The 72,089-nt window shown below is 41.6% G+C and overlaps 1 protein-coding gene across 1 annotated transcript; it reads left to right on the top strand.

The window, feature by feature from the left end:
• Nucleotides 1-20,279: 20,279 nt before the first annotated feature.
• On the top strand, nt 20,280-66,446 carry LOC127433899 (leucine-rich repeat transmembrane protein FLRT1-like). Its single transcript, XM_051686222.1, has 2 exons — nt 20,280-21,062; nt 63,274-66,446. The coding sequence occupies exon 2, from the start codon at nt 63,388-63,390 to the stop codon at nt 65,452-65,454; it is 2,067 nt and encodes a 688-aa protein (XP_051542182.1). The 5' UTR covers nt 20,280-21,062; nt 63,274-63,387; the 3' UTR covers nt 65,455-66,446.
• The last annotated feature ends 5,643 nt before the right edge of the window (nt 66,447-72,089 follow it).

The raw sequence follows: 72,089 nt of genomic DNA, 5'->3' as shown, positions 1-72,089 counted from the left end.
GTCCTCGTGCCGGCCCATGAGGCGGGGGGCATCAGCTTCCTGCTGGGGGCTTTACACTGGGGCCGAGAACTGGGCTCGGGCTGAGGCGGAGCCACCGCAAGATGTGTTGTATAGCCTCTGTCTGCTTCCTCACTGCCGAGAACTGCTGGGCGAAGTCCTTGACGGTGTCGCCGAATAGGTCAATCTGGGAGATGGGGGTGTTGAGAAAGCGAACCTTGTCCACGTCCCTCATCTCGACCAGATTCAGCCAAAGGTGGCGTTCCTGGACCACAAGGGTGGACATCGCCTGCCCGAGTGCTCGCGCCGTGACCTCCGTCGCCCGGGGCGCCCCAAGCGGCGCCCCGAACCCAGGAACCAATCATCTAGCCGCGAGGGCTCAGGGGAGGGTGGAAGGTTCCACTGCGGCGGCCTGGGCAAGCATGGCGGTCATCTCGCCGTCAGCCTCAGACTGGGTGGGCCGACCCGAAGGTGGCAGCCCAGTCGAGTCCTCGGCGTCTGACATTGCCAGTACGCTCTCTGATGCAGCGATCGAGCACTCATCCCTCCCAGTGCAAATCCACTCGCCAATTCTCATTGGCCTTTTTTCAAAGATCTGAGGTGTTTGGGGCTCCCAAAGGCGACCCCTAGTGTCACTACATCGACACAATGTTGAGTGAGTGACAGAAGGGAAACTCGTTAATTTCTGTGATTAAAATTAAAATTAACACAATTAACTCAGTGTCCATTTTTTTGTATTTCCTGAAAGTTCACTCAATGGGAGAAAGGTGTCCCGAGTTATTTCTGGCAGGCTACTTAGCCTTACTGTCTCCGATTAGGGTGAGGGCTGGGTTAGGGCATCTTCTGCCAGGAACAAACCCAGCACCCTTGTAGAATGGCCAAAACTTCTCCACTTTCTGTGGCTAAATTTGGCAAATACATTTATACATTACACACTCGACTCAACTGCACATCCTAACACAGAAAGGAAACTGATTTTGTGGAGCAGTGCACGCTTAATCATCACGTGCAACGCATGTCCTGGGCATAATAAACACGGGAGCAGATTTACTGTACCTAGAATTGAGACTGCACCCACAAGCGATGAACCAGGTGTGCGAGAAATATGGGCAAGCTGCTGTATCTATTCACATAGCTCGAAAATGCTCAGTAACTTTCATCTGAAGGACCTGAACATTCAGCAAGCTGCAGCAGGTATACTTGTAGATACTGAACGGCAGCCAGAGAAAATAATAGTTTTGCGATTTTGCCAGTGGATAATTTTTGGGTGAATTTTGAGTAATATTTTGTAAAATAAGTTGATTTTTACTACAAGAAGTCTTGATGGCCCTAAAATTGAGTACATTTTTTAATATTTTTCATTTTTTTTATCAATTCACAGCCCCAAAGCCATATATATATATATATATATATATATAGTAAATATACAGTGGCTATTGGTGGCATGTCAGCACAGACACATAATATACACAACACATTACAGTTTAAATCGTCTTGCAGCACCTTGCTGGACAGGGAAAGACACATGATTTCAATCTCTCACCATCCATGCAAAACAAGCTGAATTCCATTAAATATGCTGATGAAAGTGGTCAGGAAATGTTTTCAGTTGCTATAGTTCATACATGCTTGCTCTGTAATGTTATGTTGCTAGGGTTACAAAGAGTGCATTAATATCAAACGGTGAATAAAACTGACCGAAACTACCTGTGCATTCAACAGTTTGAACAGACCATGATATATATATATATATATATATATATATATATATATATATATATATATATATATATATATATATATATATATATATATATATATATATATATATATATATATATATATATATATATATATATATATATATATATATATATATATATATATATATATATATATATATATATATATATATATAAGAGAGAGAGAGAGAGAGAGAGAGAGAGAGAGAGAGAGACAGTATTACAGATTCGTTGTTTACTTCAAATGATATGTTTATATCTGTTGACAACAAATAGAAGATATTATAGCATTTGGATCATTGCATTTTGTTTTTCAGTAAAATTTTGATTATACATTATTATTATTATTATTATTATTATTCGTTAATTTCTTACATCCTGGATTTCTATTATATACATTATATTGTAATTATAATAATGTTATAGTATATATTAAAAGGCATACTCTCTGGATACCATTTTATAATAAATTATCTCCTTTTTTTCATTGTCCTATGCTGTCATGCAAAATCTTTAGGGATGGATGGATGGATAGATGGATGGATGGACGGATAGACAGACAGACAGACGGACGGATGGACAGATGGATCGATGGATAGATAGAAAAGAGCTATTAGAGGTTTTTATATACAGTATGCATGCTGTACATACAGTATATACTGTATATGTACATATAAATATATACACAATTCTTATGGGGAATATATCATTTATCGCTCCAAAAATTAGAGTTTCAGGGTTTCGGCCAGAAAAAAAAAAAAAAAAGAGACAAAAATTAGGCTATTCAGAGCCACTCAACTGGAACTATAGCTCTCTCTATCTCTCTCTCTCTCTCTCTCTCGCTCTCTCTCTCTCTCTTTTTCCATTGATGCACCGACCTTGCTCGCTCTCCACCTTGACAGACTCTAACTTCAACAGCAAATGTGTGTGGGGGGGCAAGGCATGTCTCACACTGTAAACTCAGTGTGTGTGTGTGTGTGTGTGTGTGTTTGTATTAAGAGGGATCACTGAAGTGCCCAGCACTTAAATTGCCTGTTTATTTCTAGCCATCTCATCATTTCCAGTGGGAAGTGATATCTGGTGCTGTGTGCAGTGGGGTGTGTGTGAGGGGGTGGTCTGTTTTTGAGGGTGGATTGTTGTGGGGGTTTGATTAGAATGCATTTTTCTTTTTTTACAGTGTGTGTAGAAAAGGTCTGTGAAGAAAATGCTGGAAACAACACTTGATGAGGGTCATTATAAAGATGACTGTGGGGCGAAATATCTAATCTTATTCACTATCCATCCACAATCTATAGTAGTTAAACCAAGCATTAAATGTGCTAAAATAGAGCTGCACTATGAGTATTTAAACTAAATCATTGTCATTCTTTTCAGTCCAAACACGCCTCCTTTCAGTTTCAACTGTATGTGAAATAGGGTAATTTTAGATATTGCCTTATTTACAAAAAGGAGCGGTATTTGCAATTAATGTCACGCTCTTACCGCTCACTGAAAGCAAGTGAGCCAATCATGTGGCAGCTGTGCAATGCTAACAGAATTTCATTTAAATGAGATGTTGGTGTACGTTTTCTAGTTATCATGCACTGTAAAAAGCAATAACCTGCCATTGTTTCCTTAAGGAGCTATTTCTGCTTGATCTAATCCCTTAAAATTTGATTTGTTGGTGAAACCAACAATAATGTATTCAGGTTGATTCAGTGATGTTAAATAAAATGTTTAACTTGAATAAAAGCAGTTAGTTAGATGTTACAACATGACAGCATGAATTTTTTTTTTTCTTTTCACTGTGGAAGTAGTAATTCATCAAATGATAATCAAATTATGGAGTGTTACAACCAAGCATATATCCAGACACCTGCTATACTCAAGCTCACTTTTGGCATTTTAAAGAGACGATTCAGGTGTCTGGATCAAAGTGGTGGAGTGATTTTAGCATGATAAATAATTTACCTTATCTGTGTAAAATTATATCCAGTACCGGAATTACAGGGTTTCATAGTAATGGCAACAAAGTTGTAAAACTGGATATAACTTAACACAGATTTGGTTATTAAGCTATTTTAACACACTAAAATCATGTTAACATGTATTATGTCTCATGGCTATACTTTTGCAACAATGTGTATTTCAACATTTATGCACTGGTCTCATTCATGTCCATTTTGTGTGGATGTGGTGGCGGGGGCGTGGTCGAGCATTCGTCTGGAGAGAGAGAAAGCGGTAAGGGTGCACACACCTGAGCGCTATAAAGTCTAACACCTGTTTCTGATTGCAGTAAGCACTGGGGAGATCAATAAAAAGGGACCATAGAGAGAGACAGTCACTTCAACTAAGAGAATGCTGTCTGACATTGTTATTGCTGAAAAGCTATTTTGAGTTTTGTAAAATAAAAGTTCTACCTTTTGAGTTGAAGTCCCATGTTTTCTGTTTCCTCCTTCCCCATACAACAAACCCCTTCACAAAGCATTTTTTATTTTTTTTAAATAAAGTATTTTTGTGGAAATCAACATAATTCCGCAAATGCTGTTAATTGAGCTGAACTTGTTTTGAATCTGGAATATTCCTTTGTGTTCCCTCACAATACATTTACTATGGTTTTACTACAGTAACCATATTTTAACCATTACATTTGTAGTGAAACCATAGTAATAATACAGGAAAACTAAAAAATGGTAATAAAAATCATAAATTTGTAGTTACTATGGTTTCATTATGAATTCAATAGTTAAAATATTGTTACTGTAGTAAAACCATTGGAAGGGCACTCAAACCTTATTGAGATGGAGCGTAAAATATTGTGAGGGCACGATAAACTATTTCAGAAAAAAAAAATTCCATCCTGTACTCTTATTATTAAGTAATAATCAACACACTATATTATATGGAAGAAGAAAAAAGCCCCTTACAATCAATTCCATGGGCCAAGTATTGCTCTTTATTAAAGCAAGTTAATTTCTGACATTGATTCAGAAGTCAAGCCATCATTAAAAAAATGTAAAAAAAAAATTTCAGTGTTATACCCATTTGTATGTTGTCTTTGAACCATATTTTTTCCCCCGAACACTGTTCTTTGAATGAGTCACGTCAAAGCTCATCTCCTCTGAACATGTGCAGATGGGCAGCAACAGAGAGAACTCGCAAATGGGAAAATAAATGTATGAATGGCTCAAAATGGCACTGACAGAAAAATAAAAACTAAAAAAGGAATAAAGAGAAATCGAGGAGAAAGACGAGTCACAGTGGATGATATGGGACCAGAGGAGATGGTGCAAAAGAGAGAATATGGGTGACTTCTAATTACCATTATCTGACTTAAAAGCTTTCCTATTACAAGCCTCTCTCTCTGCCTTTCACTGTATCTCATTTGGCCGTTTGGCACGTGTCATGCTTGAACAGAGCTGTTCAAATAGAAGAGTGTCTAGTCTTGCTCTTTTTTCCACTTTGTGTCACGTTGTGCTCCTTAGATCTCTCTGTCTTCTCCACCTCTCTGTCTGAATGGCTATTATGCCTCACTGCATTAAGAGTCTAGTCATGTCATCCTGTATGTGTTTGTGTGTATGCGGCATCCAATCATTTCAGGTTACTGCACTTCCCGTTACTCCCACGACTAATTAATATTAAACTACATAGCCATATGTTACAGTATGTAACAGCAGCACAGCAGAAATTTAATTGTGTATGTATATGTGTATCATGCACAGTACGTGTGTGTGTGGGGGGGGGGGGGAATTAAAAAGAAAAGTCACAGGTCAATTTTCAACATAAAATCAAAAGAAGAAAATAAATGTTTTGCATAAGGAAAGTGAAGTCTATTTTTAGAACCATCAAGACTTTTTGTAATAAAAATCAACTTAATTTAAACCATTTTTACAAAAAATTCACCCAAAAAAATATCTGTTGGCACAGCTGTAGGTAGAGTTTAGAACTGACACGGCTACACAACTAACACTTTTTGGTTATGGTATTCAGCCAAGAATAGTTCAAGGAATAATTTAATTAAAAGTGATAATTCTCTCATGATTTACTCACCCTCATGCCATCTCAAACCCATATGATTTTATTTCTTGTGCAGAACATAAAAAACATTTTTATTTTAGATAAAATTTTTTAGATGTTTTTGTCAGTGAAGTCCAAAATTGTTAAGCTCCGAAAAGCACATAAAGGCAGCATAAAAGTAATTCATATGACTGGAGTAGTTTAATCCATGTCCTTCGAAGCAATAAGATTTGGGTGAGAAACAATCCCCAATCCCAATTCACCAAAAAGCTTCACTTTCACCCAGCTCTCCTATTCAGGTTCATGAGGTTCAGGATATATATATACAGTATATATATATGTGTGTGTGTGTGTGTGTGTGTATATATATATATATATATATATATATATATATATATATATATATATATATATATATATATATAAACAGTGGTGTAGTAGTGTCTGAAGAGGTGGGCATACTGTGAATTTACTGTATGAAAGACCCAACCTCCTCCATTAAAAAAAAAAAATGACTGTAATTATAGTCCCACATAAACTTACAGAATGTATATCAAGGTAAGTTTCTTGCTGGCATGGTATAGAGCACACTGCTAAGAATCATGGTAGGGTAACTTAATGTTAAATATTTATTTAAATTAATAGTTGTCATTAATGTTCCTTTTATTAGGCTACTATGAAAGTTGTTAATACTTTATTATTTTCTCTAACTAATAAACTCATAATATGCAATAAACTGTTAAGCATTGTAGCTAATATGAGTGTAGTAATGTTCATGTTAACACGTTATCTTGTATTAACATATATAGCCAAAAAAGAAATAAAAATGGTTATTTGTTTTATTTGCGTACTATAATGTGCTTTTCAATGTATAGTGAAATTGTTTTCCTACTTAGAAATATAAATTGAAATGATTTGATATCATGAGAAAAAGGTACCACTGACAGCAGTAAAAGGCACAAAAAAAGATCATCAAAAACTGGCAGGGGTGCAATAACATGCAGTATTTTCACAAAGTTTAATTGCATAAGTTAAATTTAAATGTATATATATATATATATATATATATATATATATATATATATATATATATATATATATTTAAATATACACAAAATCCTAAGAAAGATAGGTGGGCATACCTGTGTATGCCCTAGTCTACACTACTGTATATAGATTATTTATTTATTTATTTTTTGCTTGTGATTTTATGTGACATAAGACCCGGGAATTTTCTTTACAGTTAAGAGTTTTTGTTACTAAAGCCAAGCGTGCATTACAACACTTGTCACTCTTTAATCTTTTACATCTTCACCTAGTCTGCGACAAAAAGCCCCATATCCTAGTTCAGTCATTCACAACCGCGAGTACACCCAGGGGCTACGTAACGGTGTGCAGGGGTGCCCCAGAGGTAGAGAAGAATTCGATTTTGCTTTGTTGAACCTATAAAACTAAATGAATGACTAAAAATAGAAAAGAATAGTGATTATGGATAAAAAGATAGATTTTCCAATTAATCGCAATCTTCATTTGAACAATGTCGATATCGATTCTTAAAATCCCAAGAACAATCCTTTAACATAAGAAGTATGTAGAAAAAAAAAAAAAAACTACACACAATGTGAACTGTGTGGATCATCTGGCTACAGAGACCTTGATTCCTTTAAGTTATTACACACAGCAACTGTGTGGGAGATCTGAATACAGATTCCCTGGTAGATTTAAAAAATGACACACAATGTTTTCTGTGTGGATCATCTGGCTACAGAGACCCTGAGCTCCTCTACCATCCTTCCTTAAGTACCAAACGATTCTGTTATTTCAGATGTGTATGTTTGATGTTATTTAGGATTTGGTTTACAATTTAGGGAGTTGTGAATAGACCTTTGAAACGTGTGATGGAGTAGGTCGTTTGATGTTTACAAAGAATGCACCTAAACTGCATACAGCATCTGGTCTCTGTGAGAGATCTGGGAGAGGCATGTCCCTGATAGAATACAGTATTGTACTAAGTTCTTAAATCTTACTTGTGATTTGACTTTGCTGAAAGGGAATGAGACCGTTTTACCAGTTGCACTGAGACCTCTTGAATGATACCAAACATGTATGATCAGAAAACCTTTTACGTTACAGAACAGGATAAGTCATAACTTAAGTTTTTTGGTGTCCTTAAAGTGACCTGAGGTGAGAGAGAGAGCAGATGTGAGTATGGTTTGCGTTTTATGGTACCTAATCAGTGGTGTGTGTTTTCTCAGGTGGAGATGTTCTTCTGTGTGAGAGTTTTATGACGTTGGTTCTCGCAGAGCTCTTTGACTTTCCCGGAAGTGATGCAGACAATTTTGTGCCAGTCTTACAAACAGCTCATTTGGCTTGGTTTTGTTGTTGATGAATATAACTGGCAAATTCATCTTTTCATTTGCGCACATCAAATACATATTAATGATAACGTTCAATTCTATTTAGTTTTTGGTACACATCTTTTGTTATTTTTAATGAAGGGGTACTTGAGCCCAGGGCCGTTTCTAGGCATAGGCGAACTAGGCGGTTGCTTAGGGTGCCACCTACTGGGGGGTGCCAAAGAGGAGGCCGCCACCACTGTTGGGCCTCATGCATTCAGACAGAAGACAAAGGCAGGCCTAACACAGTTGTAAAACCTAACTCAGGCCCCCACATAAGTCATAAATTATACTGATAAAAATCGCGCCAAAATCAAACAAAGGGAGTCCAAAACAGACTACAAATCCCATGAAGCCTTGCTCACTAAAGGATCGAACTCTCAACTCCTATTGGATGAGGCACACAACAGAACGTCCCTCAACCATGACATCATCAGGAGTAGAAATACCTCTGAAATGCTTCCGGGATTTGCTTCCAGCAACTTGCCGTGTGTAGACGCAGCTCATCACTGCTCTCTGGTGCAGCCTCGTGGCACAAGGAAGTAACGTCCGACTTGAAACTGTGGCCATACAATCTCAATCTCGCTGGACGAGTTGAGATTACTCTGTGTTCCACCGAACACTCTAACGGATCCGAAGGAGAATCAGCAGCCGTACCACCCGCCGACCGAGCAAGGAAGCGGCCTCCCGTTATCACCGGAGCCTCGAGGAACCGAGTCTGAGTTAAAGGACAGATGAAGACACATTCTGCATCCTCATGCGATTCAAGTAAGAGGTTTACGTCTGGGCAGAGATAGAATATTATAGTGTGTTATTCTTGTGTTTCAAGGTTTTTGCTTGTACAGTTTACGGACCACCATGTCCGCTCATTATTAATACTCAGGGTATTAATTATCACAAATTTGATTTGCTGTATTGTGGTCCAGCCAAATTGGACTGTTGTGCATTTTTGCCATTGCGGGTGAGACCGGCAAACTGAGTTTATCCATTAAAGAATCAAAGAATGCGGGACTGTTTACGAGCCGTCCACCGCGTCTCTGAGTGATAAACTAACAGCTGCTTTCTCTCCCATGATCACGAAATCGGCTTTGGGGCCATCACTTAATTCTCTCTCTCTCTCTCTCTCTCTCTCGTACTAACCACACACACACACACACACACACACACACACACCGACCCCTCACAAACATTCTGGCACACATTTTTGGCTTGTAGATAGCTTCGTGATAAAGCTGAGCTTTGTCCCTAAGCTATCGTACAAGCGGATACACATGGTAACTGGTAGACGCCATTGACTGGTTTCTCTCCGCCCACATTCGTGGCCATATTCCCTGGCTGGAAATCTCGCGTGACATACTCTCCACGAGAGTCACGTCCGCCATTTTGTGCATGTCCCTCCTTACACACACACACACTCGCTCTCTCACACACACACACCCTCATGTGTTATAGGATTATTTTGATTTCCATATCTAATCTTATCACTGTTTAGTTTGTAGTTATAATTTGGAAGTTTATTGACTGCATTGTATTAATTAGTAATTGATATTACTGCATAAATAAACTTTGTTATATTACGAAGAGAAGTGTTTTGGTTTGTTTTGCATACACCTGTGTCATGCTGATGGGATGTCAGTGCTTGGATTCAAACCTTCATTCATTGTTTTTTTTCCCGGAAATCGATATTCTTCGGATGTCGATTTTCCTAAGAAAACAATCTAATATTGAGACTGTTATACTATCTGGTTATTAGTCCCTGATTCCAGGGTGGTGCCCCGACAATGTTAATCCTTATTAATATTCTGTTGATTTTTGATAATTGATAATTATCTTTGATGATTGTTGAATTTGAATGATCAATAAGCTAGTGTTAATTTTAACAATTAACGATTATCTTTGATAACTGTTGATTTAATGGATTAGGAAAAGCTAATATTGATTCTCATCAATGTTCTATTGATTTTAATAATTAATAATTATCTTTGATAATTATTAATTATTGCTGATAACTAAACCCGCTCCTAAACGTAGCGCACTACATTTACTGGAGCCCCATATGAGGTTTTAATGAGTTAGATTAAATTAATTAATTTAAATATTAATTAATAACTAAAGAAATAATTACCAATTATTTCTGATAGTAACACTGATCTAAACAACCAGTAAAGCCCTACACCACGCAACCCCAAACACCCCCCTTACCCCCCACCCCCCGACAGGGCGCCAATAGGTATCTTGCCTAACGCGCCATAATTGTATGAAACTGCCCTACTTGAGCCTTACTAATGGTGCTGTGAGTTACTTATGGAAACCGTACCCTTCATGTCACTCTTCTAGTGTGTACACTTGTGATTTCACAATGACATCTGTAACTGAGAACTACTCCGCCACTCAGAGTCAGTGCAACATTTACAAAAATATTACTGAGTGCACCTCAACAGTGATATTACGGATGGGATTACATGCAGGGATGTTAAATGCAAATATGCAAAAACACAATAAGCACTGTTGTGTATCAAAGACTTGCATTTTTTAATTAAGTACTTGGTAGTTAAAGACACAAAATAAAGTGGGTCTGAATGATCTTGTAATCAAAGCTCTTAGTCTGCGATTATTTGTTTAAAGTGCACACTATCACGATAGCAAACAAGACAGTGAGTCTTGAAAAAGTGTGCAAAGTGACAAGCGTCATTCTTGTAATGTATGTTTGACACAAGTGTACTTTTATTTATGCTGTGCAGTCTGTTCCTCTTCCCTGGCAGCTGTTAAAGCTATGGGCTGAGAATATGATATAGGGATTTGAGCCAGATGGGTTATGGCCTCCATAAGAGAGAAAGAGAGATTGTTTAATAATAGAATAAGCTAATAAGCAGTGCATTTGTGCACCTCTTCACATTTTATTGCTCATTAGAAGCTCTTGGTTTGAGAACAGTTATGCATTCGCACACCTAGAGCTGCACCGACATGTAATGCTGAAGGTCTATTTCCACTCTACTGTGCTTTCACAGTGTCTTATGATTTAAACATGCAGACACACACACACTTACACACACTGTGAATTGGGTTCTCTCAGGTGTTACGCTGATTCTTGTCAGTATATGAGTTCTGTGTCCAATTAATTCAAATATTCCTCCATCTGACAGTTATTCCAGCCTCCAATGTAATTCACAGATGAGCTCACAACCCATCACTCCTCCCTCCCTCTCCATTTTCATCTGTTTTCTTCCCTTTTTTCCCCAATTTTCCCATCTCTCACTAAATTATGAATTGAGAATTGAAGCACTGGTGTGGGGGAGTTTAAAGGTGAAGTGTATATTTTTTTCAATGTTAAAATACTTTCTCATATCCAAGCTTGCATAGAATCGTAAACACTCCTCATGCTCATTACTGTAGTGCATAAAAATGTATTATAATTACCATAATGTCAAATATATGTGTTTATATTTCTGATTTGCTGATTCTACTTGATTGACATGATGATTTCCATTACTTTATGAAAGTAATGAGAATCTAATGAGAATACTAAGAATTACAAACTAAATCTTACTTATTGCTGCATTTTCTTTAGTAGTATTATAGTGCATGACTTGTAAAGTGAGACATTTTAACATGTGCATTACACAACCAGCAAAATTTCCAACTACATTTTGAATTGTGTGGTAGCTTAACTGATTGAGCATTGCACTTGCAATTCAAAGGGTACAAGTCCTGGAGAGCACACAAGTTGACACATGAGCTGGGAGTACTGGTTAGATTTTAGTTTAGGGTAGGGAGGTAGGTTTTGTTGATTTAAAACTCACATAGTTAACTTTGAATGGCACAGTTTCTGAAATGTATTGACAAATGAGTGGATGGATGTGAAGAAGCATGTTTTATAGCAGTACAGATAGCTCATACTGTAATAAATTCATCAATGATTAGTTTATCCCAATTTTCTGTCTGCAAGTGTCTTTAGGGGCCCATGACAGTCTTTTTTACCCTTTGAATTTTACATAGAGGTCAGAGGATTCAATATTAGAGTATTAGATTTTGGAGTTTTATAGTCATTTAGTGTTCTGGCATCAGGCAGAAGGGAGGTTTTATTGACAAATGTTGAACTCTATTGACAGTGACTGTTATTATTAAGACTGACAAACTGTCTTTGAAATTTTTAGTAGATAAAAGGTCTAGTGACAGCTCCACTGGCAAGCACACTTTATATTTAATCTGGTCTCTTGCCAACATTCAGTCCCTAAAAAGCTATTAAAGAATGCTGTTTAATTTAAAAAAAAAGAAAAAAAAAAAAACCCTCGCAAAAGCCTCTCTCTGCCTTGTATACTTTTGGGTCTCTGTGTAGTGTTTTTTTTTTTTTTTTTGTGGGTTAGTGTGAATCCTGAAAACCTGTGCTCCTGAAATAATAGCATTAATTACAAGGCGCTGAGGAATATTCGATTCTGATTGGTCAATGGCACCATTTAGCAGTCTGATATCTCTAATTCCCTATCTGTCACTCACTCGATGTTGTGTCGGTGTAGTGACACTAGGGGTCACTCTTGGGAGCCCCAAACACCTCTGCTTTTTAAAAAAAAAGGCCAATGAGAATTGGCGAGTGGAATTTGCATGCTACTCCCCCGGACATGCGGGTATAAAAGGAGCTGGTATGCAACCGCTCATTCAAATTTTCTCTTCGGAGCCGAGCGGTTCTATTCATTGAAGCTGAATTCATCCACGAAGTTCATTCACCTCATCTTCAGGATTCTATGGCGCATTTCAGTGGCTTCTCCCCCTCTGCACCTGTGGAGTGCAGAGAACGCCCCTGGGTGCTTCGGCAGAAACAACTAAAAGTGGATTTTTTCTTTCTAAAAGAGCGGCACACACGGAACGTCTTTTTAAAGATGCCTTTCTGTTTGTGTGTTATTCCTGGTTGCAGTTGATATCTCTCCGCTTCTGACAGCCATGATCACCGTCTTACATGTCTGGACACTGCCAACGCAGAGACATTGTTCATGGATGAGTCATGTCCTCATTGCGAGAACATGACCATGGCAACGTTGCGGTCGTGGCATGCTTTCGTAAGAAAGCCACCCCAGTGGCTCCCCGCAACAGTCCTTCTACCTATGGGTTTGAGACCGCGTGGGTTAGCACTGGGGGCGATTTGGGGACATCAATGGGACCACCTCCGCCAGGTATTCCCCCACGGACCTCCCATTCCCCAGCACGCACGAGACTGCCGGCTCGTCTCAGCACGAGTTCGGAGCTCCGTAAGATGATGAGTTATCAAGAGCGGGCTCGTCCAGTCTGACGCAGAGGCTTCGGCTGTCTCACGTCGACGCGGAAATGACGGACATGCTTTCCCGGGCGGCCATGAGCGTCGGGCTAGAGTAGAACCCTCCACACTCCCCTGAACCCTCGCGGCTCCTCGATCGGTTCCTGGGCACGGGGCTCTGCCCACGGCCACGCCCACCCCCATTCCTTTCTTCCCGGAAGTGCACGAGGAGCTGACAAGATCGTGGGAGGCACCTTTTACTGCCCAGTCCCGGTCTTTCAGCTCCCCTGCTCTCACTACCCACGATGGTGGAGCGGCCAGGGGGTATTCGGTGATCCCCCAGGTGGATAAGGCGCTCGCGGTGCACTTGTGCCCGAAGCTCCCGTCCAGGGCCTGTAGGTTTACGTCGTCCCTGACGACTGTGGCCTGCGGTGCCACTGGACAAGCCGCCTCCGCCCTGCACACCATGGCTCTCCTGCAAGTACACCAAGCCAAGGCACTAAAAGAACTGCATGAGGGTAGTTCTGACCCGGGATTGATGCAGGAACTGCGCTCGGCGACCGGCCTCGCTCTCCAGGCGATGAAGGTCATGGTGCGGTCTCTCGGGCTGGCGATGTCCACCATGGTGGTCCAGGAGCGCCGCCTTTGGCTCTCCCATGGTCGAGATGGGAGAGGTGGACAAGGCATGGTTTCTTGATGCCCCCATTTCCCAGGTTAGCCTGTTTGTCCCTGTCCCCTCGCATCTTCACAAAGGTCGCAGAGGCTGCCCTTTCCCAGCTAAGGGAAGTGGGCGTCCGCATCCTCAACTATCTCGATGGCTGGCTAATCCTAGCTCGCTCTTGAGAGTTGCTGTGCACACACAGGGACTTTGTGCTCCGGCACCTCAGCCGACTGGGGCTTCAGGTCAAATGGGAAAAGAGCAAGCTCTCCCCGGTTCAGAGCATCTCTTTTCTTGGTCTGGAGTTGGACTCAGTCTCGATGGCAGCGCACCTCACGAACGAGCGTGTGCAGTCAGTGCTGAACTGTCTGAAGGCATTCAGATGGAGAACAGTGGTTCCACTGAAACTCTTTCAGAGGCTCCTGGGGCATATGGCATCCTCAGCGGCGGCCACACTGCTCGGGTTGATGCATATGAGACCGCATCAGCACTGGCTTCAGATTCGAGTCCTGAGATGGGCATGGCACCGCGGGACACATCACGTGACCATCACGCCGATCTGTCGGCCTTGGACCAACTTTTCATTTCTACGGGCAGGGGTTCCCCTAGAGAAGGTCTCCAGGCATATCGTAGTTACAACAGATGCTTCCAAGACGGGCTGGGATGGCGTATGCAATGGGCACACAGCTGCTGGCTCCTGGACTGGCCCATCGTTGGCACATCAACTGCCTAGAGTTGTTGGCAGTACTGCTCGCGCTGTGGAGGTTTCAGCCATTGATCAAGGGCAAGCACGTGTTGGTCTGGACGGACAACACAGCATCAGTAGCGTACACCAAGGCGGTCTATGCTCCCATTGCGTGACACAACTCGCCCGCCGTCTCCTCCTCTGAAGTCAGCAGTGCCTCAAATCACTACGAGCCACTCACATCCCAGGCGACCTCAACACCTCAGCGGACGCGCTGTCATGTCAGGATACCCTCAGGGGAGAGTGGAGACTCCACCCTCAGGTGGTCCGGCTGATTTGCAGTCGATTTGGTCGAGCACAGGTCGAGCACTGTTTGCTTCCCGAGAATCCACCCACTGCCCGCTTTGGTATGCCCTGACCAAAGCACCCCTCAGTATAGATGCGCTGGCACACAGCTGGCCCCCTGGACTATGCAAATACGTGTTTCCACCAGTGAACTTACTTGCACAGACCCTGTGCAAGGTCAGGGAGGACGAGGAGCAGATCATCCAAGTAGCACCCTACTGGCCCACCCAGACGTGGTTCTCAGATCTCACGCTCCTCGCGACAGCCCCCAGGCAAATACCCCTGAGGAAGGACCTTCTTTCTCAGGGACGGGGCACCATCTGGCACCCGCGACCAGACCTCTGGAATCTCTACGTCTGGCCCCTGGACGGGACGCGGAAGACCTAAGTGGCCTCCTGATGGAGGGAATGAGACATTGTGTCCCTCTTGCCACAACGCTGAACTACCCGCTGAAATGGCCGGGACCTGGTCTTGACTCCTCAGCACAAAACCTGAATGAGTGGTTGCATACCAGCTCCTTTTATACCATATGTCCGGGGAGTGGCATGCAAATTCCACTCACCAATTCTCATTTGCTTTTTAAAAAAAAACAGAGGTGTTTGGGGCTCCCAAAAGTGACCCCTAGTGTCACTACATCGACATAACATCTCATTCTCTCCATCAGGGAACGGAGGTTACGAAAGTAACCAGGAGGGTAACAACTGCACATCCAGGATTAAAACGTTTCAGACCGGTCATCCGGGTATTGCAAGTCATCTTTCCTGCTTCTCGGATCACTGTGCGATCTCTACAAGTTAGCAAAAAAAATACAACTAAACCCAACTCAAATCAATGTTTCATGTCCATTTATTTATTTATTTGGCAATAGTCTTTTAAGATTCATAATAAGCAGTCAGATGGTCATTATTTACAAAATAAACACAGACAGAAGACTGACGCAAACCAGCAGTGGATTTCAGCTGTTTGGTGATTTATTGCTTTTCACATCATTTCAATGCAAATCAGTCCTTTATATTCATTCATTTATTTGGTTAGTAGCCATGTTTAAAGTGGGATAATGTACAGTCAGCAAGTTGTTCTCGCAAAATAAACCCCTGATTCAAGACCCCTGCTGTGGTTCGCGTCTGGTTCCTGATCACCCAGTCGGGGTTTATTTAGCAAAAACAACCATCTGACTACATTATCCCATACATAATGAATATACTGAAGTATGAGCTACTTCTTAGAAGTTACTCTGTTGTGAATTTCTCATGTTTAGACTGTATAGGATATTGCATTATGTGTATTCTAACTAGTGTGTAACTTAGTTCAAGTTCACCTGTTAATTTGCTTCATTATCTGTGCAGATATAAGTTGTAATATTACGTTTTTGTTGTGGATGTAGCTGAATAATGTCATATACAGTATATAGGATACATTTGGGTGAGGTAATTTACCCATTAGTAATGTTCATTGTGAAGGTGTTTGCAGCTAAAGTGGGGAAATCCCTGATATACTATGACTGGATTTTTTTTTAATCAAATCATCCTACTGTATGTCTTTCTTTAAAATAAATCAATAAATAAATAAACAGTATTGGTGAATTTTTTTATACCTTGCAATTATCATTTTTGTAAACACCATGTTTAAATTAAAACCACTTGATTATCATCATTATGCTCAGGGCTCGAAATAAAGCATTGTTATGTCCTTGTCCTTTAGATGAGTGAATTGGTCATTCAATTGTCAGAGTAAAAACTTACTTTTCCAGTGAGAAAAAATGACTTTTTTTTTTTTCAATTTTGGTGTAAATATTATTTGTTCAGAAGCAATATTCTTATGTCAAAGTAACATCAAAGTTTCTGTTGTATGTTTTCTAAAATTATGACAGTTTTTACTCACCCTCATCATATCTCAGGTGTGTTTGACTTTGTTTCTTCACCATAACACATTTGAAGAAAAATAGAAAAATATTTTAGCTCAGTAGGACCTTAAAATGCAAGTGAATGTAGATTTCTTTGTCCTCCATACAAAACCAGCTGTTAAAATAATGTCTTCTAAAGTGACACGATCGCTTTTGGTGCGAAAAAGATAAATATTTAAGCACTTTTTTAAACTAAATCATTCTTCCGGACAGCAGCGGTACACGCGTGTGACGTAATCGCATTGGAATTTGAAACATGCCAGAACTGAGGCAAGTGCATCACAGTCGGAAGAGCAGTGCTGTTTACAAGTGAGGAGAAGGAACGCTGTACAGTAGCTCGGTTGGTTTTGGTTTATATCTGTATTCATCTGTTTCTTTACTCACAATGGTGCATTTGTGTGCTTATCCTGGATGTCTCAACCGAGTGGAGAACGTGAGATTACGTCGGTATCATGGCAACAGAATACATTACACGAGACTGCTTGGAGTCCACCCTCTCATGAAGCTATGGATTATATTTAAAAAGTACTTAAATATTGATCTTTTTCACACCAAAAGTGATCATATCACTTTAGAAGAGATTAATTTAACCGCTGGAGTTGTATCTATGAAGTTTATGCTGACTCTCTGTGATTTTTGGAGCTCCAAAAGAGAAATATCCATTCACTTGCATTTTAAGGACCTACTGAGCTAAGATATTTTTCTAATCATACACTTCTGTGATATCATGGGGGGAGTAAATAATGAGAGAAATTTCATTTTGGTGTGAACTATCCCTTTAAGCATTGTAGTAACGTGCTTACCTGTGTTCAGTAAAGTGAAGTTGTTGTCCTTCTAAGAAATATAGTAAATTGAAATGATTTGCTATCACAAGAAAAAAGGCACAACTGACAGAAGTAAAAGACATTAAAAAAATGAAATTTAATATAATTGTCGGGACAACTCAGATAACTTGGCCATACAAAGAGTGTCAAAAACTAGCACAGGTGCAGTCAGTATTTTCAAAAAGTTTAATATCATAAGTTATAGGGGCCTGGGTAGCTCAGCAAGTAAAGATGATGACTACCGCCCCTGGAGTCACGAGTTTGAATCCAGGGAATGCTGAGTGATTCTAGCCAGGTCTCCTAAGCAACCAAATTGGCCCAGTTGCTAGGTAGGGTTGAGTCACATGGGGTAACCTCCTCGTGGTCACTATAATGTAGTTCTCGCTCTTGGTTGGTCGTGTGGTGAGTTGTGCATGGATGCCACAGAGAATAGCGTGAAGGCTCCACATGCACTGTCTCCGCGGTAACGCGCTCAACATGCCACATGATAAGATGCGCGGATTGACGGTCTCAGATGCGGAGGCAACTGAGATTCATCCTCCGCCACCCGGATTGAGTCACTACGCCACCACGAGGACTTAGAGCGCATTGGGAATTGGGCATTCCAAATTGGGGAGAAAAGGGGAGAAAATCCCCCCCCCCCCCCCCCCCCCAAAAAAATATATGTTACATTTAAAAGCATAAATAAGTAAATTTACTTAGCAGCAAAGTAAATTTATAGTGCAAATTATGACGACTGAAAAACTGAAAGTGATTGGTTAGCAGATATCCTATTGCAGCTGAAACAAATGTTCTGATTGGTTGCTCAGCTGAGTCAGACTGTCTATCTGGCCTTGCCTTCAGTTCAGCGCTCCCTCCTCCTGCTGCTCCGTGCACTTTTAGTGAGAATCTCTGTACACTTTTTAAAATAATGACAACAAAAACTTGTTAAGTTGTGTAAGTAAAATTATTTCACTTCCCCCTTCAAAAATGCACTTGACAAGTGGACAAGCGTTAATGTCAAGCACTAGTTCTTTTTTGTCTCGTCTCATTATTGTTGACAAAAAAGCCCTTTGTCAACTAATGTTTTCATAAGTAATTTCATAAATGAGATTAAAACTGCTCACAGTTGATTCAAGTAGATTTTGCTGTTAGCATGTGGCTAAGCTAATGATGGGTTGGGCTGAGTTGGGCTGAGGTTGGGCTGAGGTTGCAACATGATCACATGGGAAGTCAACGTGTTGTTTCTGAGAGTTCCAGTACCCTACAATTGGCCATTAGCCACTGACAAGCATCATCTCCTATCAGACATCCACCAGGTTTACCTTCCCCTTTGCCATGACCAAAAGTGTGTTGCGTCACCAGCGTGGGGAAACCTGGGTTCGGATCCCGTGTTGAAACAAGGAAGTAATAATGTTCGCAAAGGCAGTGACAAGTGTGATTCGAAGGTTGAATTTTTCCCCCAAACATTACATTTTTACTCCATTGATGGTTAGGTTTAGGTTTGCTGGTTTGGGTTGGGGGATTTAGTTTATAAAATATGCATTCCTCTTTACTGTATTACAGTCTGCATCTGAAAACAACTCACTTTTGCCACTCCTCTGTAGATATTTCACCCGGAAAATAGACACGTGCCCAAACGCCTAACAATACTTACCACTTTGGCCACTGGGGGAAGTGTTTCGATTTTCTGTAAGCACAGACCGATTTCAGCTAAAGAAAAGTCAACCTACTGTTTCTGATCTCACAGTGAGACCAGAGGTCAAATTGGTAGACCAACTTTGTCAAGCTAATTAGAGCTTGTAGACCAGCTTGGACCAGCAACAGACCAGCTACCATGTTGCAAAAACAGCTTGACCAAGACAAGCTGATATGACCTTGTTTTTCAAGCAACGTACTTAACTTCTTCCAGGGCCACAGTCTTAATACATGAACTATGCCTTATAATGTGTTTAAGTGGGAGAGAAAATGTTTAATTTGAAAATATTTCTCATTGGATTACAGTGTTGTTGTTTTGACAGTGAATAGTGTTTATCACAAGGAAAATGTAATAAAATAATGTTACATGATTTAACTAAACTTGTACTGAATTGTTCTCAGCAGTTTAGGTGTGAGACGCTAAACTACTGCACAAACTGTATACCAGATGGATTTAATATGGAATTTAAATGCAATTTTATTCTGCATTACAGTATATGGGACCTTTGGCAGCCCTAATTATTGGTAAAAATCATAAGTGTGGCGATTATTTTTTGCTCAAACCATTTATGACCTTAAAATCCTTTGAGGAATTTACATAAACACATATGTTGTCGTATTTTTAAGTATAATCTGTCTAAGATTGTGTATGTAAATGTGACCATTGTGCTAAAGACCATTTATCACTGAAAACTGTTAGAGTAACTTGCTTTTGTATCTGTATCTTGTACACTGTATCTGATTATTGAATATTCCCTTTTGCTTTCTTTGCAGAACCACCACCCTCTGGACTAAACAAACAAACAAAAAACAAACAAAAAATGAATATGCTTTTTCCCTGACTGGTCCCGGAACAACTAAAAGGGGCTCTACCTCCTCAGTTAGCGGCCATATCTGACAGGATTGTTCTTTCCTAAAACCAAAACTGATAAAGGCTTAAAGGAGTGCTACTGAACAATGACAGTCAATGAAACATAATTACAGATGGCTTTTTTCTCTGAGCGAGGAGGACAACTCAATATTTTGTGAGGAATTTTTGATTTTCAGCCAAAGTGGTTAGTTGGAGCTCACATGGAAAGCAGTTCAGATATCTGAGGGGTTTTTTTAAAGTTTTTTTTTTTAAGTTTTTTTATTTTTTTATTCTGAGGGCCATTCTATTTACAAAAAGTGAGGATTTCTTGCTGATAAAATTAATCAAGCTCTTCTTGTTATATGGTATCTCTTTGCTGCCTGAAACTGAAGTTTCCAGGACATTGTGCATGGTCTCTTTTCTGGAATAAGACTGTTCAGGATGTTCTCCATTGTGTCTCACTGATTCTCAAACACCAACAACACCAACTCATATGGGACGAAGTGCATTCATAGTCTGACAAGTAACACACACTCAAACAGCAGGAGAAAGATACAGCGAGTCAATGTGGAGTCCATTAGATTTCACTGGCTGATCTCCCTCAGAGCTGAAACAGCACCTACTCAGCTTTGGTGCCAAGCATAAAAGCTCTCTCTCTGTTATCTCTGTCTATCCTGATCATGCTGGCTAGCTTATCCTGATCCTGCTATTGACAGACCTGATGTCCAAGCCAAACTTTCAAGGGTACGGCATTTGTCTTTATTGTCCTGTTTTCAGGTTACACGTGTTGTGTTCCTTTCCTCCACCAGAATTGTCAATCGATTTGGCAATATGTGGTTATTGTCCATGTTTAATGTGCGGTCATTGACAAATTAGTGTGTTGAAAAAAACAACAACTGATAATGTGGTATCTAAACTGGAGTAAGGTAGGTCATTGTATGGTAAGTTTCACAGCTAGGAATTAATTTAAACAAACAAAATGCTCTTGAGGTGGCTAGATATATTTTTATTTGCTAAATAAAGTATTCAACCTCCTATAATGGAGAGAAAGAAAAAAAAAACTACCACCACTGAAAGGTGCAGTTCAGTTCTCTATTTGGGAACACTGTGCCCAAATCTAGCATGGTGTGAGTCATACAAAATTGCCAGAAATTTTTCGGTCCACACAAAGAGCGGAACACTGCCAAAAAAATAAATAAAATAAAAAAATAAATAGTCACTCTGTAGTAATAGTAATAATTTTATATTATTTGTATTATTGAAGTCATCATGTCATCCTAGATGTGTATGACTTTCTTTCATCTGCAGAACACAAACAAAGATTTTTAGAAGAATATCTCAGCTCTGTAGGTTCATACAATGCAAGTGAATGGTGATAAGAACTTTGAAAGCCCAAAGGGGACATAAAGGCAGCATAAAATTAATCCATACAACTCCGGTGGTTAAATCCATGTCTTCAGAAGAAATATGATAGGTTTGGGTGAGAAACAGATCAATATTTAAGTCCTTTTTCTAAAATGTAAATCTACACTTACACTTTCACTTCCACATTCTTGTGGTTGGGGCTGGTCAAAGGTGGAAATTGATATTAAAAAAGGACTTTTTTAATCAGTTTCTCACCCTCACCTATCATATCACTTCATAAAATGTGGATTTAACCACTGGAGTCATATGGATTACGTTTATGCTGCTTTTATGTGCTTTTTGGCTCTTCAGATTTCTGATCACCATTCACTTCGTATGGACCTACAGAGCTGATATATCCTTCTAAGAATCTTTGTTTGTGTTCTGCAGAAGAAAGAAAGTCATACATATCTGGGATGGCATGAGGGTTAATAAATGATGAGAGAATTTTCACTTTTGGGTGAACTATCCCTTATTTTATATTTTTTAGGGTCTTATTTTCATAAACATATAACAAAATTTTGTTAGGTTTATAAAAAAAAAAAAACTTGCTTCCCCTTTAAATTAAGTTTGTTTCAGTCATGACAACTCTGAATAAATTTAAGGTGTTAAAATTTGGTAGGTATGTTCTTGGAGGACTAGATCTGCTACGATGCTGCTGCTGAGCAAGTATGTGCAGAAGACATCCTGAATTTACTAGACATACATAAAGTCAGCCTTGAATTAGATCTAGACCAGTGGTGCTGGGGAGGAGGAGGGTTTAAAGAAAAAAACCTTCATAGCGCACTGTAGTGAAACTTGCTTATCTCCAATAACTGAGTAATTTAAATTTTAGACAAAGAGAGAGTATGCAAGTTGACAGATTACATGTCAAGGACCTATCAGCTTGCGCCATGTAGAGTTTAATGGATTAATTTATGGTGTGTTCACGTCATGTCGGAATAATGTTCGAGATAACGACTTCTAAAAAGCATTCATGTCTTTGTAGAACTTGTAATTACAAGATGTATACTCAGAATTCTATAAAAGCTCCAACGCACACGTCGGTATGTCATGTAAAAAGAACCAATGTGGCAGTGGCCTCAACAGGGATATTCCAGGTTCAATACAGCGTTTGTGGCATAATATTGATTACCACAAAGATTTATTTTGACTCGTCCCTCCTTTTCTTAAAAAAAGTAAAAATCTCGGTTTCAGTGAGGTACTCAATTTTTAAACATTTAAATACTTACTGTATAGCCACAAGACGTAAACCATATGTGTGTGTTAACATGATTTAAATGTGATAAAATCAATTACTAACCTTTTCTGTGTAAAGTTTTTTTTTATACAGAATTTTGCAACTTCGTTACCATGATGATGTAATGTCAACAATCCCTAAAATCCTAAAATGACTGTAAATATGACAATTTAAACAACTTTACAGCTCAAATAATACATGAGTTTTAACAGAAGAATTAATGTAAGTGCTTTTATAAAATTATAAGCTTCACAAAAAAACTTTAAACCCTCCAAAAATTGGCTCCATTCACTTCTATTGTAAGTGCCTCACGGCAACCTCAATTTTGTTTTATATTTTCTATTTTTTTTAAAGTCAAAAATAATTTTTGTGGTAAACATTATGCCACAAATTCTGTTGACTGAGCTTAACTTTTATTGAACCCAGAACATTCTTTTATAGCAAGTGAACCCAAATTTCTGTTTGATATTCCATTTTATTATGCCATTGATGCCTGAAGCATTTTTGTTTTGCTCTCTCTCTCTCTCTCTATATATATATATATATATATATATATATATATATATATATATATATATATATATATATATATATACTGTTTAAAAAGCTGTCCATATGATTTTAATATTACATTTCAGTGTCTAACTAAACATACAGGTAATAAGTGAGCTGAAACCACACTTTACATATGAATACAGGTACAAATAGTAATGGGATCAGGTTGTCTTTCCATACTTATAAAGATCAGCTATGTTTATTCATTGTGGCTCACATCTAATGTCCTTACAGTTAGAATACAACCCTTGAACTACTCAGCCCATAGATAGGGGTGTGGCAGAGGTCACTGCTGGTATTAGACATGAGCGGTCAGCAGGCAGATTATCACTGCATGTTTCTGTGTATTTGAATGCATGAATATCACAGGATTGTGGGATCTGGCAAAAGTAAAGGAATGATTTGGGATTACAGAGTTGGAGGGAGTCACGTTTGTGGTTTGCATGAGAGAATCAAATGAGATTGAATTGAGTGAAGGAATTATAAAATCTTGTTCAAATGCAAGCATCAGAAGGAGAAGGAGAAATGAACGGTGAAAAATAATGTCACGATGAAACACAAGATATTGCATGAACGCGGCAGAGAGAAATTGTGACTCAGTTGGCAGCCTTCTCATGCAGGGCACGTTTGAAAAAAGGAGAGAGAAATGAAGGTGGTGAGAGAGGAATAGAGAGGGAAATGTGGGGAGGGGATTGAGATTGTTCACTCTCCATTTAAACACACTGCCATCTTAAAGAATGATGAATTGAATACAAATGCAGCACTCCTACTGAATAAATATACACCTTACCAACTCAACCAGACAGAAATGCACAGATTGAAAGCCAACATCCGTGTGCAAGCCAAATGCAAATGCCATGCATAAAAATCAGCTATAAAACGTTTTGTGCAGGAGCTAATGATGCAATGACGTACCTGGCCAAGAAACAGTCAGCAGCCAAATGTCTAATTGCTTTTGGTGTGCTATAATGGGGAGAGACATGCATTCTTATATAGTTAATGGTTATAAAGCTAAATACCCGCAAATTAAAGCTGACAGTTTTACCCTTATAGTATTCTCAGCCTCAGATTGCACACAAATGCATGTTGCAAACAAAAATGACAAGGGTGCATTAAACATTAGCGTTAGCGTTAAACAATTTCTGCTGCAGTCTGTGTCAATGCATGTACCCATAGTGCAGAATTATTATGGCCTATTTATTTACAATTAATTTCAAATACTTCATCTTAACAGACCTACCTCACATTCCAATCATAACTCAGGGATGATAAATTAAAGCAAATCTATGTCATATTATTGTATGATTTTAAAGGAGAGTATGTCTGTTAGTAGGCAGCACGTCACAGAGTATAACTATGTCTTTATTAGAGAAATGCAAGAATATAGTATAAACAAGAGAACATATACACATTAAAGAGCATTAGAACAAAACGGGTGTGACATATGTATATATGTCACAAAAAATGTTACATTACATGTAAAGATCGTACAGAGTATAAGCAATGATAATGATCAGATTGCTTTCATGTACTTACTTTTTAACTCCGGGTATGTTATTAGATCCATTTTAAAATGTTCAAATAAAGGAATATTTCCATCACAGTGTCCGATTACAAAAAATAACTGGTTTAATAATTGCAAACATGGAGTTACATCCTCTCAGTTTAAGTGCAATGATTGGGGAAGCTTTCACTGGTGACCAAATATGTACAATGTAAACAAATAATTATGTCAAAAAAATAAAGATGAAAATGCCACAATATCTAAAACTTCATTATATAAAAAATACAAATGGGAGATGCATGCTGCAATAGTGAAAACATTAACATTAAATGTAAGATTGGGTTTAAACGCGGTCTATTCATACTTGAGTTGAGCATATTAATCATTTGATCAGGTTTCTTAGCTCTGTAGGTCCATACAATGCAAGTGAATTGAGACCAAAACTTTGAAGGTCTAAAAAGCACATAAAGGCAGCATAGAGTAATGTGTCTTCAGAAGCAATATGATTAATATTTAAGTTCTAGGGGGGGCCTGGGTAGCTCAGCAAGTAAAGACACTGACTACCACACCTGGTGTCGCAAGTTCAAATCCAGGGCATGCTGAGTGACTCCAGTCAGGCTTCCAAAGCAACCAATTGGCACAGTTCTCACTCTCAGTGAGGTGCATGGTGAGTTGTGCATGGATGCCACGGAGAATAGCGTGAGTCTTAACACGCACTAGGTCTCCGTAGTAACACACTCAACAAGCCATGTGATAAGATGCACAGACTGATTGTCTCAGACGCATAGGCAACTGAGATTCATCCTCCACCACCTGGATTGAGGCAAGTCACTATGCCACCATGAGGACTTAGAGCACATTGGGAATTGGGCATGCCAAATTGGGGTGAAAAGGGGAGAAATTTTTTTTTTTTTTTGATGTTCTGTTTAACTATAAATCTACACTTTCACTTACACATTCTTCTTCTTTTGTTTTTTTTTTTTTTTTTGTCGATTCGCATTCTTCATGCATATTGTCACATATTGGTCAGGGCTGGACAAAGGTGGAAATTTTTAGTAAAAAAAGACTTAAATATTGATCTGTTTCTGACCCACACTAATGTTATTGCTACAGAAGTTCCCTATCTGTCACTCACTCGACGTTGTGTCGATGTAGTGACACTAGGGTTCACTCTTGGGAGCCCCAAACACCTCTGCTTTTTTGAAAAAAGGCCAATGAGAATTGACGAGTGGAATTTGCATGCCACTTCCCTGGACATACGGGTATATAAGGAGCTGGTATGCAACCACTCATTCAGATTTTCTCTTCAGAGCCGAGCGGTTGTATTCAGTGCACTGAATTCAATTCTTTCCAAAGACACACCTCAAAACTGCTGGATTTATGGCGCATCAGCGGCTTCTCCCCCTCTGCACCCATGGAGTGAAGAGAACACCCCTGGGCATTCGGCAGAGCGAATATAAGAGAGTATATTCTAAAAGAGTATATTTTCATTCACAAAAAGAGGTTTGAGGCCGCGTCGGTTAGCACTGGGGGAGATTTGGGCACAGACCTCCCATTCCCCAGCACGCTCGCTTGCGCTCATCTCAGCACGAGTTCGACTTCTCGTTCGACTTCTCGCAGGAAGCAGACGCCACCCATCTCGCGGCCGGCTGCTAAGAACCCAAGGAAGGCTTCGAAGCACCCCCGAGACGGGCGACCCAGGGGCAAGGAGACCCACTTCTCTGGGGCTGGTCGACAGACCACTCCATCCCCCGGTGGAGGGCCGGGAGGAGAATCTTTTGTCGCTGCATACCCAGGAGGCTGCAGCACCTAAAAGCCTGACAAAAGAATGGTTCCCTCATCTCCTGGGTCACATATCCAGTGCGCATGGCCGTCATCACGACCACCGTCCACGTCCCATTTTGGCAGGTATGGCACTCCAGCGGCAGACCCCCCACCCCTGTGCACCCAGCTGTGGAACAAAAACGCCCACACGGGATTGGTTCCAGTGGACTACGGGGACGAGATTCCTCCTCCCCCTCCTCGGCCAATCTTATGGTGGGCGGCAGGAGCAAGGTAAGTGCTTCGATGTCCCTGGACTCAGCATGGCCACGGGGCTCGGGTCCCCTCGAAGTGGCACCTCGAACTCCGTCCCGCCGCGAGGCCCCACCCGCCGGTATGTCCAACATGATCATTCCCTTGGTCCCCTCGCCCAGAATTTGGCTGCATGGCTCACGCTTTCCAACCCATTGTGATGGCTGTCCCGGACCGTCCGACTCGGCTATGCGATTCAGTTCGCCAGGCGCCCGCCCAGGTTCAGCGGCATCCGCTTCACCTCGGTGAAGGGTGACAATACCGCTACCTTGCGTGCAGAGATCACTACCCTTCTGCGCAAGGGCACGATAGAGCCTGTCCCTCCAGCCGAGATGAAGAAAGGATTCTACAGCCCTTCATCGTATCGAAGAAAGGCAGTGGGTTGCGACCAATCCTGGACCTGTGAGTACTGAACCGGACTTTGCAAGAGTCCAAGATGCTGACGCAAAAACGCACTCTAATGAGCGTCCAGCATCAAGATTGGTTCGCGGCGGTAGACCTGAAGGACATGTACTGCCACGTCTTGGTCTTACCTCGACACAGACCCTTCCTGCGGTTTGCCTTCGAAGGCCAGGAGTACCAGTACAAGGTGCTCCCCTTCGGCCTGTCCCCTCGCATCTTCACGAAGGTCGCAGAGGCAGCCCTTTCCCCGCTAAGGGAAGTGGGCGTCCGCATGCTCAACTATCTCGATGACTGGCTAATCCTAGCTCACTTTCGAGAGTTGCTGTACGCACACAGGGACCTCGTGCTCTGGCACCTCAGCCGACTTGGGCTTCGGGTCAACTGGGAAAAGTGCAAGCTCTCCCCGATTCAGAGCATCTCTTTTCTTGGTTTGGAGTTGGACTCAGTCTCGATGACAGTGCGCCTCACGAACGAGAGCATGCAGTCGGTGCTGAACTGTCTGAAAGCGTTCAGACGGAGGACAGCGGTTCCACTTAAACTTTTTAAAAGGCTCCTGGGGCATGTGGCATCCTCAGCGGCGGCCACACCGCACGGGTTGATGCATATGAGACCGCTTCAGCACTGGCTTCAGACTCGAGTCCCAAGATGGGCATGGCGCCGCGGGACACATCGCATGACCATCATGCCGATCTGTCGCCGCCTCTTCAGCCCTTGGACCGACCTTGCATTTCTACGGGCAGGGGTTCCCCTAGAGCAGGTCTCCAGGTGTGTCGTGGTTACAACAGACACCTCCAAGATGGGCTGGGGCGCCGGATGCAACAGGCACACAGCCACCGGCTCCTGGACTGGCCCGCGGCAGCGTCGGCACCTAAACTGCCTAGAGTTGTTGGCACTACTGCTTGCCCTGCGGAGGTTCCGGCCGTTGATCCAGGGAAAACACGTGTTGGTCTGGATGGACAACACAGCGATGGTAGCATACATCAACCATCAAGGCGGTCTACGCTCCCTTTGCATGTCACAACTCGCCCGCCGTCTCCTCCTCTGGAGTCAGCAGTGCCTCAAGTCGCTACGAGCCACTCACATCCCGGCTGACCTCAACACCGCAGCGGACATGCTGTCACATCTGATTACCCTCAGGGGAGAGTGGAGACTCCACCCTCAGGTGGTCCAGCTGATTTGGAGTCGATTCGGTCGAGCACAGATAGACCTGTTTGCTTCCCGGGAATCCTCCCACTGCCCGCTTTGGTACGCTCTGACTGAGGCACCCCTTGGTATAGATGAGCTGGCACACAGCTGGCCCCCTTGACTACGCAAATATGCGTTTCCCCCAGTGAGCCTACTTGCACAGACCCTGTGCAAGGTCAGGGAGGATGAGGAGCAGGTCGTCCTAATAGCAACCTACTGGCCCACCCAGACATGGTTCTCGGATCTCACACTCCTCGCGACAGCCCCCCCCCCTTGACGAATTTCCCTGAGGAAGGACCTTCTTTCTCAGGGATGGGGCACCATCTGGCAACTGCGACCAGACCTCTGGAATCTCCATGTCTGGCCCCTGGACGGGACGCAGAAAACCTGTGGTGGTAGACATGATCACTCAGGCTAGGGCTCCCTCTACGAGGTGCCTTTATGCCTTGAAGTGGCGTTTGTTCGCTAAGTGGTGTTCTTCCCTACGCGAAGACCCCAAGAGATGCGCAGTCGGATCAGATCAGTGCTTTCCTTCCTGCAGGAGAGGCTGGAGGGGCGGCTGTCCCCCTCCACCTTGAAGGTGTATGTAGCCACTATTTCGGCTTATCACAATGCAGTAGATGGTAAGGATATGGGGAAGCATGACTTGATCATCAGGTTCCTGAGAGGCGCTAGGAAGTTGAATCCCTCCAGACCGTGCCTCGTCCCCTCGTGGGACCTCTCTGTAGTCCTTCGGGGTCTACAGGGAGCTCCCTTTGAGCCCTTGGAGTCAGCTGAGCTTAAGGCACTCTCTTTGAAGACTGCCCTCCTGACTGCGCTCACTTCCATCAAAAGGGTAGGGGACCTGCAGGTGTTCTCTGTCAGCAAAACGTGGCTGGATTTCAGTCAGGGTTACTCTCACATGATCCTGAGAGCCCGATCGGGCTATGTGCCCAAGGTTCCCACGACCCCTTTTAGGGATCAGGTGGTGAACCTGCAAGCGCTGCCCCAGGAGGAGGCAGACCCAGCCTTGGCATTGCTGTGTCCAGTGCGAGCTTTACACATCTATTTGGATCGCACGCAGAGCCTTAGAAACTCCGAGCAGCTCTTTGTCTGCTTTGGTGGACAGCGGAAAGGAGGCACTGTCTCCAAACAGAGGATCGCCCACTGGGTCATTGTTGCCATCGCGATGGCATATCAGGCTCAGGACGTTCCACCCCCTGTGGGATTACGAGCCCACTCTACTAGGAGTGTGGTGGCATCCTGGGCCCTGGCCAGTGGTGCCTCTTTGGCATACATCTGAGAGCAGCGGGCTGGGCAACACCCAACACCTTTGCGAGGTTCTACAATCTCAAGGTTGAGCCGGTCTCGTCCCGTGTATTGGCAGGCAAGAGCAGGTAAGTTCCGGGACAGCTGGCCAGGTGTACTGCTTGTGCATAGCGCCTTTCCCCTCCCTTGAGGTGAAGACATGCGCTCTTGACTCCCAGACGTGTTCACAGACTGTGATCCCTGGATGACTTTCCTCCTTAGCCCTCTGGCAGTTGAGTTTGCGGAGAAACTCACTGACCGGCCCAGTATGTGTGCTAATTAGCCCCTGTACTGTCAGAAAACTGCGTCTTCCTTGGGCAGAGGCCCCTCTGCCCCCAGTCGCCATGCTCTGTAGAAACTCCTCCCCCTTCGGGTAGGATCTACCATAGGACCTCTCCACATGACATACTTCCGACAAGACTCGGTAAGACCATGTGACGTATTCCACTCAAAATACTCCCCCCTTTGGGCGGGGTGTGGTCTCCACGGTCTTCCCCTTGGGAGGGACACCCCCCGATGCAGACACTTATGGCTCCCAGTCAGTTAACAAATTTTGGGGAGAAAAGAGAGGGAAAGAGGCCTCGGCTGGGCTAGCCTGTCCCTATAGTTGGGCAGTCGACTTGTTCCTGATGGACCGTTTGACGCTCATAAGAGTGTTGGAGGAGGTTACGTGATGGCCTGGTGTGCTGGCTACGAGGCACACAGTGGTCTGCCCGTCACACACCGCAAGGTTCACGTAACACAGTTCAGATAGTTGTGGTGTTTTGTAGAGGGACCCCTAGTGTCACTACATCGACACAACATCGAGTGAGTGACAGATAGGGAACGTCATGGTTACTTTCATAACCTCCATTCCCTGATGGAGGGAACAAGACATTGTGTCCTCTTGCCACAACGCTGAACTACCCGCTGAAATGGCCGGGACCTGGTCTCGGCTCCTCAGCACAAAACCTTTTAGACCCGTATGTCTGGGGGAGTGGCATGCAAATTCCACTCGCCAAATCTCATTGGCCTTTTTTCAAAAAAGCAGAGGTGTTTGGGGCTCCCAAGAGTGACCCCTAGTGTCACTACATCGACACAACGTCTCGTTCCCTCCATTAGGGAATGGAGGTTACGAAAGTAACCATGACGATATGTATTTAACCACTGGAGTCTTATGGATTACTTTTATGCTTCCTTTTTCTGATTTTTGAAGATTCAAAGTTCTGCAACATCTAGGATGGCATGAGGGTGAGTAGATGAGATAAGTGGCGTGGTGGTGGCATAGTGGGCTAAAGCACTGAGCTGGTAATCAGAAGGTAATCTGGTTGCTGGTTCGATCCCCACAGCCACCTCCATTGTGTCCTTGAGCAAGGCATTTAACTCCAGGTTGCTCCAGGGGGATTGTCCCTGTAATAAGTATAAGTCGCTTTGGATAAAAGCATCTGCCAAATGCATAAATGTAAGTTTCATTTTTAGGTAAACTCTCCTTTTAAAAACTGGACGCTGAGTAAATTTTGATCCACATATCCATCCTAGGGTTGAATCAACATTTAATAAAAAATAAAAAAAATCCAATATCCATTAGAAACACAGTCACAACTCACAGTAATGACATTTATTTATTGTATAGTTATTTATTTTAAATGCGTTGTTATTTTATTATATGTATAGCCAAGTTTGATGTCAATGACTTCTTTTATTTATCATGACCATTCATGTTACGCCAAGTTTAAAAATCATATGGGTTTCGAACAACATGTGTAAATAATGAAGGAATTGTAACTTAATTACAAGAATGTTGACATGCTGGTATTGCCCATTTTATCTATCTTTGACCACCTCAAAGAGAGCACTTATTCCAACATGATTAACTTCCACAGCTGCTCACCTCATAGAGCGTTGGACTTTGTACTCTGAAGAACACAGTTCGAGACCAGACAAGCACACATGCTGACATGTGAGACGAGAGTGTCATAGAAGCACCATGAGATGACGTGGTTGCTTCATAAAATGTTTGTTTCATTTCTCATTTTGTTTTTGGACACTATGGTTAGGTTAAGGTGTTGTTTAATGGTAAGGATGTCTTGTTCACCTCTCATTTGATTTTAGATTGCTATTGGTTAGGTTTAGGTTAAAGGTTTAGGTTAGAGAGGTACGTTTTACTCATTAAAACGTTGTCTGATTACGACACCATTTCACTCACTTTTGGCGCCCCCCACTGGACATTTCACTGGGAAATTGCAGCCAAATGTGTAACAAGGCAAAAATGTTGTCATGGTCACGTAATGCTCCTGAGACCAGCCTGTATTTTATACATTGTATTCATTATTTATTAATGGGCATTCCCTGGAATCTCATTTCTGCTTTATTTAACCTTAAAGCAGCAACTAAATGTCTCTCCTTCTGGGAACAGAATTTTTTTTTAAAAATCACATGTTGACTTTTATAAAGTAAAAGATCAAAACACAGAATAGGGGAAGATGGGGTGTAGATTAAGTGTAAGGCAGGTAAATACAGTGCAATCTACAGTATTTGTCAATAATGAGAGTGTAAAAGAGAGATCATGGCCTGCTTTACTGCTGCTAGGAGGCTCCAAATGTAAATGCCACTCATAAAATCACCTCTAGACCATTTGTGTATGAGCTAAAGGTGCAATGAAACACACCAGGCAGTTTTTGTTTAATGATACTTTTTGTCCTGTATAATGGAAAGATAATGTTCTGAATGGAAAACTACTTTTTTTTTTAAGTAGTCTATACAGAGTACTTATGCATTATACTGTAAAGGGGTGTTGTCACACTGACAGCGATCTGCAGTTACAAAGTGACTGGAAGTCATTCATTTTCAATGAGAGTTGGCAATTTAAAGCAACGTGAGCAACCGTTTGCGATGCGTAAATGTTGACTGTTTAGTTAAGTGTGTGTTTACAGTATATTCATGCAAATGAGTAGCAACACAATGCAGCAACTACCAATAGCTGTACAGACTTCCAGCAATTTATTTGCTGTCAGTGTAAGCACAACTTAACATGCATGTGTGTACAACCTTATAATATAAAATACCTTTTATCCAAATCCACTTTCATGACAAGAAGAAAAGAAAACATTTAAAGAGGACGGTGACATGAGAAGACATAGAGGACAATTGTGCATGTATAATATGCAGGCATTTCAAATTTGCATGACTATCGCATGACTGTCAGAAGAGCTTCAGATCATGAAAGTGACAAATTAATCATGCCAGTTCCTGTTGCAGCAACTGGCACAGTACAGAATGCTGCCAACAGCTGGAAGCCTTTTCTCCATATGACACTAATCATATGCATGCCATAAATGCAAAAGGCTGTTATAACACATACTGTAGATAGCAACAGCTGTAAAGCTGTATTGGCCACTTAGTGAGGCATTACATGGCTGATAATAATAGTATGGCCAGTAATATTAGTAGACCTAGCTTTTTCTTGTTTATTATTATTATTATTATTATTATTATTATTATTATTAAAGGGACAGGTAACTCAAAATGAAAACTGACTCACCCTCATGTTGTTCCAAGTCCGTATGATTTTCTTTCAACTGTGGAGATGTTTGACAAAGTGTTATGCAGAGGTTCTGATAGCCTCAGTCACCATTCACTTTCAATGCATCTTTTTTTCTCTACAATAACAGTGAAAGGTGACTGAGACTGAACATTCTGCCGAACACCTCCTTTTGTGTTCCACAGAGGAAAAGAAACGCATATGGGCGCATATGAACAACATGAGGGTGAGTAAATGATGAGAGAATATTCATTTTTGGGTGAACTATCCCTTTGAGCAATAGGATATGACAGGCAGTGACTATATGTATATCTCACTGCCTCGAGTGCATTGTCACTGTTATTAAATGGTACTGTGTCAGTGCTGGGGAATAACTAACTAAAGTAGTGAAAATACTCACATAACATTGCAAGTTTCATCATGATATGTTTTTTTTTTTCTTTTTTTTCCCCACTGCGATAAAATAAAATAAAATAATAATTATTTTCAAGACAAGTATTTTTGACTTGTTTCCCTGTAAAAATATTTAAACGTCCTTAAAATAAGATGCAAGATGCAAAATGGTGTAAGATATTAAGACTTGTTTTCAGAGAATACATCTTGAAGTAAGTTTATATATGCTTGAAACTGTTGACTGTTAACTGCCAATGGGTTAAGAAAAAAAGCTTAATTCAAAACTGATGTAAGCATTTGTTTCTTATATAGATATAGAACCAGCAATGGATATTACGATATTATGTGCCTATTTTACACAATAAATTACATTTATCATATCACAAATGCAACCAAAATATAATTTGAATATTTTACTGAGCTCTCTGAAAAGTGCAAATCCACATTAGGACATCCACAACAAAATAAGGTACTTCAGTTGTTGAAAAAAAAAATTATACAGATAAATAAGATTGATGTGATCATCACACAAGTGATCATCAATCGTTTGGTGACAGCTCATTGCCTTGTGGAATGAGGAAAACACTAAAAGTGACAGGAGGTATTCACTGACAATTTGCACATTTTCTACGACAGTCAGGCATGTTTTTCAATCCAAAATACATACATACTCACGACTTGCTTCCGACAGAAGAGTATGTGCTATCCGTGTTTTCTAGGCTACGACTTGCACAGCTGTATTGAAACATTTGTTACAGTTTACTGTGATAAATGTTAGTATGGGTGTTGATGTGTCGATGTGAAATGTCTTGGAAATGATGCTGGGGAAGCAGGGCAGGTGTTTTCTCTTTCCTTCGTCAGCACTGTTCAGAATGTCAGGGCTCACTTGCCATTAAACATGACTGAATTGCTCCATAGCGCTTAAAAATAAAAAATTCTCATGTAGAATTAAAATGTGCCGCATGTGCCACAATATCGATTGAAGCCTGATTTAATCGCACATGTGAGCCGCTCTGTGCTATCCTGTCACTGGAGATTTCGAGTGAAGAGAGTGAAGCCAGGTTGAATGGCACACACGCACAGAGCGGAGCACAACTTGAGGCTTTAATCACCCCGAGCTCATCCATGTCCCACATGAGAAGCATATTTGACACTTATAAAGCTATATGAATATCATAAGCTGCATCCCTTGATGGAAATGCGTACGGATGTGGCTGGCATGAGAATGTAAAAAAAAAAGTGCATCTTAAAAACTATACATAGATGTTTACACATTGAATTGATGATATTGCATCGTTGGTTATTTGATCGATGCATCGATCCAGATCAATGGATCGTCACATTACGTAACAACATCTTTCAGTAGTGAGACTAGGGGTTGCCACCCATCCCATAAAATAAGGGATCGTCCCATTTTTCAAAGGTGACATGATGGTGATTTGTCCCGTATTTAAGCCAGTCAAGTGCCTTGAAATCGTTCAAGGAAGACCGGGACTTCTGGGGCTTAATCCCAGAATCTTTTTAGGACAGTCCCAAATGTTTTTTTGTTTTTTTTAAGCAGAGACATACACAGGGATGTTTTTACTGTGAAATATTTAGTTAAACGCTGCTGTTCAGATATTGTTTTGTGTGTGTGTGTTGTTGTTGTTGTTGTTGTGAAAGGACAACAGCTTAATTGAGATGCATTCAATCAGAAATATCTTTGTTTCTTTGTTTTTGAGAAATATTGCTCTGATTAATCTAATAATTATACGCTGATCAGCCACAACATTAAAACCACTGACAGGTGAAGTGAATAACATTTATTATCTTGTTACAATGGCACCTGTCAAGGGGTGGGATATATTAGGCAGCAAGTGAACAGTCAGTTTTTGAATTTCATGTGTTGGAAGCAGGAAAAATGGGCAAGCGTAAGGATATAAGAGATTTTGACAAGGGCCAAATTGTGATGGCTAGACGACTGGGTCAGAGCATCTCCAAAATAGCAGGTCTTGTGGGGTGTTCCCAGTATGCAGTGGTTAGTACCAAAAGTGGTCCAAGGAAGGTCAACTGGTGAACCCGTTGACAGGGTCATGGGCGCCCAAGGCTCACTGATGCGCATGGGGAGCGAACGCTATCCCGTCTGGTCCGATCCCACAGAAGAGCTACTGTAGCACAAATTGCTGAAAAATGTAATGCTGGCCGTGATAGAAAGGTGTCAGAACACACAGTGCATCGCAGCTTGCTGTGTGTGGGGCTGCATAGCCGCAAACCGGTCAGAGTGCCCAAGCTGACCCCTCTCCACCACCGAAAGCACCTACAATGGGCAGGTGAGCGTCAGAACTGGACAATGGAGCAATGGAAGAAAGTGGTCTGGTCTGATGATTCACGTTTTCTTTTAGATCATGTGGACGGGCCGGGTGCGTGTGTGTTGTTTACCTGGGGAAGAGATGGCAGCAGGATGCTCCATGGGAAGAAGGCAGGAGGCAGTGTGATGCTCAGGGCAATGTTCTGCTGGGAAACCGTGGGTCCTGGCATTCATATGGATGTTACTTTGACACGCACCACCTACCTAAAGATTGTTGCAGACCACATACACCCTTTCATTGCAATGGTATTCCCTGATGGCAGTGGCCTCTTTCAGCAGGATAATGCGCCCTGCCACACTGCAAAAATTGTTCAGGAATGGTTTGAGGAACATGACAAAGAGTTCAAGGTGTTGACTTTGCTTTCAATTTCTCCAGATCTCAATCAGATTGAGAATCTATGGGATGTGCTGGACCAACAAGTCTGATCCATGGAGGCCCCACCTCGCAACTTACTGCTGCTAACGTCTTGGTGCTAGATACCTCAGGACACCTTCAGAGGTCTTGTGGAGTCCATGCCTCGACGGGTCAGAGCTGTTTTGGCAGCACGAGGGAGACCAACATGAAATTAGGCAGGTGGTTTTAATGTTGTGGCTGATCGTGTATAATAAGATAGTTAGATATTTTAAAAGATATTGCCCTGTTTAAAAGCTTAAATGTAGTTCGCTACTAGATGTGTCCTTAGAAAAGCCATTAGAGCCCTAAAGTCTACCTCAGACAGATTGACGATTTAAATTGCAAAATGGATTGCTGTGGACTGTAGGCTAATTATAGGCATATGTTCAATTAAATACAAATCAAACATACAATATGTTGACTTCTAAAGCCACTTACTGTATTATCAGATCAATGCTTTACTCGTCTGCCACAATAATGTAATGTATTTTAATAATCTGAATTATTGTATTTATTATATATATATATATATATATATATATATATATATATATATATATATATATAATATTTATAATAATTTAAATATAATTATAATTATTTAATAATTAGGGGCGGCACAGTGGCTCAGTGGTTAGCACTGTCACCTCACAGCAAGAACGTCCCGGGTTCCCTCCGGGTTTCCTCCGTGTGCTCTGGTTTCCCCCACAAGTCCAAAAACATGCAGGTTAAGTGAACTGGAGACTCTAAATTGCCCCATAAGTGTGAGTGAGAGTCCCCCAGCCACTGGGGGTTGCGTCAGGAAGGGCATCCGGCGTAAAAACTGTGCCAAGTCAAATATGCGGATCACGGATGGTCTGCTGTGGCAACCCTTAATGGGAGCAACCGAAAAAAGAAGAAGAAGATAATTATTTAATAATTATACATTTATACATTAAATATTTTGGGGCATTTCTCTGCAAATATTCATATGCGAGTAATTGTGATTCATTCGATTAATTAATCGGCAGATGATGTATAATTAATTAATTAAAAAAGTTAATCGATTGAGATCCCTAATTTTAAAATGAACGTGAAAATAAAGTTTGAATATTCTTTCCTTCCTCGGTTTTCCTCACAAGGCTGTGTGGCTTCTTTTTTCCATCCCTTGCCATTTGACTGTGGAGGCGAGCACAGCCTGAACGATAATGCTTCCAGGATTTATTTTTAATCATAGATTCTGTGGGGATAGACATTGAGCCAAATGAATTCAATGGCAACAGGTTTTGATGGTGAAAAGATTCCTTCAGTGGCCAACAGGGATCTTGACTATGTACTTAATGTCACTCTCAGAGAGGGGTGAGGGCTGGGGAGAGATACAGATCTGAAATCTTGATTGTCAGTAAAATGCAGCTTCACTGACAGCAGAGTGCTGACACAAGGAGAATATGGGAACCATAATTCCACTCTTTCTCTCTCATCCTGTTAGTATTTTTGGCATTTGTTCATTCTGTCAGAGAAAATACAGCGGTTGCAACAGCATTGTTTTTTAAAGGTGAAGTGTGTATTTTTTTCGATGTTAAAATACTTTCTCCTATATCCAAGACTAATGTGCAGAGACAGCTACAAGTAAGACATTCCCCATCCTAAGCTGACTTCCTGAAAAGTGTAAAAACATTGCTCTGGGGTGCATTTCCCAAAAGCATTGGTAGATTCTATGGTCGCAAGTTCAGTAGTTACCAAAAGAAAGATATAGAACCCTCAGCGTAGTCAAATAATGTCCACACAACAAATTACTAAGAAACTATGCTTTAACCCAAATGTGGAGAGCAGTAGTTCCAACCACTCAACTTTATGATTCTGTTTGCGAATGTTCGTTGGAACTAAGGTTTCAGGAATCAGTTGTGACTAGCTAGTTAAATTCTCCAACGATGCATCGATTTATGGTGGTTGAGCAGTGAGTTGTGTCATTGTATGGGAAACGCACCCCTGTTTGGTTATTCAGTCTGTGGCTCAACCAGTGGTGTGAGTTTTTGGTGAAATAACTGTTTGTTGTGTTTTTTTTTTATTTTATTTTTTTTATATTATAACATTCAATTATTTATAGTATATTGGCATATTTTATTGTATTGGTGTTGCTGCCATTTCATAAATATAATTAGCCAATCAAGGCCTTGCATTACAGTGATTTTATCACAAGCTTACTGTAAGAAGCACTGCCTTGAGTGGATTATTGCTTTATAAAAAGATTTCAGAAACTTCCTGTGAAACCCCTCAGCTTTATCTTATGGAACCTTTACAATACATTCCAGCTTTACATCTTGAATAATTCTTGATGCTGTTGTTTTGAATATAATTTCTGCATGAAAGCAGGGTAAATGAGAACCAGACCATAGGCCACAGTCAGTCATTTCATGTGTGTAAACTGTTCAAGATAAGGTTGAAATCTGCTTTACTCAAGGGGCCAGGGTTTGGCTGGGTTGTTTTGGCAAATAACCCCTGCATCTTTCTTCATTGACGGCTATTCAAAAGTAGCCATGTATTCTAACAAAATAAAGTCTTAAAGGGCTCTTCTTAAAAGCATGAAATGGGTTTAAGGTAACACTTTACAATAAGGTAGAATTTGTTAACACAAGTAAATGCATTAGGTATTATCAAGTAAAAATTAAAAAAACAAAATTAACATTATTTATTCATCTTGGTTGTTAATTTATAAAAATTAGGGCTGTCAATCAATTAAAATTTTATTTGAATTAATTACATGATATTCCAATTAATTCATTGAATTATTTGCAATTAATCACATATATATTTGCTGAGGAAGCAATCACATAACAATAATTCAAAATATAATGGTTAAATAATTATAAATTGCATAGTTTTTTCGTAGTTAATCACTATTAATCTCAGATTTTGAAAGTGTTGAAATTTGACTCTAAATATACTTATTTTCCTGTCAAAATGCATGTATTTCCTTCTTATGAAAGAAAACAAAACAATATGTAACAATATAATGCTTTATTACAATTTTCCAAACAAAGCCTTCCACAGTATAATGATAGAAATGCTCTAAAATAGCACCAATTCAAGTAACATTAACCCTTTCCCAAAGTCTAAGTGGGAGGTTGACTAATAGAAAGAACTAGTCCCCACATAGGTTGCATATTCATTACAATGGGCACTAAATCTCTTAAATTCTCATCCACCACAATATTAATCGGCCGGCAGACTGTGGCTATCACTTTGTTACTGCAATCACGAAGCCGCGTTCACAATTCGCATCTGGGCATCAATGCCAGCGTCAGGCACCGCTTTAAATTACACATGAAAGCGCTTGCAGACAAAAACATCTCATTCTGCATTTTGGTGATAGTTAAGACTTGACATGCTTCTGTGGTAACTGCGTAACTGTTGCTCTCGTGCAGTCTCATGAACGCGCAGAGGAACGCGCATTGAATGCTTTCAGAACAATCATGAGTCTCATGAAATAATTTGTTAGACTTCTGAATTATACTTTTTGAAGCTTGAAAAGGTAGTCACCATAAGATGCCATTGTATGACATCACTGAGCACAACAGTTTTTTCACAATTTCTCACTTGTAAACTATGAATTAATTTTCTTGTTTGGGTGAACTAACCCTTTAATGTAAAGATATGTACCCAAAACAAGGGTACCGCCCCAGTGACGGACTTGAACCTTAAACTGTACCATTTTTTTCTAAGAGTGGACTTGGGATTGAGCATGTTCTTGTGGTGCCATCAGCCAATCTGTGTTGTTATGATGGTCATTTTACTGCGGAAAACGTAGTGACATGCCATTTGTTGCTCAGGTGATTGGCTCCAAAAATCATGCCAGAACTGAGTGCCCATGAGCAAAGATGGCAGCATGCAGGGTGTGTACTTCCAGGCTTGTACAGTATGTGCCAGCCAAGCAACTGCCATTGAGGTGAATGGGAATGCTAATCGATAGCTCTCTCCGGGTATTAAATTTCCTTGGTTTTATTTCACAGGCTGTTGTAAAATGAACTGATGGATAGTAAGATAGTTGGTGGATGAATTGTTATTTGGCTGACTGCCTACCTCAGTGGATGAATGGATGGATTATGAAAATCTTTTAACACTATTTGAAATCCATGGTGGAACCTGGATGAAGAGACATCTTTTATGCCAAAAACATAAATCCAAGAGCACACCAACCTAACTCCTCTGTACCCTGATCTCGCTCTCTTTTGGTTTAATTCAACCTTTGATCACTCTGTTTTCTCAGTTTCTCATAAATGTTCATAAACATGCCCATGTCTATCACCTGTATCCTATTTTCAATTCCCAAAATATTTACAGCAGTGCACTGTCTGACAGATAATATGTAATGACTTTCAAATCCTTGCTTTCTACACCACCATTTCCACAGCGATTTAACAGTCGATGCGTGGAGCCATAAACTTCCAGTTAAACAGTGTTTGCTGCCCATTTGTCAAAAAGCAAAAATACAAACTTCAACTATTTACACATAAGCAAGCTTCTAAAATAAACATAATCTGTCACAGCTGTCTCATCCCCTTCTTCTGCACTATTCGAAAATTGATGATCATAAAACATAACAATACATCATACAAAGGCATGTCTATTAAAGCAATGAGTCACCAGAGGCCAATAATGATAATACCACAGTGAAGGCCATGGCTTATGGAAGCCAAGGCAATATGTTTAAAGAAACCGGTGTTCAATAAATAATGGCAGCTATTAATAACAATTATTACAATAAATATATTAAAAATTAGTCAAATAAACAATTTCTAGGGGGCCTGGGTAGCTCAGCAAGTAAAGACGCTGACTACCAGACCTGGAGTCGCAAGTTCAAATCCATGGCGTGCTGAGTGACTCCAGTCAGGCTTCCTAAGCAACCAATTGGCCCAGTTGCTAGGGTGCACTACGTCTCCGCAGTAATGCACTCAACAAGCCATGTGATAAAATGCGCAGATTGACGGTCTCAGACGTGGAGGCAACTGAGTTTCGTCCTCGCCACCCAGATTGAGGCGAGTCACTACGCCACCACAAGGACTTTGCGCATTGGGAATTGGGCATTCCAAGTTGGGGAGAAAAAAAAGGGAGAAAATAAAAATAAAAAAACAGTTTCTGATAGGTACAAAGTATTGACTTAAAAGTGAAATTACTTGATTCAGACATTTATAGTATACATTTATTATATATTATTCTATTCTAAATATATAAAAGAATTAAATCTTAAAAACTGCAAAAAAATATTTTTACAGAAATATAGCTCTAAAATATGCATTTTTTTCTTTTTTTTTTTTTTTATCTGATCCTGTACACTATTGTCTGTTTTTTTTTAATTTTTTTTTTTTAATTTTTTTTCATAAAAGATAAAAGTCAGTCTAGAACACTGGTCTTTTCTTATAAAATACACTTTTACTTCACACCAGGAGATATTTTTTTATTTTACTGAGTTTTAGATGAGGGGTAGATATTGGAACAATGCACATGCAGTCACTGTCATTCTTCGGGCCTGTCCCTGGATGTAAACTGATATAGTCTTGTCCTGCCCTCCCACTGGCAGCAATATTGGAGAGGAGAGAGGGGAAGACACCTTGAGGCGACAGCCTGTCTGGACAGCCCCATTTTTACTAGTCCCTTTGTGACTATGCCACACTCCTTACTCTCCTCCACACATACACACCCATACAACTCATTCATACACAGTGCGATGAATTTATGCACTTGTTACAATCAATTCAAGGTCTCATAGCTGTGGTAGTCACAGTGATGAGTCTACTACCTGTATATATATCCCAGAATGCAAAAATAGTTTGAATACTCTGGAACCAACATGATCACGAGATCATAGTTACCTTCTCCTGTGGCGTGACCGGAAGCTTGTTGTGTCAGTCATGTGGGAGGCCCATGTTCTTGTCCTGTGGTGAAACCAGGAACTTATTGCTTTCACAATATCAGCGACGAGCATGATTCAGAGGTTTCATTCTCTTTCTAAGAATACATTTTTACTCCACTGACGGTTAGGCTTAGAGTTTGGATTTGGGGTAGAGTTAATAAAATATTAATTCCTCTTCACTGTATTACATCCTTTACAGCTAAAAAAAAAAACTAACTTTGTAACTTGCTTTTGGCGCCCCTCTGTGGGAATTTCAACTGGAAACTGGAGTTCACGTGTGCCTTTACATTCAAAAACACTTCCTGCTTCAGCCACTGGGGGCAGTGCTTTGAATTTCGGTAAGCACAGACCAAGTTTAGCTAAAAAAAAAGTCAACCTACTGTTTCCAAATTTTCTGTGAGATCAGTCTGCAGGAACAAGGGTCCCCCCTTTTTGTCAGCTAAAACCCACCAAAAATGTTTGAGTACACATTGTATTTTAGACAATACATTTTTCAATGTTTTGAAGAAAATGTGAGTAGTGCTTGCAAAACTAGCCTCCACAATGCTAGGGGATACAGTTGCTTATTCGGAACAGTTTCTAGTGTATTGCTAATGTATGTCAACCCATTAGGCAACATAGGCAAGCGCCTAGGGAGGCATTTCTTGGTGGGCGCCTATCTAGCGAACCCTTTCAAGATGTGCCGAACCTGCGTCAAATAAACTGCACCCCGTGCGCTGCCTGTGCTCCAATGACATGACGCGGTGCCCTCCACGACACACAGCTGCGGGTCTGTGTTGGCTGTGTCGAATTGGCTGTACAGAATTAGAACTAGCAATGCCCTACTTGTGAATGAATAACTCGTTTGATTCAGTTCTTTCAATGAATTGGTTTAAGCGTGTGCATAATGCAGGCTGAATCGACTCGCAGTTTAGTCTGAGTCATTTGGACAGTCCACTCGCGGACGTTTAAAGCGATTTCTCACGAAGTAAAATTGAAACGGGATACTTATAGAAGACTGAGAAAAAAAAACAGTGCTGGATGAGGTGGATATTTACCTACAGTTCATTGAAAAGAAGCCTGTACATTACATATTTGCCAATGATGAAGAATGTCATGTGCATGTGTGTGTGTGCAGACTCTGTATGAAGGTAAATACATTTTCCAACCAAAAGTTTATCAAAACACACGAAAGCACTTAAAAGGACCAAAAATTAGAATGACATCACTAGTTTATTGTACATGTACCTTGTAGTACCATGTAAATACCATGGTATGTTATCAAAGTACCATCCATGACTTTTGTGAAAGCTAATTTTTAATTCTTGTGCTGTGTAATGTGAAGAATACTGTTAAGATGTTTTTATTTAGATATCCATAGTTTATACTACTGCTACACATTATGGCTGCTAAAGAAAATTCTAAAATGATGCTCCCAAAGTCTTCAGAATTGAATGCTTTTTGTTGTTTTTGCAAAACAGTTATCAAGGGGGAGCATGCCCCGGGACCCTCCTAGAACACTGAGGTAAATTAAATAGTGTATTATATGGGAGCCTGTAAGTATTAATGTTTAAAAATGGCCCTGTGTAACACAGTATAAGGGCTTTAGTTCTACAGAAAGTGTACTTTTTTGTTTTTTATTGTTTTTTCAAGTCTTGGAACTTGATTTAGTTTACGTGCACTGTACATTTTAGGTTATGTCCATTTATAATGCCTATTTATGAATAGATATATGGTAATATATATGCACTTGCATATATATTATCAGCAATATTATTAATAATGTTAGGCCACATTCTTAGTCTTCTTCTTTCTTTTTTTTTTTTTTTTTTTGAAGGGTGGCATCACCATTTGCTGTGGTAAAACTCATAATACAAAAAAACATCTAAATTTTAACAACAATCTCATCTAAATCTCACGGGGACTACTTACCTCAATTATCACCTCTAGTTTTATTCAGATGGAATGATTTTTTTAGTGTCCAGCCTACATTATGATCCTTCTATTCAATAATTTGTTTTCCAATCATGTACTGACTTACATAAATGTATGTTGTTGTTCTTGGCAAATTCCTTTAACAAATACTTTTACAGATAGTAAAAATGATAGTTCACCCAAAAATGAAAATTATGTCATGATTACATATGTTGTTCCAAGCCCATAGAAATTTCTCTCTTCTGTGGAACACAAAATTAGATGTTAGGCTGAATGTTAGTCCCGGTCACCGATTCACTTTTCATCTTTTTTCCATACAATGAAAGTGAACAGTTTGCCTAACATCTCCTTTTCAGTTCCATGACCCTTACAAAAATTGAGAGTTCACTGCAAATGTGCCGCAAACTTGACGGCAAATTCGCCATAGATAATTTTCACATGCAACTGAGCTTTGTGGCAAACTTGCGGCAAATTGTCCATTGTTGCCAAAGGTTTGCCAGAGGTTCACCACTATCTGTGAAGAGCTGTAAACTTCTGGCAAACAGCTAGTTTGAAAAAAAAAAAAGCTAATTTGCATGTGAAAATAAAAAGCGGCAAAATTTCAGCAAGTTTGTGGCAAGTTTGCACCTAGTTTCGATTTTTTTGTAAGGGGAATGAATGAAAGCCATATGGGTTTGCAAAAACATGAAGGTATGTGATGACAGAGTTCCCTATCTGTCACTCACTCGACATTGTGTCGATGTAGTGACACTAGGGGTCACTCTTGGGAGCCCGAAACACCTCTGGCCGTTGATAAAAGGCCAAAGAAAATTGGCGAGTGGTATTTGCATGCCACTCCCCCGGACATACGGGTATAAAATCGGTCATGCTCATTGAGCTGAATACTACTGTTCATTCACCTCTGCTGGATCTGATGGCGCATTTCAGCGGCTTCTCCCTCCTCTGCACTGGTGCACTGCAGAGAACGCCCCTGGGCGCTTCGGCAGAAAAAACTAGAGAGTATATTTTCTGAAAGAGCTTTTCCCCTCTAAAAGAGTATATTTCTCTAAAAGAGCGCACACACGGAATGTCTTTTTAAAGACGCGTCTTTTTAAAGATGCCTTTCCGATTGTGTGTTATTCCTGGTTGCGGTCGTTATCTCTCAACTTCGGATGGTCATGATCGCTGTCTTTCTACGAGCAGGTGTTCCTCTAGAACTGGTCTCCAGGCACGTCGTGATCATGACAGACACCTCCAAAACGGGCTGGGGCACTGTTCGCAATGGGCACACAGCCGCCGGCCTCTGGACGGCCCACGACTGCATTGGCACATCAACTGCCTCGAGCTGTTGACAATTCTGCTCGCCCTGCGGAGGTTCCGGCCGTTGATCCAGGGCAAGCACGTGTTAGTTCGGACAGTCAGCATGGCAAGGGTAGTATATGTCAACCAGCAAGGCGGTCTGCGCTCTCGTTGTATGTCACAACTCGCCCGCCGTCTCCTCCTCTGGAGTCAGCAGCACTTCAAGTCGCTGCGAGCCACTCACATCCCAGGCAACCTCAACACTACAGCGGACGCACTGTCACGGCAGGTTACCCTCAGGGGAGAGTGGAGACTCCACCCTCAGGTGGTCCAGCTGATTTGGAGTCGATTCGGATGGACACAGGTGGACCTGTTCGCCTCCCAAGAATCCTCCCACCGCCCGCTCTGGTACGCCCTCACCGAGGCTCCCCTCGGCATAGACGCGCTGGCACACAGCTGGCCCCCTGACCTACGCAAATATGCGTTTTCCCCAGTGAGCCTGCTTGCACAGACCCTGTGCAAGGTCAGGGAGGACGAGAAGCAGATCGTCCCGGTAGCACCCTACTGGCGACAGCTCCCCCTTGGCGAAGTCCCCTGAGGAAGGACCTTCTTTCTCAGGGACGGGGCACCCTCTGGCACCCGCACCCAGACCTCTGGAATCTCCATGTGTGGCCTCTGGACGGGATGCGGAAGACCTAAGCGGTCTACCACCCGTGGTGGTAGACACGATCACTCAGGCTAGGGCCCCCTCTATGAGGCACCTGTATGCCTTTAAGTGGCGTCTGTTCGCTAAGACCCCCAGAGATGCGCAGTCAGATCAGTGCTTTCCTTACTGCAGGGGAGGCTGGAAGGGAGGCTGTCCCCTTCCACCTTGAAGGTGTACGTTGCCGCCATAGCAGCACACCACGATGCAGTCGATGGTAAGTCCTTAGGGAAGCACGACCTGATCATCAGGTTCCAAAGAGGCGCCAGGAAGCTGAATCTCCACGCCTCGTTCCCTCATGGGACCTCTCTGTAGTTCTTCAGGGTCTACAGAGAGCCCTCTTTGAGCCTTTGCAGTCAGCCGAGTTTAAGGCACTCTCCTTGAAGTCTGCCCTCCTGACTGTGCTTACTTCCATCAAGAGGGTAGGTGACCTGCAAGCGTTCTCTGTCAGCAAAATGTGCCTGGAGTTCAGTCCGGGCTACTCTCACGTGATCCTGAGACCCCGACCGGGCTATGTGCCCAAGGTTCCCACCACCCCTTTTAGGGACCAGTTGGTGAACCTGCAAGCGCTGTCCCAGGAGGAGGCAGACCCAGCCCTGTCGTTGCTGTGTCCAGTGCGCGCTTTACGCATCTATTTGGATTGCACGCAGAGCTTTAGAATCTCTGAGCAGCTCTTTGTCTGCTTTGGTGCACAGTGGATAGGAAGCGCTGTCTCCAAGCAGAGGATCGCCCACTGGCTCATTGACGCCATAACTATGGCATATCTCGCCCAGAACATGCCGCCCCCGGTAGGGCTACGAGCCCATTCTACCAGAGGTGTAGCGGCAACACCCAACACCTTTGCAAGGTTCTACAACCTCCGGGTGGAACCGGTTTCATCCCAGGTAGTGGTACGCAACACAAGCGGATAAGCCCGGGATAGCTGGCCAGGTGTATCGCTTACACATAGCGCCTTCCACCTCCCTTGGAGCTGAAGACGTGCGGCATTAATTCCCAGTAGTGTTCACAAACTTTGTTCCCTGGTTGACTTCCTCCAAGCCCTGTGGCAGTCGAGTTTTCGGAGAGACTAGCTGCCGGCCCAGTACACATGCTAATTAAGAGTCCTGTTCTGGGGTAGGTGCTCCGCATGTGGCGGTTCCCTGTAAGACTAACCCCATGCGATATATATCTTCTGCTAGTTCGTTTCCCTGTTGGCAAACTGCATCTTCCTTGGGCAGAGCCCCTCTGCCCCGGTCTCCATGTTTGTAGTAACTCCTCCCCCATTGGGCAGGATCTACCTTGAAGACTCTCCACATGATTGGAAAGACCATGTGATGTATTCTTCCACTTAAATATCCCCCCCTCTCTTTGGGCAAGGTGTGGTCTCTGCAGTGTCTTCCCCTTGGGAGGGACACCCCCCAACTGGACCTGGTGGTCCAGTCGGATAATCCCCCTTCTTTTTTAGGGAGTGGAAAAAAAGAAGGGGAAAAGAGGCCATGACTGGGTTAAGCCTGTCTCTATCTTTTGGGTAGTCGACTTGTCCCCAAGAAGGGCCGTTCGACACTCATAACTATGTTGGTGGAGGTTACGTGTCGACCTGGTGTGCTGGCTATGAGGCACACAGTAGTCTGCCCACCACACACCGCCAGTTCACGTTACACAGTTCAGTCAGTTGTGGCGTTTCGTATAGGGACCCCTAGTGTCACTACATCGACACAACGTCGAGTGAGTGACAGATAGGGAACGTCATGGTTACTTGTGAAACCTCCGTTCCCTGATGGAGGGAATGAGACGTTGTGTCCCTCCTGCCACAATGCTGAACTACCCGCTGAAATGTCTGGACCTTATATCGGCTCCTCAGCATAAAACCTGAATGAGTGGTTACATACCAGCTCCTTTTATACCCGTATGTCTGGGGGAGTGGCATGCAAATACCACTCGCCAATTTTCATGGCCTTTTATCAAAGACCAGAGGTGTCTCAGGCTCCCAAGAGTGACCCCTAGTGTCACTACATCGACACAACATCTCGTTCCCTCCATCGGGGAAAGGAGGTTACACAAGTAACCATGACGTTTTCATTTTGGGGTCAACTATTCCTTTAAGAGTGGTGTTATCCCTTTAATAAGTCAATGCTCTCTAGTTTAAAGTTGACTAAATGCACAGAAAATTTACAGATGAAATCCTGAAAGAGGGAACCTTGCTGCTAAATCAGTTATGATGTTTATTGAAAATAGATAATATAATGTATAGGAAGGATAGATAATAAAATGATATTTTAAATATTATACATGTATATTATTAATAATATAGTTTTCATTTTATGTAAATCGTTAAACAGGCCTAGTAATTATTAAAATGACTAATTCGCAAGGCAGAGAAAATACCTGTACAGATCATATGGAGATGAGAGATATATCATGTGATGTGTTGTACAGATTGATGTAGTCTGAAGCATTTCTCTTCACTCTAGCTATTCTGAAAGAATTACACACAAAGCATTTTTGCTATTTCTGCCTTTGTTATCAAAGCAGCTGTAATATGAGCAAGCACGACAATGTGACGAGGCAAAAAGATCGCTCCGATGTCGTACGCTTGCATTGTAGACAGCTTCGTTGATTACAAAAAGGAGCGATTGTTTATCACGTCGCTTGCTTGCAGAGACACAGAATAGCGGTGTGCTTCCTTGTTTGTTAAAGGAATAGTTCACCCAAAAATTAAAATTATCTCATTATTCACTTACCCTGATGCCGTCCCAGAGGTCTTTCTTCAGCAGAACACAAATTAAGATTTTTAAAAAAATGGTGAAGCTCTGTAGGTCCTTAAAATGTAAGTAAACGGGTGCCATCAGGTAGCTGGCTATTTGACAGTCCAAAAGGCATACTTAGGCAGCATAAAAGTATTCCACACGACTCCAGTCGATCAACAAATGTCTTCTGAAGCAAATTGATGAGTTGGTGTAAGAAACAAATTGCTATTAAAGCATTTATAACTTTAAATTGTTGCTTCCGGCCAGCTCTGGGATGCTGTTTGAAATGAACTAACTCTCGCATGACGTTCGTTCCTCTGTTGTATATAAAGCGTGCGCTTCCAACTTCTCTCGTGAACGTGCGATAGCGCTTACTGCTGGCAGGAAGCGATTTTAAGTTAATAAAGTTTTAATTATCGATTTTTTCTTACATCAACCTATTGATTAACTGGTATGCCGTTTTCTTATTATTTAGGCACTGTTATTCCCAGAGGTATACAGTAACGGAGTACAAATACTTCATTACTGTACTTAAGTACAGTTTTTGAATATATGTACTTTATTTGAGTATTAATATTTCTGTTGACTTTCACTTTTATTTCACTACATTTTAAAGAGACAATTAATACATTTACTCCCAAAAATTTCGCCTGGCTCTTTTGTTGAGTCAAATCTTTTAAATTTGATTCCTTTGAATAGGTCAAAAAGATTCAAAAAGTGGTCTAAAAGATTTGTTTTGTGAATCACAAACTCTGAATCTAAAGCACAAGGTAGCGCACATCTAACAATGTGGGTTGCATCATGTCCACTAGGGAAGAGAAGAAAACCCTCTTGTAAGTTTTAATCTGTGTTTTGGCTTAAACAATATGAACTTTGAGAAATAATAATGTTATGAGCAATCAGTCTCCCGCCTTTCCAGGAGACCTGTTCAAATAACGTTTCAAGTCAATCAATGCAGTTTCCTTTTACATTTAACCAAGGATGATGTTTATATAATGACCATATATGCTCATGAAAATGTATAACAATAACATTTGCAAAACTAATTTAACCTGAAACGGATAGTAATGGGGGTAATTAGTTTTTACATTTTCTGAAGATGTGAATGGTGCTTGCCTACGCAAAACTAGTGTGTTGTGGGTGGTTGCTAAGGTGTTCTCAGTGCTTTTTTGCAATTGTGTGGTTACTAGTTTGGTTACTAGGATTATTCTGGTTGGTTGCTGGGGCATGCTGTGCAGTTGCCAAGGTGATCTGCTCTGTGTTTTAGGACATTGCTACAGTATGTGATTGCTAGTGTGTTCTGGGAGGATGCCAGGTGTTGCTATGCTGTTGCTATGTTGTTCTCTATGTTTGTAGCACATTGCAATGCAATTGCTAGGTTGTTCTGGGTGGTTACCAGGTTGTTACTATGCTAAAAAAAATAAAATAAAAAAAATGAATATTAAGGAACCCTAGAGTAAAAAAAAATAAAAAATTACTGTAGTAATTCACCAGAAGTGCAGCTCAGTTTTTACAAGAGAACACTGTTCTCAAGCTTCATTGGTTTTGATTTCATTTGAACATGCCAGCATGCTGCATAATGCAAACGGGTATAAAAGTGAATTAAACAACAAATAAACATGCTAATAAAAATCTGAGTGTATGTGATGTAACATGAGTTTTGACAATCAGACGGTGTGTGGATAGACTGTTTGAGCGATCACGAGCTCTTTCAGCTTCACTCCCTTCAACATACGCGCTCTCTGTGTCAGGTCTTTGTCTCCAGATGCTCTCAATTAGGGATAAAAATCCTAAAGTATCGATACTTCTGATACTGATGTTATATCAAAAATATCGATCCTCACACAAAAATACTGATTCTAACATTTTTATTTTTTTTTAACTAGGAATATTATTATTTGGTTACCATGAACATGAACAACAATCAAAAGCTTGAAAGTGAAGTAAAAAGGATTAGGCTATATTAGCAAATACTTATGCAGGATGGGAACTATTTCTTCTTCCGCTCATTTTAACATGCACGCTGAAATACACAAACAGACAAGCGCTTGCGCCGTCACAAGGCTCGTTCAAACAAGAGGGATCAGTGCCTTGTAGAGGTAATTACAGAAAATCAGAGAAACAGCTTCTGGAGTAAATTCACGCTAAAATAACAACATATCTAAAGGTGACATTTCTTATAATGAGTTTGTGTGTAATTGTTGTTAATAAGTAATTAAAAAAAATAGTTAACCATGGTTTTACTAAAGTAATATTGTAGTAACAATGTTTTTATTTTTATTTGGGGGAGGGGGGGCGGTGCTGAAACCAGGGGTGTTGCAGTCATTTTAAAAGTGGGAGGGACACAGCTGTCAGTAGGGGGCTTGCACTGACCCAACACAGTATTAATATATTACAGTATTTATTAATACATAGTATGATATAAGTATTATATTAATATATACATATTATTTACTTTTAATATTTGTAGTATTTTAAAGATTCAAGTATTGCAAAATAATTGCACAATTTTGCAAAATTAGCTGCAAAAATAAAGGGCATCTTGTGGAGCACTTGCTTCTGTTTCACAAATGACAATAAAAGACTGAGCACAATCTGGTCCTGAATAAATGATTTCTTCAATAATGACAATTGTGCATGTGCACAATTTTATTTTTCACTCTGTGCTTGTGCATTGTGGGATTTAAATGTATCTAAGTGGCTTGAGTGTTTTGACTACATTCACCAAAATTAGTTCAGATCCATTAAATGATTCAGTGACCATTTCTGGTGATGCCAGAAGGTGTCTTGTGTGAAATTAGTTAGTCACTGAATAATTTTTTTTTTCATCCTTTAAAATTTGTATTACTAGAGACCTACAAAGAGACTTTAGTAGAGGTTTTAAGAATTATAAGAACAAAGCAAATCTATCATTTCCCTACAGTTTGTGAGTTGCTGAGCATGAATTTAATCAAAAGATAACAATAATAGTCTTATAATAATTATAATGAGCTTCAATAACATCCGTATGTTTTCATGTATAAAAAAAGCATGTCTACATATCAATTCACTTCAGTAAAATGCCTAAATATTTTAAGAACACAGCAGATCTATCTTTTTTCCTACAGTTTTTCAACTACACATAGAAGTAAAAACCAGGAGCTGATATTAAAAATAGCTTTACATATTTAACACGGATCTAGTTATCTGCTTAAATTGGTAAAAACAACCGTACATATTGTAAAAAGCATAACTTAATGAAGACTCGTGCGCTGATATAAACTCCACTTATAATGTGTGCTTAAAAGAAGGATTGTCCTTTGTTTATTTTCTGCAGTGCATTTCACGTAATGCTGCCAGTCAAGAACGATATGCCGATAAATAACTCTCATTTGTGTTCCTCATCTCTAGATTTTTAATTTAGATCAACATCAATGCTGATAAAAAACATGGATAAATGAGCATTGTTGAAAGCAACTTTGTAGAAATGAATGGAGCCACGTTGATTAGACTGTCTGACTGACGGCCTATTACGTAAGGGTTGTTTTGGCTCATGAAACTCACCAGTGATTTGCTGGATGGTTGCTCAATCAGCCCAAAGTAACAAAATGCAAAGAATACTGTATACAAATCCATCATTTGTACTTGGAATGGGTTTAGCTTGGAAAAGTGTAGGGCACAAAAATCACCTTTTTAAAGAGTGCTGGGGACTTGGACACGTCCCCGCACTCTTTAAAAAGATAATTTTTGTCCCCTGCAAAAATCTTTGCACGTGGCTGCTATGCCCTTGGCTGAAACCATGGTTTTACTACAGTAATATTGTAGTAGTGACCATGGTTAATTGTGTGGTAACTATGTTTTAACTAAATACCAAGGTTAAACTATAGTTACTGTAGTGTAACCATGGTTAATTTTTGTAAAGGTAAACAAAAGAGAAGTCTAATAGTTTTCTGTTTAGGCTCACAAATAAAATAATAATAATAATAATAATAATAATAATAATAATGACTTGAATTATGACTAAAAATATTATTTTAAATTACCCATTTTATCCCAAGAAAACTCATTGGTATCGATGATATTGGACTTGAAATTATTGGCATTGGATCAAAAAGAAAATAAGTGGTATCGTCCATACTCTCAATATGTCATCAGTCACTCATCCCAGCGCTATTCTGTGATGGTCCCAGTATAAATCAGATTAATGTTGGTCACAATACCACTAATAGCAACTACAGTTTAAAAGGGCACTTTTTAAAAGAGTCAGTGATCGGTATCGGCCGATCTTAGCGTTAAAAAATCTCTTTTCTGATTGGCGCACTGCTATTTTCTGCCAAGCTTTATTCTCCATAAATGGTACAAAAATGCATACAATATTAATTGTACAGTCAAAATCCACAATTAAAACAGAATTATGTCCATTTCCAATTTGCTTGGTTCTTGCCATGATTCTTTATCCAAGAAAATCCCGCTGGTAATTACGACTTTATGGTGGCGTTCATTTGCGCACATTTTATAAATACGATCTTACCGACATGGCATGAGCATACCATTAATTCATATTGTTTATTTTGCTATTTTGCACCAGATGAGTAGTACATTTACTTGCTGACTAATTGATCAAAGCAGTTCTTGAATGAACTCCTAATAAAGACTCCACCACTCAACTAAGTTTGCCATGGGTATAATTGGCTGCGCCGTAATAGATTTGATTTACTTGTATTTTTGATACTTAAGTAAATTTAATATCAGTTACTTTTTACTTGTACTTTTGATGAGGTTTTTACTCTGTGATCATGCGCTACATGGACGGCTATTGCTTTTGCACACTGTCTCCATGTTTACATTTGCATCTCTTTTATGAGGGAGTACTTCTAAAAAATTATGTTCCAAACACTTTCTCTAGAGATTCACCAACTTCTAATTTGGAAATTCTAGAACATGCACAAATATATACTGTATATCATCATAGTCACATATGTGGATTATCTTTACTGCCAGGTGAGGCTTAAAGTAAAAAGAGCCTGAACCTTGTAGGTTAGGCATTTGTTATTGTTTAGATGTGTGGTGTTCCCGTCAACACCTGCTTGAACCACACAATCACAATCACTAATTGAACCTCACTAATCCCTCCCACTCTCTCTACAGTCTCCTCTCTCTATCCCTTAATCTCTGTACTGTATGATGTGACCCAAATACCCAAAACTGGTCCGCAGGCTCATTTAACCAGATGTTCTGTCTTGAAAACAACACAATTGTGTGCAAACAGACATGCACTGGTTGTAGAGTAAACATAATTTCACATTCACATGCACACCAAAAATGTAGAAGAATAAAATTTGTGACAGTATATGCAATCAACAGTGTTGTACATATTATGAGCTTCTTACTGTAACTAGGAGTTAAAATGGTCCAAAACGAACTGGAACCATGTTCTGTTACCTTCAGTGGGCACACTCCCACACACAGACGTGCTTACCTCTTTTGACCCAGGGTGCGTTTCCCATACAATGACTTAACTCACTGCTTATCCACCATAGTATGATGCATCGTTGGAGAAATTAACTAGCTAGTCACGATTGTTTCCCTAAACCGTGGTAACTATGTCGCAAATCCATCGTTTGAACCACATTGTTTCAACAACATACTGTAGATCTGTTGTTAATGATGTCACACAGGGAGTGGAGTAATAACTTCTGCGGATATTGAATTGTAATAGCTAATTTACTCGTTCACCAGAAAGCCATTTAGCACGAGAAAGCTGCTGAAGACACGAAAGCAGCATGCACTTTGTAATGCATCCGATGCATTGCGCTGCAATAGTGGGTTTTCCCTCTAAATCAGACTTTGGTGTTCCCTATCTGTCACTCACTCGACGTTGTGTTGAAGTAGTGACACTAGGGGTCACTCTTGGGAGCCCGAGACACCTCTGGTCTTTGATAAAAAGCCAATGAAAATTGGCGAGTGGTATTTGCATGCCACTCCCCCGGACATACGGGTATAAAAGGAGCTGGTATGCAACCACTCATTCAGATTTTCTCTTCGGAGCCGAACGGTCATGCTCACTGAGCTGAATTCCCATGACTGTTCATTCACCTCTGCTGGATCTGACGACACATTTCAGCGGCTTCTCCCTCCTCTGCACTGGTGCACTGCAGAGAATGCCCCTGGGTGCTTCGGCAGAAATAAGAGTATATTTCTCTAAAAGAGCATATTTCTCTAAAGGAGTATATTTCTCTGTCCTTCTACCCATGGGTATGAGGCCAGCGTGGCTAGCACTGGGGGTGATTTGAGGACCCCAATGGGACCGCCTCTGCCAGCACGCTCGTCTGCCCTGATCGGGCTTCCGGATGAGTCCGCCGGCTCATCTCACAGCGAGTTTGACCTCTTATTCGGAGCCCGCGAAAGTGATGGGCTCTCGAGCGCAGGATCAGAGAGCGGGCTCGTCCAGTCAGACGTGGAAGCCTCAGCTGGGCTCCTCCCTTCGGGTGCGCGGATTGGTTGAGATTGGTGAGGCCAACAAGACTTGGTTCCTTGCTGGCCCCATCTCCCAGGCTGGCCTATTTGGTGACACCGTTTTTGCCCAGCAGTTCTCGATGGTGAAGCAGCAGACGGAGGCTATCCGGCATATCCTGCCCCGGCACGGCTCAAGATCCCGCACCCTGTCTGCTCGTTGCCAAGGGCGTCCCCCTGCGGTGACTGCACCAGCTCCAACGCAGCCCACCCCTTCGGCCCGGCCCCGGTGTGGAGCCCACCGTAGGAAGCAGATGCCAACCGTCTCGTGTCTGCCAAGAACCCGTGAAAGGCTTCAAAGCACCCAAAGCTGGGGACCCAGGGACGATGAAACCCGCTGCTCTGGAGCTGGTAAGCAGACCACTCCATCCCCCGGTCGAGGGCCGGGAGGAGAATCTTTTTGTTACCTTTGCATTTAATTGTGCTGCATGCCCAAGTGGCTGCAGTACCCAAGAGTTCAGCAAGAGCAGTTTCCTTGTTCTCTGGGTCATGTATCTGATGTGAATGGCTGTCATCACGACCACCATCCACCACTCTATTTGGCAGGTTTGGCGCTCCAGTGGCGGTCTTCCCGCCCCTGAGCGCCCAGCTGTGGCTCAAATCCGCCCCCGATGTGACAGTCTCCACAGGTCACGAGGACAGGCCTCTTCCATCCCAGGCTGTTCCGGGGGTGGTCACAAGGAGCCAGGTAAGTACTTTGATGTCCCTGAACTCAGCACGGCCACGACATGGTGTGGCACCTCGAGCTCCGCCCCGCCACGAGGCCCCACCCGCCGGTACATCCGACAAGATTGTCCCTTTGGTCCCCCTCGTGCGGAGCTTGGATGCATGGCTTGCGCTTTCCAATCTGTCACAATGGCTGGTCCAGACTGTCCGACTCAGATACGTGATTCAGTTTGCCAAGCATCCGCCTAGGTTCAGCGGTATCCACTTCACCTTGGTGAAGGACAAAAACGCTGCTACCTCCTACGGAAGGGTGCGATAGAACCTGTCCCTCCGGCCGAGATGAAGAAGGGGTTTTACAGCCCCTACTTCATCGTACCGAAAAAAGGCGATGGGTTGCGGCCAATCTTGGACCTGCGAGAACTGAACCGGGCTTTACACAGACTCCCGTTCAAGATGCTGATGCAAAAACGCATTCTGGCAAGCATCTGGCATCAAGATTGGTTCACGGTGGTAGACCTGAAGGACGCGTACTTCCACGTCTCGATTCTAACTCAACACAGACCCTTCCTGCGGTTTGCATTCAAGGGTCAGGCGTATCAGTACAAGGTCCTCCCTTTCGGCCTGTCCTTGTCCCCTCATGACTTCACGAAGGTCGCAGAGGCAGCCCTTGCCCCGTTAAGGGAAGTGGGCATTCGCATTCTCAACTATCTCGACTACTGGCAAATCCTAGCTCACTCTTGGGACATGTTGTGTGCACACAGGGACTTGGTGCTCTCACACCTCAGCCGATTAGGGCTTCAGGTCAACTGGGAAAAGAGCAAGCTCCTCCCGGTTCAGAGCATCTCTTTCCTCAGTTTGGCGTTGGACTCTTTGACAGCGCGCCTCACGAAATGAATGCGCACAGTCGGTGCTGACCTGTTTGAAGGTATTCAAACAGAAAACAGCGGTTCCACTGAAACTCTTTCAGAGGCTCCTGGGGCATATGGCATCCTCAGCGGTGGCCACCCCGCTCGGGTTGATGCATATGAGACCGCTTCAGCACGTGCTTCAGACTCGAGTCCCAAGATTGGCATAGCGCCATGGGACACATCGCGTGGTCATCACGCTGGTCTGTCACCGTCTTTTCAGCCCTTGGACCGACTTCTCGTTTCTACGGGCAGGTGTTCCCCTAGAGCAGGTCTCCAGGCGCATCATGGTCACAACAGGCGCCTCCAAAATGGGCTGGGACGCTGTTTGAAATGGACACGCAGCCGCCAGCTTATGGATGGGCCTGCGACTGCATCGAGTTGTTGGCAATTCTGCTCGCCCTGCGGAGGTTTCGGCCGTTGATCCAGGGCAAGCACGTGTTAGTTCAGACAGACAACACGACAACAGTAGCATATGTCAACTGCCAAGGCAGTCTGCGCTCTCGTTGTATGTCATAAGTCGCCCGCCATCTCCTCCTCTGGAGTCAGCAGCACTTCAAGTCGCTGCGAGCCACTCACATCCCGGGCGACCTCAACACTACAGCAGACGTACTGTCATGGCAGGTTACCCTCAGGGGAGAGTGGAGACTCCACCCTCAGGTGGTCCAGCTGATTTGGAGTCGATTCAGACAGGCACAGGTAGAACTGTTCGCCTCCCAAGAATCCTCCCACTGCCCACTCTGGTACGCCCTCACCGAGGCGCCCCTCGGCATAGACACGCTGGCACACAGCTGGCCTCCTGGCCTACGCAAATATGTGTTTCCCCCAGTGAGCCTACTTGCACAGACTGTGTGCAAGGTCAGGGAGGACGAGGAGCAGGTCGTCCTGGTAGCACCCTACTGGCCCACCCAGATGTGGTTCTCGGAATTCCCCTGAGGAAGGACCTTCTTTCTCAGGGACGGGGCACCATCTGGCACCCACGACCAGACCTCCGGAATCTCCATGTCTGGCCCCTGGACAGGACGCAGAAGACCTAAGCGGTGGTAGACACGATCACTCAGGCTAAGGCCCCCTTTATGAGGCGCCTGTATGCCTTTAAGTGGCGTCTGTTCGCTAAGTGGTGTTCTTCCTGACGGGAAGACCCCCAGAGATGTGCAGTTGGATCGGCGCTTTCCTTCCTGCAGGAGAGGTTGGAAAGGCGGCTGTCCCCTTCCACCTTGAAGGTGTACGTTGCTGCTATAGCAGCACACCATGACACAGTGGACTGTAAGTCCTTAGGGAAGCACGACCTGATCATCAGGTTCCTGAGAGGCACCAGGAAGCTGAATCCCTCCAGACCGCGCCTCGTTCCCTCATGGGACCTCTCTGTAGGTCTTCAGGGTCTACAGAGAGCCCCCTTTGAGCCTTTGCAGTAAGCTGAGCTTAAGGCACTCTCTTTGAAGACTGCCCTCCTGACTGCGTTCACTTCCATCAAGAGGGTAGGTGACCTGCAAGCATTCTCTGTCAGCGAAACGTGCCTGGAGTTCGGTCCGGGCTACTCTCACGTGATCCTGAGACCCCAACCGGGCTATGTGCCCAATGTTCCCACGAGCGCTGCCCCAGGAGGAGGCAGACCCAGCCCTGTCGTTGCTGTGTCCGGTGCGCACTTTACGCATCTATTTGGATCGCACACAGAGCTTAAGGATCTCTGAGCAGCTCTTTGTCTGCTTTGGTGCACAGCGGAAAGGAAGCGTTGTCTCCTAGCAGAGGATCGCCCACTGGCTCATTGATGCCATAGCTATGGCATATCACACCCAGGATGTGCTGCCCCCGGTAGGGCTACGAGCCCATTCTACCAGGGGTATAGCAGCCTCCTGGGCCCTGGCCAGGGGTGCCTCTCTAACAGACATTTGCAGAGCACCGGGCTGGGCAATACCCAACACCTTTGCAAGGTTCTACAACCTCCGGGTGGAACTGGTTTCATCCCAGGTAGCAGCATGCAATACAAGCGGATAAGCCTGGGATAGCCGGCTGGGTGTATCGCTTGCACATAGCGCCTTTCACCTCCTCTAAGCTGAAGACATGCGGCATTAATTCCCAGTAGTGTTCACAAACTATGTTCCCTGGTTGACTTCCTGGTTGAGTTTTCAGCTACCATTAGACTCTCCACATGGTCGGCAATACCATGTGACATATTTTTCCACTTAAATACCCCCCCCCTTTGGGCGAGGTGTGGTCTCCGCGGTGTCCTCCCTAGACCTGGCGGCCCAGTCGGATAAAACCACTTGTTTTTTAGGGAGTGGAAAAAAAGAAGGGGAAAAGAGGCCACGACTGGGTTAGCCTGTCTCTATCTTTTGGGTAGTCGACTTGTCCCCAAAGGGCCGTTCGACACTCATAACTATGTTGGGGGAGGTTACGTGTTGGCCTGGTGCGCTGGCTATGAGGCACACAGTTGTCTGCCCGTCACACACCGCCAGTTCACGTAACACAGTTCAGCCAGTTGCGGCGTTTTGTATAGGGACCCCTAGTGTCACTACATCGACACAACGTCGAGAGAGTGACAGATAGGGAATGTCATGGTTACTTGCGTAACCTCCATTCCCTGATGGAGGGAATGAGACGTTGTGTCCCTCCTGCCACAACGCTGAACTATCCGCTGAAATGGCCAGACCTTGTCTCGGCTCCTCAGCATAAAACCTGAATGAGTGGTTACATACCAGCACCTTTTATACCCGTATGTCCTGGGGAGATGGTATGCAAATACCACTCGCCAATTTTCATTGGCCTTTTATCAAAGACCAGAGGTGTCTCGGGCTCCCAAGAGTGACCCCTAGTGTCACTACATCGACACAACATGTCGTTCCCTCCATCAGGGAACAGAGGTTATGCAAGTAACCATGACGTTCCCTTGATGCACTTGAGCACATACGCACATGCGTACTCTTCAAAAAAATACTAATGGCACTTACGCATAAACATAAACGCATAAAAGCTGTGATCTCAACAGAAACTGTGTGTGATAAAGTGCTTTTCCTTAACAGCATTTAATCCCTTAAATGGCTGCACTTGTGTTTACGTGACATTTCAGAAAACCCCCGCAATAAATAGTTTTTAAATGCCTGTAAACGTGGTCAAAGACTTGACAGAATTAAAGATATATTTGGAATGAAAGATAGCCTATAGAAGCCTCAGCAATATCAAATGATATCCACATAGCAAACTCATAAGGAACTATGCTTCTGACCACAGCAGGTAAAAAGCTGTAGTTCCAACCACACAACTTTGCGATGCGGTTTGCGAATGTTCGTTGGAACTACGGTTTCAGGAAACACCAATTTTTTGAACTATGTTGGTAATGATGGAACTTGCGACCAAAGTTGGCTAACGATGCTTTTGGGAAACGTACCTGTTTCATGTGATATCACTGTATGACCACGCCACCATGTTTGTGACCAAAAATCCCTATACCTTCAGTGTACCACCAGACTACAATGTAAACATAATAGTCAAATACATTAATATGCCATGGTTGCTTTCTGTGAATTCTTAATGAGTTAAAAGCAGCAAAAGGGATCATCTCAGATGTTTTGTAATATTGTTACCAAATCAGACCAGAAAACAACACAAAAACATTTGTAACATTTGAACGAATGAGAGATGTTAACTGTGATGTACTGGTAGTAGGGGTGTGCAGCGAAGCCATTATCTGTATCTGTATCTGTTACTATGACAAAATTATCTGTAGCTTTATTCGGATAGTACCGGATGTGGGCAGGGCTTAAACTGGAAGTCAGTCAAAATCAAATTAAATGCTCATATATAAATTTGTAACTCTATTACATTAATAGTACTATAAATAAGTAGTATGGAAGTCAGCATGAACTCAAAATTGACCCTATTTATTTTATTAATGCATGTTACTGGTCTTTTTGTGAACGGTTCATCCATGCATTTTTTTGCTATTTTATAAAAAAAATGTACTTCATAATCTTTAATCAAAATGTCATATCTTGCTCTTCCAGTGACTCTCCGCTACTGATGTATGCAAGTGGTAATCAGTTTTAAACCCACCCCTTCAAGAGTCCATCATGTAAATAAACCTGGCTTCAGAGCAGCTAATGCAGAAATTAAGAGTTGTTTCTTCAGCTGTTTCCCTAACAAAACCCTGTTCCATACACCAAACTACCTTGGTAGATCTGAAATATCTAGATGTTGCTGACAGTCTACTCAGCCTCTATATGATTAGGATTAGGAGTGTGGTTATGGCCTCTGTAGCCTGCCAGGAACACATCCAGGCACATTTCTGCAATAGGCATGGAACGATACACAAATTTCATGATACAATACGATGCAAAGCCTCACGATAAAATATGATACAATACTATTAAAAAAACAGCACCCACAAATGTTTTGCTCAGACTTATTCAAGGATTCAACATAAATGTCTTTAAATCATCAATGACACAAAAGCGTCTGACATTGGCAAAAAGTACAAACAAAAAGTAGAGCTCTATAATAATGTAACTTAAACAACAGCACTTTTATATTGTAATGAGAAAAACTGATATTTATACTTTATATTTGTATAGCACTTTTCACAATACACATAGTTTCAAATCGGCTTTATAGAAAACCATGCCTTATTGTTTTAAATTCACCAGAGAGCAAGCTAAAGTGACTGTAGCAAGGGAAAAAAAAATATTTCAATGTTATTTAGTGGTGTAAAAAAAAAAATATTTAAAAAAAATTGAGAGGAACCTGACCTCTGGTTTTACGGTATATGTACATAATCTAATATTATTTAACGGCTTGAGTAACGCAATTTTTTTGGCCTCTTTGTACTCATACCTGTTTACATTTAGACGTCAAAACCAGAGAATAATAAGTCTCATGTAATCGCGGGTTTCTTACATTGTCAGATTTTTGAATAAGCTTGTTTTTGTTACTTATGAGCGTCTTGCTCAGTGTCATGCCATGTGTCGTCTGGAAGAGGTGCAAATTTGCTGCTGCTGTTTTTCTGCATCGCAAATCCACCAATTTGTGCGGTGATCTCGGTGTATATAAAAGGACATGAATGATGTACTGTAGCGCTGGGACATGACACATCGTTTGGCAAATTCGACAAGCTGTAACACTACAATCTACTTGCCATTTGCCATTGATCTTCTCACCTATGTACTGTAGATCTGTTGCTCTGTTGTCCTGTGAGTGCTCAGCACCACCTCTCTGGGGAGGAGACTGTTTCACAGCTCTCAATTTTGCGCTGCTTGGTTTTAATTACACTATGTTGCATTTGTTTAGACAGGGGTGGATTTAGGCAAGGGCAACATGGGTAGCTGGGGCGGGGGGCGCCATACAAGCTAGAACCGCTACTGTGTTTATGGTATTGAATCATGAGCGTCGTTTCATACAATACAATACGATACAATATTTTTTACACCCCTATTCTGAAATGGCCGCGAAATCACAAAATGTGCCCACATTTCTGGTATAGTTCATCCACTGACACAGAGTTACAATTTTACTTGGTTTATAAAAAACGAATTTCTATATGCAGGTAGGTATTGAACCCAGGACACTTGCATTAAAAAAGATCATACCACAATACACACATGCCCTATAATACCGTTAGTGTTATTTGTAGACATACCTGTATTGTTTGTATTATTTTTTTTTTATTATTATTATTGTATTTATAGAATTACTATGAAAAGCATTCTTTCCTTGAATTCCTCCTAATAGGAAAGGTTTGTGTTTTATAATGTTACACCTGTGCTATACTAATAATCCATGAATGGCATTGTGCTGGACTGGAATTAGCTAAATTACTTTCAGTGCAATATGAATATTGTATGAATTTTATTATGTGCATGACATATACTGTAGATAGATGAGGCCAGCAGTTTAATTGAAATGTGACTGTGCAAAATAGCTAAGAATCTAAGCATGACTAAGCAATTGGATGTGATTTAATTAACCTGTGCTGTCATGTACAGTATATGATGTTCCTATTTCACTGATTTTAATTGGAACATCAGAAAGAAATGTGCAAGGTATTAACTTGAGCTTGTATTCCTCTCTCTTTTATCTATCTCCAGAGTGAAAGAAAACAGTAGAATCCTCATTGGTGGGAGTCCATTTCTTCCTTAAAGAACCATTCCATTGAGATATAAAAGGAGAGTGGAGGTGAGAACAGCTTGCAGGAGAGTTGCATGATGGCTCCTGAAGGTATACAAGACTTGCTCTTTTTATTGCTGCTGTGCATCACACTATTGGCTGAGCTATTGGAGATGGCTGCAGCTTCTACGCAAGGGTTGGATGGTGAAGGTGACATATTGTGTCCCTCTGTATGTCGCTGTGATGAGGACTTTATTTACTGCAATGACCGTGGACTGAGTGCAATCCCACCACTTCCACCATCTGCATCTGTCCTTTATCTTCAGAACAATCAAATTGATAATGCAGGGCTTCCAATGTCCTTGGAGCATCACACTTTGGTCCGTGTTATATATCTCTATGATAACGAGCTGGATGACTTTCCAATGCATTTACCACCTTCATTACGTGAGCTTCACCTCCAGGACAACAACATTAGAGTGTTACCACGAGCTGCACTTGCTAGACTTCCGCTTCTTGAAAAGTTGCATCTAGACGACAACTCTGTTTCTACAGTCAGTATTGAGGACCAGGCCTTCGTGGACAACCCTCGACTACGTCTGCTCTTCCTTTCCAGAAACCACCTTTCCAGCATCCCATCTGGTCTTCCTGCCTCACTTGAGGAGCTCTGTTTAGATGACAACCGAATCTCCACAATTCCCACTCATGCCTTCCGTGGTTTGTCCTCTTTACGCCGCCTGGTCTTGGATGGTAATCTTTTAGCTAATCAACGCATAGCTGATGATACATTCTCACGCTTGTCAAATTTAACAGAGCTCTCCCTGGTCCGCAATTCTCTTCAAACACCCCCTCTTAACCTGCCCAGTGTCCACCTGCAGAGACTCTCCCTTCAGGACAATGCACTAATACACATGCCTCGAGGTTCACTTGATGGTATGCGGCGGCTACAGCGCCTAGATTTGTCTGGAAACAACCTGACCACACTTCCCAGAGGCTTGTTTAGGGATTTGGAGAGCTTGGGCCAGCTACTTGTGCGAGGCAACCCTTGGCATTGCGGGTGCAACTTGCGCTGGCTCCATGACTGGCTGGAGGCAAAGGGGAACACAATTACTTTGAGAGGCTTTATCTGCCAGACACCAGAGCGAGTCCGAGACATGGCACTTAGAGACCTCACAAATCAGATGGATGAATGTGAGTTGGCTGCTGTTGGCGGTGGAGGAGTAGGTGCAGGGGTTGGTGGTAACAAAGTGAGTGGAGGAGGGATGGGAGCCATTTCTACTCTCTCTCCCCCTCAAGGGTCCCTGTTCACTCTCAGATCCAAGCGACCAGGCCTGGGTCTCCCAGAAACAGGGTTGGACTACACTTTAAGCAGCAGTGGTGTGGGCAAGAACCTGGCCCTGAATGTGAAACCTTTATCCAGTGACAGCATTCGGGTTACTTGGAGCGTTGCACAAACCTCTTCCTCCTTTCGATTAAGCTGGCTTCGTCTAGGAACCAGCTCTGCCATGGGGTCCATCACAGAGACCTTGGTTAGGGGTGATCGGCGCGAGTATCTTCTCACCTCCCTGAAGCCTGCTTCCAGCTACATCATCTGCATGGTTCCTCTAGTGTCTAACGATGGAAGCAGAAGTAGTTTGCCTGAGGGTGACACAGAACCGAATGAGGTACCAGTTTGTGCCAGAACTGAAACGTCCAATCCCAACCAGCCTGATGATGAAAGTGAGGACCAGAGCTCTGATAAAATGACCTCTCTTCCACTTGTTGGAATTATCGGAGGTGCTACAGCATTAGTTTCCCTTGCTCTTATCATTGCCATTTTCTGCTGGTACGGGCACCGTACAGGACGGCCCACCTCAAGAGATCACTACAGCCACAGTAGTTCTCGTAAGAGCAAACACTATGATGACTACATTGAGTCAGGCACCAAGAAAGACAATACTATCTTAGAGATCAGAGGTCCTGGATTTCAGATGACGCCAATGGCAGCAAGGCAGCCCCTTCAGCCCAAACCAGTACGAGAGGATTACATTATACACACTATCTTCCCCTCCAATGGCACAGGTCTATACAAGCCACCCAATAACATGACCAATTCTGGTTATGATACCAACCGTGGCTATAGAGAAAGAGGCATTCCAGATATAGATTACTCCTACACATGATATCCTTGATTTAGCAAGTATAATTAGGAGTCATGTACTGCATAGATCTTCATGGGTTCTGCAGAATCTCTTTGTGCCTTCTGGTCTCCATTACAATGTAGCCTGCTGTTCATGACACTATAAAACTTTTAATTGGCCAAGATGCTTATAGGAAACAGCATTATGAGTGCGGTGCCAGGAGGCAATGATGCCATTTCAGGTGGTGATACCAAATGCTATTTTCACCTCCTGGTGTAATGATCAATGTCCCTGACATTGCTGTTTTATCTCTGGCTGGCGCACTGAGGTGGATTCAAGGGCAAAACACACTGCATTCAGCTCACTAACTCTTTCTCATAGAGCTCATTACTTAATTTAGGAGAAAGGCAATTTTTGCGTAGAAAAAAAAAACTGCTGTACATTTCAATATTTGTCTTCTCTGGTTGAAGAGCCCTAAGTCAAGGATTTAATCAGTGATTGTTCATTGGCTATGAATGGTTTTGAGTCCAGCATTAGGCCAGATAACCTCTCTGCTTTGAGGAAACTGGAATTAATTTGACAAGTGAAGCTTCAGGACAATGCATGTGTTCACACGGTTCTTTTTTGGAGACTTGAGCTGCACAAGACATGATGACTGCTCATTACTACTAATGGATTTGTGGAGTGTGGACCAAGCAGAGACATGCCCCCTTAAAAGCTACAGTTTTAAATGCCTCAAAAACAAACTTAATTAAAATCTTATACACCTGAAAGCTGCCTGATTCTTCTTTGAAGACGTCCAACAAGCATTCTGCTGATTGATCTTCTTTCAGACTGGTATAAAGTGGAAAGATGTATGAAATGGGTTTATCTGTCTTAATGAACACTTTCAAAATTTAACATTTCAACTGAAGCCTGGAGTGTTGATAGATTCAAACACACACTGAATATCGGTCACAACTCTCTTTCCTGTTGTTTGATTATCATTATATTCTTTTATTATTATTATTATTATTATTATTATTATTATTATGTTTCCCTTCCATTTTTAAATATAACTCATAAATCTCTACTGATAATTGATTATAATCAAATACGGGGTTTCCTCTTTAAGTGGGGTTTTAAATAAAATAAAATAAAAAAAATAAAAAAATGACAATGGGTTGTCACACATTGTCAACCCCAGCATCACCAGCCAAACAAGCCAAGCTCTCTCACCTACCAGTTAGCACCAACATGAAGGTTGTCTACTTTTTAAATATAGAAATGTGTTCATAAGAAATATTTCTTGTTGTACCACACTGATGCAATGGAAACTTTCACTACAAAAAGTTTAATACAACCCCTGATTACATTAGAATCTTTTCTTTTATACTGATCAAAGATCTACTACTTCTCCTACTCTGAATAACATAGGTGATGTGAAATGCTGATCCTAGATCTGTGTAAAAGAGAATGCCTGCCCACCCCAACTCCTACAATGTGTTTTGCAGAGGCTAATCCAATGTCCTGTTGAGATGGGAGGTGGTGGGTGGGAGGTTGCTTAGCCAAATACTTAGCACAATATTACATTCTGTAAATCACCTATTTACGTCTCCAAATGGCACTGCCCTGCTGAAACAAACCGCTTAAACCAGCCTAAGCTGGTTTGCTGATCACAGATGGTCTCTCAGCATGGTCAGGCTGGTCTTTTAGTTTTTGGCACTTTTCAGCTCATCAGACTGGGAAACCAGCTGGCCGACCAGGTAAACCAGCTGAGCACCAGCTTGGCCTGGCTGATAAAAACATCTTAAACCAGCTAAGACCAGTAAACCAGCTTAGGCTGGTTTAATATATTTTTTGTTTGTTTTTGTTTTTTTAGCAGCATGATTTGAATAGAAAGGTATAGAAAAGTTTCTGCTGCTAGCGACAGCGGTTGTACTGCTATGACTCCTGAAAGGTCGAAGGATGATAGTAGAGGGAAACCAGGAATCTGAACCGTAACACTGTGGACCATCACTGTGGGAAATGGAGGGGGCACCAGAATGTTGCATGATTTTGTAAGGTTGATGCATTAATTCCTAAACATACTTCTTTCCTTATTTCCTTGTGTGGAAATTAAGTAGTTTGTCAATGTCTTCAACCAAATCAGTTGAACCAACAGCAAGACAAAATGCTAATTAAAGAGCACTTATTAGAAAATGTACACAATGGTACTGAGACAGAGATATAGAAAAAGTGTGTGTGCTTTGTGTGAAAGATCTTTCCCGGGTCTATGACATTTATGTTTCTGTATGTTTATTTACTTATGTGATGGGAGAATTTAAGACAGCTCACACTGCCTTGCATTTTCTGTATTATTTTGCAATGTGCTTGACAAAAGGAGATTGACAGAGAGAGAGAGAGAGAGAGAGAGAGAGAGAGAGAGAGAGAGAGAGAGAATGTCTTAGACTGAAAAAGAGGGGGAAAATTTATGGAAAAAATTTATATTCCAAAACCAAGCAAGCTACCAACCTAGATAGCATTTTAAAGCATCATAGATACATTCTCGACACAAAGACCAAAAATTAACAAAAGTATTCTGCCATTTTTGGCAATAATATAAAGCAGCATCACATGTATACTTTACAGAGCAGGCCATTCCAGAATACGTTGTGACAAGCTCAGTGAAAAGATCAACCAAGATGGTGGATAAGTTGAGAGAAATGTTCAAAATAAATACTTAAATTTCATTCAGTACTTAAAATCATCCACAAACAATTGATCAATCTAATTGAAAATAGATGATTTTGTATTTTTATGTTTATTGGAGTATTATGTTGTTAGCTTAGCAACATGCTAACATAAAACATTCCTCATAGAGTGCTATTCTGTTGCTGCTTTTGAAAAGCGTTCAAAACCTGTCACTTATTAGGTTTCATTTTAGTTTGGATGGTGCCTTAAAAGATCACAGCCTACTTTATGTAGGCTGTTGATGGCGAAGTATCTCACTAGGTTTTGGAACAGAGCTATGGACTCCATACTGCAGCAGGGGCATAACACAAATTAATTCAATAGTGATGTTCTTCCATGCACAAAACATTTAGTCATTCTCTCATTATCTTCTGTTATGTTTGTGCTCTGTCTTTCTTTTTCCCCTCTGCTCAAAAAATATTTGTATCTGCAGTTTAAGAGATGGAAATTAATCTGGCCTTTCTGGCCTTTTCTGTTCAAACTAATTTTACGGTTTGGACTGACAGTAAGTCTATGTGACTTTTTTTTAATTTATTATTTCATTTATTTATTTTGTTAGTAAACCATAAATTTGCCATATAAAAAATAATATTGTTTAGAATTATTATTATTATTATTATTATTATTATTATTATTATTATTATTTAGCCTTTTATGTTTCAGACAGTTGAGACAGACAAAACATTTGGAGGGAGCAGGCTGTGTGTAAGGACATGTTGGAGGTCAGACTCGAACCAAGCATATGCACTACCCACTGCACCAATAACATAGAACTTTCTTAAAAATTTTTGGTTGATTGTTTTTACGCTTTATGTAGCCCAAGTGCAACAAGTTTAAAGTCAACATGAAACTGAAGTTGCAACACATTTTACTTCCAATATTTTTGAGTGATACTGAATATTCATCAAGAAAAAAAGAGGCCGGGACTCGATTTTATCTATTGGGAAATGTCTGGATTGTCAAAAGTGGCAGTCCTACACCAGAATGGAGCTGAATGGAAGTTTGCTGTAGATTGTGGAGGACTACTGGCCTCCTGAATCACCCTCAACAAGAGGTGGCATTTGACTGGGATGTGGTGGCTTAAGGTCAAGTTTACCCATGAGAGGTGTTCCATTGGTAACTATTTTTTCTCAAATCTATCCTTATTTACTTTTATTGATGCAACATTTATTGCATTTACATTAGCTGGTATTAAATTACTGCATTAGCTATTTGCAAGATTTCAGAATGGCTGCATTACCTACAACAGTAATCTAAAACAATGCCTAATTACGATATTTACTTGGGTATTAGTAACCAATACCTTATGCAACCTACATCAGGTCAGCTGAAATTAAAAGTCATTTCAGAGGCGGAGCAAGATATTATATTTTGATAAATGACTTTCCCCCTGATTACCATAATACTTTTACAAAGGCAATGAGATTGCAAGGTTTTCCGAAACTCTATAGGTGTAAACGGTGCCTTGCATTCAGATTCCACTTATAGATCATATTTACATCTTCAGCCTTTAGCAAATGGATTTCAATACCCCTCCCATCTTGCAAAACTGCTTTGACCTGATGCAATTGTTTTCAATTGAATTTGCAGCATGTGCAAAGAAGAATTACAGCATCTGTGTATGTGTGTTCTTTAGAGGTTCAAAAATACAGTGGCACGCTTTAAAAGCATTTTCCGTTGCAATTTTTTCCTGTCTGCTTTGTTTAAACCATCTGCAAATTGTGTAGCTCCTGCTGACTTGAACTAGCAGTCTTTCCATCTGCACCTTATTAATGCAGATGTCTCTTTGCACAGGTACACAAGCCACCATAAACACACACGCGCACATTCACACACACGCACACCTTCTGTTGTTACCCCTGAGACGAGCAAAGCCTGCATGCTCATTCTGTAAAATAGCAGCAATAGCAACAGCTCTCTCTCTCTCTCCATCTATCTATCTATCTCTCTGTCATGTTACTGGTGTCCTGTCAACTCTATGGCCTTCGTCCGTGTCATAATAAAAAGGCATTTGGGAACGATGTAATATATGGCTGTTTTATGCTGGTTAAGTGATGTATGCAGGCAGTAATAACCTGTTGCTTAAAGAGACAAACACAGTTTTTGTGCAAAACTGGCAAAACGTTCCTGATCAAGGCTTCTCTAGGGGATTTAAATTATGGAAAATTACAGCATTACAAAAAAAAAGTACTGTGGAAGTACTAGATTAGATAGTACTTTGGCATATTCCATGGTATTGAATAATTACCATATTCATATGGTATTTACAAGGTTTTCCAAGGTACTTCAAAGAATACCATGGTATTACCATGGTTCATGTCCAAAAAACATGGTATTACCATAATAGCATGTGTAAAACCAACATAATACATCTTTATTTTTTATTTTATTTTATTTTATTTTTTTTGCACAACAACCATCACAGTTAGTTGTATTTACATGGTGCATCATGGTAAAACCTCAAGTGCTGTATTTACAACATTTAACCTGGGTTCTGTTTACTACATAATGGCTTAATTACCATGTTATTATCATGCAACTGTTGGAATTGAAGACCCTAAATTTAACTTGAAGCAGCTAAATTACTTCACACAAAAATCACACAAAATTGTTTAATATTTTGCTTTTTGAAAGTATAGTAATTTCAACTTTCAAAGAGCTAAAAACTAAACTACAGATAATTAAAGCTGGCAATAAACCAAATACACAATGTGTACACAATTAGCTATGACCTACTGTTTATATCACCTCTTATAGTTTTGCTAAATGTATGTCTTTTTTTATTATTATTATTTTGCTGACAGACTATGTGAATTGTTGTAGGATAATATAATCTCAACATTTTGGACCCACAAAATAAACGGATGCTGCAGTCAGACTTTTACAAACACAACCTGAAATCCCAAGTGAATCACATGTATCACTTGTTTTGATTTTGTTCTGTTTTCTGAAGTGTTTTGAAAGGTAGAAAGTAACAAGGTGCAAGGACTGTTTATTGATTGTCTTTATTTGTACCATCTCCTCACCAAGTGATTGAAAACGTCCTGGTTACTTTCATAACCTCCGTTCCCTGATGGAGGGAACGAGGCATTGTGTCAATGTAGTGACACTAAGGGTCACTCTTGGGAGCCCCAAACACCTCTATTTTGAAAAAAGGCCAATGGGAATTGGCGAGTGGAATTTGCATGCCACTCCCCCAGACATATGGGTATAAAAGGAGCTGGCTCGCAACCACTCATTCAGGTTTTGTGCTGAGGAGCCGAGACAAGGTCCCGGCCATTTCAGCGGGTAGTTCAGTACTGTGGCAAGAGGGACACAACGTCTCGTTCCCTCCATCAGGGAACAGAGGTTATGAAAGTAACCAGGACGTTCCCTATCTGTCACTTACTTGACGTTGTGTCGATGTAGTGACACTAGGGGTCCCTATATGAAATGCCACAATAAGCTGAACTGTGTTACGTGGACTGGCGGTGCGAAACGGGTAGACCGCTGTGTGCCTCGTAGGCAGCGCACCAAACAAGTCGACTTGCCCAACAAATAGGGACAGGCTAGCCCAGCCGTGGCCTCTTTTCCTCTTTTTTTTTTCTCACCCCAAAAAAGTGGAATTTTGTTTACCGGCTGGGGGCCATAAGTGTCTACGTCGGGGGGGTCACTCCCAAGGGGAAGACACCGCAGAGACCACACCCCACCCGGAGGGGGGGGGGGGCATTTCGAGTGGAAATACGTCACATGGTCTTACCGAGTCTTGTCGGAAGTATGTCATGTGGAGAAGTCCCATGGTAGGTCCTACCCGCGAGGGGAGGGACTCTACAAACACGGTGACCAGGAAACACAGTTTACCAACAAGGAAACGATTTAGTGGAAGATATATCACATGGGGTCACCTATGGGGAACCAGCACATGAGGAGCACCTACCCCCGTACAGGGCTTAGTTAGCACATGTACTGGGCCGGCAGTGAGTTTC

Source organism: Myxocyprinus asiaticus, chromosome 4 (assembly GCF_019703515.2).
Source record: "Myxocyprinus asiaticus isolate MX2 ecotype Aquarium Trade chromosome 4, UBuf_Myxa_2, whole genome shotgun sequence".
In the NCBI taxonomy this organism is placed as follows: Eukaryota; Metazoa; Chordata; class Actinopteri; order Cypriniformes; family Catostomidae; genus Myxocyprinus; species Myxocyprinus asiaticus.
This window is presented reverse-complemented; position numbering and strand designations above follow the sequence as displayed.

What these genes read in the sequence shown, in the direction of transcription:
- LOC127433899 (XM_051686222.1), top strand. Translation starts at nt 63,388, where the DNA reads ATGATGGCTCCTGAAGGTATACAAGACTTGCTCTTTTTATTGCTGCTG.